Source organism: Rattus norvegicus, chromosome 8 (assembly GCF_036323735.1).
Source record: "Rattus norvegicus strain BN/NHsdMcwi chromosome 8, GRCr8, whole genome shotgun sequence".
Classification (NCBI taxonomy): Eukaryota; Metazoa; Chordata; class Mammalia; order Rodentia; family Muridae; genus Rattus; species Rattus norvegicus.
Genome location: NC_086026.1, coordinates 91994381 through 92066469, shown reverse-complemented (window position 1 = coordinate 92066469; position 72089 = coordinate 91994381). Strand labels below are relative to the sequence as shown.

The 72089-nt window shown below is 37.6% G+C and overlaps 1 non-coding gene across 1 annotated transcript; it reads right to left on the bottom strand.

Annotated features, from left to right (window-relative positions):
* Positions 1 to 42989: 42989 nt before the first annotated feature.
* On the bottom strand, positions 42990 to 43121 carry LOC120094494 (small nucleolar RNA SNORA17). Its single transcript, XR_005488800.1, has one exon. It is a non-coding gene; the product is annotated as a small nucleolar RNA SNORA17 (small nucleolar RNA).
* Between the last annotated feature and the right edge of the window lie 28968 nt (positions 43122 to 72089).

Sequence of the window (72089 nt, the reverse complement as noted above, 5' to 3'; positions counted from 1 at the left end):
AAGATAGAAGAATGCATGATGAAAATCTTTAGGGAACAGAGAGTACCTGAACTCCCAGCTTGCACACACTACCGTTTTTGAGTCATTATTGAATCAGCACCATTTCCATTTCTGGCTTTCTCAGGACCCTCTTCACACTGAGGCTGGACCTCAGTACCATTTGATCTACTAGATGTCTGGAAAGTTTGTTCAGCAAATCCACAAGACACAGTGAAACAGAAAAGACCCAATTCTCTTCAATATCCATTCACAATTAGACAAGCAATACTTCTAAGGCTCAATGAATTTTGTTGTGAAGTTTTTTCTTATCCAACATAGTCACCAGGTCTCTTAGCAACAAGATGCCATTTTTTCAAGCATCTCCACACTTCGTACAGGAAAAGTGTTACAACAGGCAAGAGGAATGCGAAAGATGCTTTGACAAAGTTCAGTGACAACCAAAAGCACGTGTGTTTTGGGGGATTACAGAAATAAGCAACCTTAATTTCTTTCTGGGAATAATACTTTTGATTGTAATGATTTGTATTTTGATTGATGCAGGTGCTTTAACCTAGACACAATAATTTAAATCTCATGCCCTGTAGCTGCTATTCTCTTATTCTCTTTGCATAACCTAATATTTCATAACCAAGAAAATTGCATATACACTGTGATGATTAATCTTGATCCTCAGCATGATTGGATTGAGAAAAGCCTTGGAGAGAGTAAAGAACACATATATGTATATTTGAGAAGGCATTTTTAAAGAGTATTGACTGAGAGGATAAAATTGCCTATACTATGGAGAGGACTATTAAGTCCTCTGTGAATACAGAGAGAATGGCTATTAGTATAAGCTATGCTGATGCTCTTCTTGCTGCTTCACAACTATGGGATTCTAAGTAGCTTTGTTCCACCATGCCCTCCACACCATGACTGACTGAAGTCTCCGGAATGAAGAGGCAACATGACTTGTTCCTCTTCCAGCTGTATATTATATCTTTTGCCAAAAAAATAGATTGTGGTTTTAACAGTTATGATAGAAGTATGAAATGTAGATACTTCTCTTAAAACAGAAGTAGGTAAGCAAGAAATAATGGTGGTCTGAGCTCTCTGAACCTGAGACTATATTCTTGCAGCATTAAATAGGTCATGTAAGGCCCTCTGACAGCCTGGTAAGAAAGGTAACAGTACTTTCTGAAGACTAACTTTTTTTCATGCTGCTAATAATGAAAAATGTATAAATATTTGAGAAAAGGAATATACAGATTTACTAACTGGACAGACACTGAGGAATTTATTAGAATTGATATCTTTAGGCTCAATCCCTGGTTAAAGTTAGAATAGACCAGATGAACATTTAGAAATATTTACATAGTTTCACTTGAATATATTTTCAAATCATTAAGATGATTTTTAGCATTAATATTTAATCACAAATACTTGTGAATAATCACTTCAGGTTTATCTTTAAGAATATGAAGAAATGGGATTTTTTCCATCTTGTTTACTTAACTAATACAAGGGTGGTTTTCCTTTTGCCATCTTACTCATAGTTCCTTGGGCTTTGCTAAAGGACATTTGTTTTGTTAAAAAGATAACTCTATATTATAATCCCATAATACCTGTGTTTCCTCACATGAGGATCCTAACTTTGACTCTTCAGCTTTTGATGTTCTTCTCGAAGTACGTGTGGAAGCCATAGAACCAGAGAGGGGCTGTGATAGTTTGAATGAGAATTACTCCTTATAGGATCACTGGAACATTTGGTCCATAGTTGGTGGTAGTGTGTGGTGGTGATGGAACTTTGCAGAGGTTCTCAACATGTTGGTTACGATTCCTTTCAGGTAATATCAGATGTCTTGTATGGCAAATGCTTACATTAAGATTCATAACAATAGCAAACAGTAGTTATGAAATAGTAACAAAATAACCTTATGTTTCGGGATCACCGCAACATGAGGAACTATATTAGAAAGATTGAAAACCACTGTATTGAGAGGTGCAGCCTTGCAAGAAGAAGTACAACACTCAGGGTGAGCTGCCAATTTGCTACAGCTCCTTACTGCACATGGTTGATGAAATAGGCTCTCAGTTTCAGTTCTCTGCTGCCCTCTACCCCATTTCCCTTGCAATTATGGATTCTCCTCAAAACTAAACCAAAATAAGCTCTTCATTCTATGTTTCTTCTGGTTGTGGTTGTTTTTTATTGTTGTTGTTGTTGTTGTTGTTGTTGTTATAGCAACATGTATAACTAGTAACTAATAATGGGTCCATTGGCCATTATGGGTGATATATTAAGGGAAATAGGATGGTAAACTAGAAGTGAGACTAAAAGGAAGAATATTGGATACAGAAAGGTCTAAGCATGGAATGGGTATGGAAAAAAATGATTGGGAGATTTCCAACACTTTTGCTAGCTTTCATAGTACTATGAAGGCTTATCAGGGATAAAAGACATAAATAGTCTTAAAAATTGTTGGACCGTGCATACTACAATACTGGCCTGCCAAATAAGATGAGTTAATTTGTGCTATAGTGGCGGATGGGTATAGGGAATCCAATCATTTTCTGCTAGGATCGAATACCTTCTCTCTAGGAGGGAATCCATTCTTATATTGTAAACTTGGTCAGAAGCCCAGAGGTGTGGATGCCATATGGCCTAGAACGGAACATATGTTGTTTTTCTAAATGTTCATGTTGTAAACTGCCTTTCTAAAAGTTTGTTTTTATACCCATATATTTCTGCTGCTGTTGACTGCTACTTTTAACCTTGGCTGTGGAAGCTTCTTTTGGTAGTGATCAATGGTCATTGTAGACTCACATCTGGTCAAAGTGCTGAGAATAAGTGACTTTGTGTGACCATTCTTCAACAGAAACCTATATTAACCCTCCTTTCCCAAAACAAAAGCTAGAGGATCAGTGGGAATGAGGGGAAAGAAATAACATAAGAGATGGAAGATAAGAAAGAGTGTTCTGAAATGTTGGACTCAAGACACAACAGCCAATGCAGTGAGCACAAAGCAGTGAAAATTCCTGCAATGGTGAAGCTTTAGTCAGAGCTTTTGTTAACTGATAGCTACTAGATGTGGGAGAGACATTTTTCTTGGGGATGTGGCCATTGATAGGTTGCTCATGCTCTAGTGAGTAGCCCCTCCCACGTGCATGTGGGCAGCATTAATTTCAATATGAGGGGTTATATTAAACAAAAATGGAAGAAGAGGATATGATATTGAAATAATAATTTGTTGGAAGATGTTCTCAAAGAATTGGGAAGTAGAGTCATGGATAGATATAATCAAACAGAATTGTAGAAATATATGAGATTCTCATATATAAATAAATATATTTAAATATAAAGGTTTAAGGAATGTCTTTACTCTGACTTAAATATTATAGACTCTGTACATATGTTAAATATTACCTTGTATCTCATTAGTATCCATCATTTTATGTCCTTATTTTTGGTTAAAAAATAAGTTAAAAAATTTTAAGTACAGAAATATGTGTTATAAGGTACTTACATTCAACACTGATACTAGAAGAGAACAGCCTTTATATTAGTTATAAAATAAAATCCCACATGAATTATATTCAAACACAACATTTTAGCTTTCCCAGTTTCAGTGTGCGAAGTGCCTGATAATTTTTCTTTATATATTTTTATTTTTATAGTGTAATTGAAGTTAATGGTTTAGATAAAATAATTGTAAATAAATTTTAGTTTCTCCATTTTAAGCCATTATAACCAGTGCCTTCACGGTGAACTTTACAGCAATTTTCAAGTGATTGAAATGCACGATTATTCAATAAAAATGTTTGTAGAACCTATACAAAAACACAATTGTTTTCAACTTTTGAACTGCATTTGCCATCACAGGATTTAAACAATTTTTTTTATTCAGTTTAACATTATGCTCAGATTGTAACACTTCCACTCATATAGTTTAGAGGTTATTTTTACTAAAATTACAGAATTTCCTACTTGTTTTCTTACCTGTATTATTTCACAGAGAGATGTCCAGACCATTACCTGTGGACATAATGAATACTTCAAAGAACAGAAGGGAGAGGACACTATGAATCATCTGTTCAGGTTCATTGCCCAACTTTTCACAGAATTTTAACTTCCTCTTATTTATTTGTAAGAGGTCTAAACAGGCTGTTCAGCTTTTGATAGTCTGGCACAGTAATTGGACAGATGGGTTGAAGCCAAATGGCTTGAGTGCAAATCCTAATTCCATCACTTTGTGGTTGAAATGTGCATTGAAAGTTTTTCCTAACCCTTACTCACTCTTCTACCTGAAAAATAATGACAATAAAATTACTCATCTCTTTCTACTACTAGGAAAGTTGGATATCTAATATATATATATAAACTCCGTCTTGGTTTTTCCTTTCTTCATGAATTAGAGTAATAATTATGCAGCCTTTCCACAATATTATAATGCAAATAAAATTGTTCCCAAGGCTGGGAAAATGGATCAACTAATAAAAGTGTTTGATGCACAAGCATGTGGACCAGAGTTTGGATTCCAAAATACACATAAAAAAGAGAAGTAATGGAGGTGTGCTCTAGTCCCAATACTGGAGATACAAAGACATAAATGTCCCTAGAATTTGTTGGCCAGCCATTCTAGTGGAATTGACAATGTTCAGTAGGAGATCAGTCTCCGAAAATAAGATGGAAATTGAGGAAGAAAACATGGTCATTTTGTCCTTGCAAAGCCCTTCATCACTTTGACTTCTGATGCCATCTATCAGATATGCCAACTTTGATTGAACTCAGTCATTGACTGTATTCCTGTCACAACCCTAATTATAACAACTGTCTTCACTTTAATCCAATAGGACAAAGCTTTAATATTTTCATAACATTGCCAGAAAATTCTATAATGTTCTTTAAGCAATCTTTCTCTTGCTCTGAGCTCCTGAATGAGTTTTCCTCCTTATTTGTAGACTTGTTTTTAATGGCTCATGAAAAGTAATGTATCAAAATTAATAGTAAGGGTTCACATTTAGAACAATTAAAGAATAATCTTTTTTTTTTGGTTCTTTTTTTCGGAGCTGGGGACCGAACCCAAAGAATAATCTTAATCTATCAAATCTATTGGTAAAATAATTTGCTTTGTGGTATGTTTAACTTTATAATGTTTAATTTCTAAGAAATTCATGATTGCCTTGTTTTATAAGATATTGTCCCATGGTATATTACAGTTCAAATTTAAAATTGTATTTTAGCTCAAAAAATTTTAGAGATATTGGAAAGGTATCTCTTATATGTTCTCTATTAATGTAGTAAGTAAATCTGAGATAGCTTCTTAGGGAGATAAATTAGATTATATGTATTGCAAGGACCAAAATGGTAGTCGTCATTTTAACTCCTTTATTCCCATGGCCTTTGGATTCAAGGTGTGATAATTGGACAACCAGAAGGTCAATGACACCAGTGTTAAAGAATGAATAGTAGTCTAAAATGTAACTATTGCATATCACTTACATAAAATGCTTAACAAAAAGGTATATTAGTTATCTTTCTGTTGCTATGATAAAATTCGCCAGACCAAAGCAACTTAGAGATGGAAGAGTTTATATGGAACTAGGGTCCAGAAGGTAAAAGTTCATCTTGGAAGAAAAGTAGAACTCATATTCTCAGCTGTTAGGATGAAGCAGACAGTAACTGAGAGTGCAGTGAAGCTATAAACACTGAACACTACACCTACTGATGGACTTCTTCCAGCAAGGTTCTGTCTCCAAAGACTCCATAGCCTCCCTGAACAGTGTCATTGACTAAGGACTAAGTTTTTGAATATTTGGGCCTATGCAAGATGTTTCTCATTCAGATCTCACATTCCAATCCCTTCCCCCTATAGACTTGCCATATCAAAATACAAAATGCATTGAATCCAACTTTGAAAATCTCACATTCTTCACAGTGTCAGTATTACTTAAAAGTCTAAAGCCAAATGACTCAAGATGACTTCTTAATTGTAACCCCCTTTAAAACCACAGAGCAAATTTCCTACTTCTTTTCATATTGTTAAGATAATGGTATTGAATATAGATTACTAATTAAAAAGGGAGAAATGGCAGTGTAATGAGAAAATGAACTCCCAAACTAAGACCAGAACACAGCAGGACAAAACCAAATTCTGTAACTCACTATCAATGTAAAACAGATGACTCTGATCCTACAGCTTTGCTGCCTGAAACATACATATCTATCTCGGCTGCTTCAACTCCTTCTACATAGCTCTCCTTGACAAATGTCGCATCTCCAGCATCCTTTCACGTCTTTATGCATTTGACTCTCAACACTTTCTTTCAGAGAATCCACTGCCACATAAACCAGAAAGGAAAAATCAGAAAACCCTTTCCTCTTTCATCATATTTTACTCTAAATCGCACAAAGACAATATTGTCAACTTTGTATGTCCTCATGAGATGAACATTTATTAGTACCAATTATTGTTTGAAATTACTTTCTAAGAGCAGAAAAATACGTAGGCTCTCTTTTCAATGTTGTAAGCTTTTTGGGGCAGGTTCTTTTCCTTAGGAAATCTTTCCTTTCCATGGTTTCCAGTATAGAGTAGGCTGTATACTGCTATAATATTATATGCTTTGCATGTAAATGTAAATGTTCTAATGCTTTCTGTCTCTTCAAACATTACATTTCTGTATCCTTTTTGTTCCACTTGCTAATTTTCATTGTAGACCTACATAATCATTATCAATGATAACCATATTACAGATTCAGTCTTATGCAATTTTAAAAGCTCTTCAACCAGAAATGTTATTCTATTACTTTTTAATTTAGCCTTATATAGGACTTGGAAAGAGTTCAGTCAACTATCACATAGAACATTTGTTGTTCTATGTCCTTGCTGACCTCTGCAGCAACAGTCCACATTACTTTCTCTACCACAGTTTTCTGGCATCCTACTAGAATTGCCCATTAAGCTCTACATATAGTATTCGATCACTTTCTAGCATAAGTTCCAAAGTTCTCCACATTTCTCCCCCAAAACACAGTCAGGTTCTTCATAGCAATACCCATCCAAAATTCTAAGATTGGTATGTCTTGTGTTAAATATAATAACCAAAGGCAAGTTTGAAAACATGACAGTTTGAGTAAGAATAGCCCCATAGGCTCATATATTTGGATGCTTGTTCACCAGTTAGTAGGAATGTTTGGAAAGAGTATATGTGGCATTGTTGAATAGGTATGAACTAGTCGTAGGACATGTGTGACTTGGGGTGGGAGTTCATGCTTCAAAACCCATGCAAGGTCTACCATGGCTCTCTGTAACTGACTGGTTGTGGATCAGGATATAATCTCTCAGCTACTACTCCACAATCACGTCTTTCTGCTTCTCCATAATTTTCATGGACTAACTCTCTAAAACTGATGGGAAGCCACCAATTAAAAAAACATCTTTTATAAGGGATGTCTTGGTCCTGGTGCCTTTTCACTGCAATAAAACAGAAGAAATAGCTTAGTTGGCTTATAGATTAGGGTTCATGAGGTAGGGAAGCCAAAAAAGGAACCTGGAGGCAAGAACTGCAGCAGAGGGTGCTGGAGAGATGGCTCAGTAGTTAAAAGCATTGATTGCTCTTCTAGAGGTCCTGAGTTCAATTCCCAGCAACCACATGGTGGCTCACAACCATCTGTAATGGGATCTGATGCCCTCTTCTGGTGTGTCTGAAGACAGCTACAGTGTACTCATATAAATACATAAATAAATCTTAAAAGACAAAGAACCTGAAGCAAAAGTTATGAAGGGATGCTGCTTATTGGCTTTCTCCTAACGGATGACTTATATTGCTTTTTTTTTTTTTTTGGTTCTTTTTTTTTTTCGGAGCTGGGGACCGAACCCAGGGCCTTGCGCTTCCAAGGTAAGCGCTCTACCACTGAGCTAAATCCCCAGCCCCTATATTGCTTTTTTTTTTATACCACTCAGGACCATCTGTCCAGGGTTGTCATTGCCCATAGGCACCTTGGCCTGCTTATCTTAATCATTGATCAAAACAATGCCCCACAGACATGCCCATAGACAAATTTTAAGGAATCAATTTATCAGTTGAGATTTCTCCTCTCAGATATCTCCATATGTTGACAAGAGCTAACTAGCACATCTTTATTGTAAAAACTCAAGTTCCAAAGCAGTTAAAGTCTGACAAACCAAGCAGGTAGCACATACAATCAAGTTGATAGGGCATTACATCCTTATACTCTAAATCAAATTTTCTGTAAATGTTCCTAAGAACAAACACTTTTAGCTTTATCCCTAAGCAGTTATTATGAAGCTTGGTAAAAAAAAAAAAAGGAAAAACAGATTAACAAACAACAGCAGGACACTATATACTAATAAATGAAAACAAGAGTTTCAATTTAATACCATAGTTTCTTTCCAGGAGCCACTATAGGACACACTAATAACCAGCAGGTAATCTTCCTAAAACAGTTTGTCTTGGATTATAATCTGCAACAGATTCACCCTTCTTTGTCAAGGCCATAGAAGAATTCTTTTTAGGAAAGATTCCTGCTATTAATATGCTTTTCCTGTTATTATTAAACATATATAACTGTCGCTTCCAACCCCGACCAGCAGGAAAGGAGCGACACCACAACATTCTTCTCAAAGCAGTTTATTCAGGAACCTTTTAGAATGCAAGCAGCAACAATGTCTCAATCCAGCCCCCAAGCGTACTCCCTTATAACCTCCCTCAACCCCCTCAACTGTCAAGTCTGGGTAACCTCCGTTCATAGGTCCAAGTCACATGGCCTGATCTATTGTCATGGTGCGCCTGCGCAGCTCTCACGATGGGGCGTGGCTTACTTTCAGGTGGTAGTCCCGGGAGCCATCTTGGGACTGCCGCTACACCCGTTCCCCACATATAACAATATGCTTAATTTAAGGGTTTAGCCCACCCCTTTTGAACAGAACTCTGCAGATCTACAAATCTGTTCCATCTTGTAGTGATGCTATATAGACGAATAGATGACTTCTTAAGTCTCGATAATGATTCTATAAAAATTCCTAAAATTATATCAGTGATTATTAAGCTCTTTTATAATGGTATTGCTTTTAGGTCCTTTTCTGATAGTCAAAACTGCAATCAGAACTCTGCCAGTCTCCCACGTGGCATCAGTTAATTGCTCTTAGATGGTAACCAGAATTTCTCTTACTCAGAGCACATTTTCCAAGAGGTTGAAAAACAATCGAAGGTCATAAAAAGGGAATTAATGATTTATTGTAGGTGCTAGGACAGAAGATAAAATATTGCCTGGGTTTATCTATACAAAACTTCACTAATAACTTAGTTATGGTTTTTAACCTTCAGTGAACCTGTGAGGTGTGACAGGTGATATGCATGTAAATGTTCTCTGTTGTAAATTTTTATTTCAATTTATGATTTGATTTTGTGTATGAACTGGTAATGAACTTTTTAACATGTGAGCATGTATTCTAAAAGATGTATACGTATGAAAGACAAAGAGATGAGGAGAGGGAACTCCCTCCCTCCCTCTTAGAGACGTTTTCCCTTTCCTTGCTTAGAGAAGAATATTTTCCTCTTCCCCGCTTAAGATCTTTCTGCTTTTCCCCTTAGATAGCTTTCATAGAAAACTTTTTACAACGTAGTAATAAATGCCATAATCACTTTTCTAAGTATCCCTTTTTCTTCCTGTGACTTCTGACTAGCAGGCTGAAATTAAAGCTGAGCAGTTCCTGCTGATATAGAACTAAGGCCATGTTACTTAATTCCCTGCTGTCAGGCTATAGGTGTCAATCCCCTAAACCAGCAAGCAGCCTTTTACCCTCAGAAAGAGCAAGGAAGTTTTTAGTACTTCTTAAAAGTTATCATCAGCATTTCAGTTAGAGAGCTAAAATATCCTGAGACTCCTCAGACTTTAAAGCCATCACGAGAGTCCTACTCTGTGCACCCTGCCACTACCCTCTCCTGGCCCAGAGTCTCTGAGCATTCTAAACATTTCTGTTAAGAAAATTATGCTTTTTACTTCTATCAGTGATAAAACACATATTTTTTTAGATTCAGGAAACATATGGATTAGGTTTTACTTGCCAGGAGACAAGAAATACCTCAATCTATTGAGACTGAAATACATATTAAAGCACAAGCTGACACATCTTAACAGTATGAATGGATAGGTGAGCTTTTTCTCTTTGAGCAGTGCATTCTGGGAATGATTGCATAGTCTCCTTGAAGGATAGGAGAAAAGTGAAGTCTGGCAGTATGTAGTGTGATATTTTGAGGTGAATTTTGACATTTTTCAGTGAAATTCGGTGGGCTTTTCTATATGAATCATTCTGATCTTTATGTAACATTCCCCTTACAGCATTTTTCTTCGTGAATATGAAAGGAATTTTAGGGTCTCAATAGTATTGTCTTGTACAATATGTCTGTCCAGGTTGATATATTGCGTCTTAAGGGAAAAAGGCAACTAGACATTTCCTGGATGAAATTTCTTGTATTTTAAGAAGAATCACTTTCAATTTCATCTTGGAGAATATCTTTTTTCTTGTGATGTCTTTTTGGTTCAAGATGATAGACACATCAAATGTGAGTAGAAGTCTCAGACAGACTCCTCTGTAAGTAATTGTTCACACAGCGGTGTTCCTGATTGCTGACCCTGTTTTTATGGTGAATAATGTGGGAGAGTTTAGAATGTATTTATGGAAAATTTGTATTTGAATCTTCACACCATCGTCCATACAGACTGTACAGTCTTATGTCTTTATTACATTTCTCATAAGCTTCCTGTTGAATCAGCTAGATTTTAGCTATATACACAGAGCATAAGGAGCTCAGGACTCTGGTTATGTATAGAGTCACAAATACATTCACTGGCATAATTACTTTCCTTGTTACTCATCTGAAAATAGACATTTAGAGTCTATTCTCAACTTTGCCTCAGATTCTCCTCACTTTCTATTCATTGATAGTTAAAGTTTACTCATCCTTCAGATATCGGCAGAAACACTTTATCTGTTTTGTTTTGTTTGTTTAGTTTTGTTTAGAAAGCTAGGTTAGGGTACCCATTAGGTATTTTCATTATGGTTTATTTATTAATTTTAAGATCATCAGGATTGTAGTTAAGTTTAGAGTCATCGTCTTTTACACTTCTTTCTAGGTATCACAGAAAGCTCACTGCTTAGTTGAACAGTCTATTGGCCATAAATAAAGCATTAGGAGCTGCTAATAGATGTTTATTGAGTCAGTGTACTTGGAAAGTTGATGGGAAGGATTCTTTCTTTCATCTGTTTGTTCTAAGTTTGCTGAGCAATGACTGAATAAGAAATGCATTTACCTTCTACTTGTATCTCCTGCTCTCTTATTTCATCGGAACTGCAAAAATTCCGTTTTTTCTCACCCAAGTTTTTAAACACATGCAGTAATCAACTAAGGTACACGAACGTTCAGCTCTATTAACAATAATGAATTAATGGCTACCTCTCTACATCTTTCTCTCTCAGTTGAAATACTTGACAGGACTCTTTTGTTTTCAGGGACCAATATAATTGAAAATATGCAAAGAGCTTGACATTCAGACCAATTTTTGTTTTGTTTTGTTTTTACTTTTTCCATTAAGTCTTAAAAGTGAAAAGGAGATTTTTTTCTGTCATCAGGACCACTTATACCTACCTACATTAATGTATGTGTGGGCCCCAAATATCCTCTCTGCAGACATTATCTGTGCTACTAGCTAGTTCATTTTAATCAGTTCTATGAACATTCATTTTTTAAAAATATTTTATCAAAAATAGATTCTTCTCTCATACAATAGATCCTGACCACAGTATCCCCTCCTCCACTCCTGCCAGCTTTCTTCTACCTTTCTTCTCCCCCAGATACATCACTAGCTCTGTTTACATTCAGAAAAGAGTTGGCCTCCAGGAGATAACAACCAAACATGGAAAAACATGATAAGACAAGACAGAAGCCCTCACTTAGAGGCAAAACAAAGTAACTCAACAGGGAAAAAAAAAAGAGTCCTGAGAAAAGGCAAAAGTATGAGAGACATATCAGTTCTAATTTAGAAGTCCCATAAAAACACCAAGCTAAGAGCTAGAACATATAATCCTAGGACCTGTGCAGAACTGGTCAAGCCCTGTGCTTGCTCTTTTAGTCTCTGTGAGTCTGTATGTTCCCTTCTTGTTGATTCAGTAAGCTATGTCCTCCCGGTGTCTTTTATCCTCTCTGATTCCTATAACCCTCCTCCATGGGGTTTCCCGATCTCCAAGGGGAAAGACCTGATGAAGACCTCTAATTTAGATCCTTTCTGCTTATTTTCTGGCCATCAGTTTTTACATCTGCTCCCATTTGCTTCCAGAGGGCACCTTCCTGATTAGAAGAGAGCGAGACAATGATTTTTGAGTGTGGAAGAACATCATTAGGAATCTTTTCACTGATTATTTTTTTAAAAAGACCAGTTGTATTTGGTGCTACCCTACCTCTGTAGGCTATACAGTCACCAGTGTCTGGCCATCCAAGCAGTATTGAACAGTTTCCCTCTCATGCATAGGCCTCAAGTTAAACCAGATATTGGCTGTCTCCTCCCACAAGTTCCGCTCCACCATTGCCACAGTACATATAGTAAGTAGGATAGATTGTAGGTTGAAGGGCTTGTAGCTCTATTGGTATCTGTGTTTTAATTTCTATAATCTTCAGAGTACTTCTCTGCATCAAAGAGAATACATGCAGTCGTGAGTACTCCACACAGGTTCCAGCTCTACCTCTATGTTTAATGAGTTGTATGAATGTTGTCCTCAGCCACAGGACTCCATTGTCAGTTTTTGGAGAGGAACTTTTGTCCTACTATCAATCTAGATTGTTTAGGGGATTTCTACAGGACCCTTACAGTCAACTACTTCACTGAATGCAACCTGTTCTACCACTGGAAGTCTTGGCTGTGTACAAAGGATTGCTAGTTGAGACTCAGTGTATCTTCTATTGCTAGAGGTCCTCATTAGGATCACCTTCATAAATTCCAACAAGTCTCTACTGCACTAAGTTTCCATACCACCCTCCAAATGCTTCCCAATTCTAGCAATCTCTCCTTGCATTTTCTTCCTCCATCTTCCCCATGCCTCCTGCTCCCATTCCTAATAACCCCTAGTCCACCTGTAAAATCTATTTCATTTCCCCTTCCCAGGGAGAACAATGTACCCCCACTAGAGCTCTCCTCATTACCAAACCTCTCTGCATCTGTGGATTGTAGCTTGATCATCTGTAGAAGAATCTGTTAGAAGAATCTGGCAAGGGATCACATCCAAAGACCTTCTACGTCTGTGTGATACAGCAAGAATGCAGACATGCAGCACACTTTTAATCCTTCTAGCTGGAATACGGACATGCCTTTAGTATATACCTTTAATCCCAAACAGTATAGGTAAGATTAGTTTGCAGAAGGAAGCTGTCATATTTAAAAACAACTTCTATTTGAGGGGCAGACAAACTGTGTAATCAGAGAAAGATTTGGCAGAATGTGCCAGAGATAAGATACTCACAACTCTCAGGAAAACTGAGAGGAAAGAGGAAACTTAAGAGAGCAGCTCAAAGAGAGGGGTGGGAAGGCAGTTTTACAGAGACAGGTTGCAGGTGAAGAGAGAACAAGTCACAGAATGAGAAAAATCCAGAAGATTAGAAAAGATTACCAGAGTTAGTTTGAGGCCAAGCAGAGCAATTTAGTCAGAAGCTGAAAGACGCTAGTTTGAATCAGTTAGCTTGGAGAGGAGTTTGGGCCAGAAAAACAAAGTTGAACCAGGAAGCCAAAGTTCAGATAAAGGTGAGTTCATTCAGCAGGAAGCCTCTGAGAGAATAGTCACACCTGATGAATAAAACTTATTTTTAAAATTATCATTTATTTAATAGTCAATATCCACTTATAAGTGAATATACTATATTTGCATTTTGGGTTCTGGGTTATCTCACTCAGGATGTTTTTTTTTTTCTAGTTCAACTCATTTACTTGCACAGTTCATGACATCACTTTTTTAAGTTGAGTAATACTACACTGCATTCTATTTTCTTTACTCAATATTTAGTTGGGCACATCTAGGTTGTTTTCAGCTTCTGATTATTATGAATAAAATGAATATACTTGAGCAAGCATTTTTGTGGTAGGGTTGAGTATCCTTTTGTATATTCTCAGGAGTAGTTTAATGGAGTCTTGAGGCAAATGGATTCCCAATTTTCTGAGAAAGATTGTAAGGCTCTCCATAGTGGCTATAGCAGTTTTCACTAATGTATTTATTTAATAAATATGTATTCATTACAATCATATGAATGCCTTTGATTAGAAATTTTTTTTAATTTATGTGTTCTCTGAGATGTTCTTCCCCCGTTTATAAAATGTACAACTCTTTATCTCAAAGTGTAAAGTAACTGCGTACTAAAAAAGTGTAGATACTCTTTATTATGCACTAGTAAGTTGTTTAGAGATCATGATAAAATCCCAGACAGTTTAAGCTATGTTCAAAGTTTTGGTCTGCTCTTATTTAGGAAAATTGTCAGCCATTAAAAATTCAGTCTCTTTTCTGAAATTGAGGAAGAAATGCATGTTATTTTCCTTATTGAATTTGTTGACTTGTATTGGTAGCCCTGATCATTAGTAGTATCAGCAGAAAATGAGAACACTGTATTTTAGAGGCTCCATAAATTTTCATATATATGAAATTGATCCACTATATCTTCCATATATAAAATCAAACATGAGGCCATTAAAATTGTCTGCCTTATTTCACTTAATGAATGGTCTTCCAGTTCCATACACTTTGCTGAAAGTGATATAATATTATTATTTTATAAATATGTGCATGAACATCAAAGAACACATTTTGAATGAACAGTAAGTATGTTTGTTCTTTATTCACACTTTTATGCAGGGTTTACAAGTTTGGATCAAGGAAAATAAATGCTTAGATAAGTTAGAAATTGTCTAGGAAAAGATAAATCCTGTCTCATTCCTACCAAGTATTTGCATGTGAACTTGAAAAGCTAGTTCTCTGTACTTCAGTTTCCCCCTCTGTAAACTAGAAATGATGAATTTCATAAGGTTATTCTGATAGCTAGAATTGATACATTTGTAATTGGAACAGTTTCTGGAATATGTTAAGTGCAAGTTATAATTATTGATGCCATTGAATGGTAGCTGTTCTCTTTCTTTCTTCCTTTTTTAATTTGTTCCTTTTATTGAAAATTAATTATTGTTCTCAAATAATGGATCCTGATTAGTTCCCTATCTATATAGTCTTCTCAGTTTTTTCCCTAGTCTCCCTTTTTATCTCTTATTAGAGGACAGGCTTCTAAGAGATAGAAACCAAGCATGACAAAATGAAATATAAGGTAAAACAATTACCATCACATTGAGGCTTGACAAGGTAAGAAGAAAAAGAGCTGTAAGAGCATGCAGAAGAATCAGATATACACTTGTTCATATAGTCATGAATCTATAGAAATACTAAGCTGAACGCTAACATATTTATGCAGAGAACCTGATACAGAACCATGTAGGCCATGTGCTTGTTGCTTCAATCTCTATGAGTTCATATGAGCCTTATTCAGTTGATTCAGAGGACCCTGTTCTCCTGATGTCCTTCATCCCCTTTGGCTCTTCTACTACTTTTCCTTTTTCTTCTTCAGAGTACTCTGAACTCTGACAGAAGGGATGTGATGAAAACATTCCATTTAGAGATATGTATCCCAAGAACTTTCTCTCCATGTAATATTCTAGCTGTGAGTCTTCACATCTAGTCTCATCTGCTACTGGAGGAAATTTCCCTGATGATGACTGAACTAGACACTGGCCTGTGAATACAGCAGAATATCATTAGCAGTCATATTATTGATTCTTTTTTAAGGACCAGTAGTGTTTGTTTTTACCTTGGCTCTCTGGGCTATCTAGTCTCTGGATTTGTTATACAAGAGTGTTGGGTACAGTGTCCTTCTTGTGGAATGGTCCTTAGATCAAATCATGCATCAGTTGCCTACTCCCAGAAGTTCTGTGCCACCATTGCCTTACTATACCTTACAAGCAGAACAGATTATAGGTCAAAGGTCTTGTGGCTAGGTTGTTGCTTATTTTTCTTTTGGTAGCTTGCAGAGTAGCTTCCCACACAAAAGATACTATAACTTAGGAGTGAAGGGTTCATATACTCACCAGTTCAACTTCTCATTGAGTTATCTGTATGTTGTCTTTGGCAATGGGGTTCTGCTGTCAATTTTCAGATAGTAACCTCTGGCTTAGCAACAGCTGTGTTGTTGGGGAATTTGCATGGGACCCCCTCTGCCAACAATTCAATTGAGTACAACCCAATCCTTGGTATTGGAAGCCTTGTTTGGAGACAAGGTGTGACAAGTAGGGACTTTATATTTTCTATTTATTAGACCTTATTAGGATCACTTTCATATATTTTAGGAAGTTTTCACTTCATTAGTTTTCAATATCATGCCTTAAATGCCTCTCAGTTGCAGCTGTCTCTCCTGTCATTCCCTCCTCAACTCTATCGCCTCTTCCCTTCCTCATAAGATCATATTATTTCAATCCCAACCAGCCCAGTTCACCTACAAAATCTATTCTCTTTCCCCATTCCAGGGAGATATATGTGTTCCCCTATCCTTAGTTCATTCCTCTACAACTAGTCTCTCTAAGTCCACAGATTATAGGTTGGCTATCATTTATTATCATTTATCATTAATGGCTAATATCCACATATAAGTTAATACATACCATATTTATTTTGGGGGATTCTGGTATACCTCACTCAGGACTTGTATACTTTCTTCACAAAAAGATTTGAGTAGCTATGTGTTCACAGTACCATCAATCTTATAATCAAGCAGCTTTAAGGGGATTGCATGTTAATAATGTAACTTTACTGTAGTCACAGAAGAAAGTGAACCACAAGGTGTTGAGACTATTCGTTTAAAATAATTAATTTTTGAAAAGTATTCACAATTGAATGGGGAAAAACATTAGCTGGAACCATAAGTTCATGGAGACAAATCTTCAGTGGGGTTATTTCATTTCCAAGATTCCAAGAGAAAATATATACTGGGCATCTGGAGAATATGATTCCACAGATTTTTTTTTACATTGGGTTTGTCACTAATTTTAATTTTGATGAATAACTTCTGAAAGAACTATAGCAACCATGAGGAGTCCATATGTTAGATATACTCAGTTTCTCTGTTGGCTACAATTAGCTATTCATGGATAGTCATACCATAAATGTAGTCTTATTAAAATAATTATGGGGAAAATTAAAATTAGAAAAGATGGGCATGCTATGTTACCTTAACTCTATAGGGTTTAAGAACTGAATCTTGCATTTAAAGGTACAAATTCAGTAAAAAGAAATAACTTAAGCAGTATAAAGATAAAAGGGTACCATAAACTGAAAAAATTTAATTCTTTAAGGTAGGTTTTGTTTTTACAAGATAGTATTGAAGATTCAGAATAATATTGTCTATTTCAATTGATTATGTCTGATTAATACATAAATCTGGTCTTATCACTGAGTTTTAGATACAAAAGAAATGAAGATTTTAAGCAAAAAAGTAATATTTCAATATATTGGTAGTAGTATTTTAAGTTCTGGTATTCTGTCATATTTCATCTTATCATGAGTAAAAGTAAAATAATAAATCATAAGAATTTTTATTTTCCTTTCCTCATAAAAAATTCATCATTGAGGTAAAAAAATGTAATGACATGGTGGGAGTAGGCTTTGAGTGGGGAAGGTCAATATTTAAAATTATTATATGAATTTTTTGAATAAACCAGCTAGCCTTTTTAGCATTTATTTTTTAATGTCATGGTTTCTATACAGACAGGAGTCACATCAATCAATCTAATATATCTAATAATAAATCACTTCAAAAAGTTTAGATAGGTTACAACTATTTTTTTAAGTAAATAAATGGTCTTTGTCTGAAACTGAAATCTATACTAAGTCCAATTTCTAATCATGGCAATCTGGGATCTTAAAGCTTCTCTTTCTTTGAGGTAATCTCTATTCACTACAGAAAGATAGTCATGGCTTCATTACATGCACTGTTTAACTTCTGGAAATTCTCTTTGAGGCTTCTCCCATGTCCCAAAGCCAAATCCATCTCTCATAACACATCTCCTTTTATTTAGCCATTTTAACAATTGTTATTAAATTGTTAACAATGAATAAATCCTAGCTTACATTCTCTGTGTTCTCAATTGAGGAGCTTATTAACTGTGTACCTGAGTTATTTACTCAAATACCACAATTAAAGAACTGCAAAATTGTTTCATTTTCTAATCTGTATTGTCTTGATCCTTTAAAATTATGCCAAAGCTTACTTTCCAGCATAAGTATTTTCTCTTCTAGAAATATAAAAACTCTCACTGTCCATTTCAAAGTCTGCCTGGCATCTCCTCGTCCATTTGGTTGTATGTCTATTCCTGGAAAAATGAGAACAAACATGTGTTCACCCCAATTAGGGAACTAACTAACAACAAACCAAAGTATGGATATTTCAAAAGTCCAGTTTGGTGAAACAATGAGTTTTATTAGAGTAAATGGAATTTAATAGTGTTAGATTGCTAGTTTTGATTCTTCTAGGCACTTTAGGTTGTTTTTGATTGTCCAGGCTACAGATCTGGTCTGAGCCTCTTCTAGGCAGCTGAAAATTCTGAGAGTACTTTTCAGCAGTTCTTTGCTTATATATGCTTGGGGATGTAGGGGTTCTTGTGAATCTGATCAGTTTCAGGGACTTCCTGAAGTTATTTTGAGTTGTTTACATCTGAACTTAATGAATTTCCCTGGAGAATAGAAGGTTTCACTTCTGTCCCCTGGAACTGTGGTTCTCAACCTGTGGGTCATGACCCCTTTGGCAACTCATTGTCTCTAAAAATATTTACATTATAATTCATAACAATAGCAAAATTACAGTTACAACATCCTGTTATTTCTGCTCCCTATAAACATCCTGTCTTAAGCTAGTAGGAAAAATCATGTAATTCTATTTTATAAAAATGAAGATAATAAAACAAGCCCATTAAATTAAACATAGATACAATGTTTCTTTCAGTTTTTCACTTAAAAACCTATATCCTTGTAAGCTGACTTCCCCCCCCACACACACACAAACATTGCTACATGATATAAGTTCATAAGTTAACTGACTACACTTTCTCTCTTCCCTGTTAGTGAAGGTTTCAATTTTGACAATAGTTTAGAAATACTCTTCTGACATATATAGCAGTGCGCTTGTTTTTTCTTTTTGTCTTCACTGCCTTACAGTCTTTATCCAAAGCTTTAAGGTTTTGATATGACATATTCCTTGGGTTGTTTTTTATATTAGTTACTCATGCTGTGTAACAGGCCACTGCAAGTTGTAATGTCTGAGAAAGAAAATAACACAGGATTGTTTGATTTTCTTCAGCAGAAAATTCTTGCACTAATCTCACAGCTCACATGTGAACTTTAATTGAAGTGGACTTTTCCAAAGTTCTTCAGTTACATATCTGATAGTGGGTGTTGACTATTGGCTGTGCTTCTGAGTGTTTACTATGTGGCTTCTTGTCATTCAATATTCATCAATTGCTTCTCATTGTTAGTGGTTCATTCCTAGTAATAGAAAGCAGTAATTCACAGTCTCTTAAGAACTAGCATAATCACACAACACATTTTTTCCATATTGGGCTGTCAATTCAAATCTCAACATTCCAGGTAACAAAATAAAGATCTAGTTAACACCAGGAACAAAGAATTGGTAACAGTCAAAAGAGTGTGGTTTGGGAGTCATGACTCATTCAAAGGAAGTTGAGATCAAACAATCTTCTTGAGTTTTATTTATTATAGTGGTTACATGTGAACAGATGTATATCTCTATATTTTTTCAACCACAAAGGCATTTATTGACATTTCAATAGCTGTAGGGAATAATGGGAGCAAACACCTAGACGGGTATATTGATTTATATAAAGACAAAAGAGCTAGTGCCTTAGATTCTAGATGTATACGTTTCTGAAAATACAATCAAAAACAGAGAAAAAGACTACTAAGGAAAAAAGACCTGTGACCAGACTGTAATGTGTGTCACAGAACAGAAAGTGCAAAAGAAAGACTATAACTTGTAATCATCATGTACTGGAAAGAAATTTATGATAAGCACATATGCCATGAAAAATTCATAGTGGTACCTGAATGGGCAGTCAAATTGCAGTGTAAGATCTGAGCTTAGATTGTATTTATACCCACTGCCTAAGTCAGTTTGCTGTAACAATAGCTAAACTGACTCACCTTAGAAACTTAGCTTTTGTTTATCTTGCTCTATCATATCGTTTATAAACAGTGCTATGTAAATGATTTTATAAAGTGGACCATGACTGCATTTTCACAACTAATAGTCTTGTCATATGTATCTATAGTTTCTTACAAGTTTCTGTTTTGTTCTTAGAGGTTTCTCGTTTATGAATTGTTTAGCCAGTGTTGTACTTTTTCCTTTAAAGCAATGTAAAGATGTTTTCCATGTCAATGAAAACTTCATTGATTCACTGAATATGAAGTAAGTTAATGTTAAAGGTTTTTCTTGTATCTCAGTTGATGTATCTTTTTTCCGCGTAAGAATTAAAAATGGGTTGTAAGCTTATTTTAATTGAAAGATTTTTACCTCCCTTTTCTCTCCTCGTCTCATCTTTCCTTGTCCTTTTGCCCTTTTTTCTTTCTTGATTTGTTTTGTCTGTACTATGTTCCATTTTAACTCATATTCAGATTCAAGTCTATCATGGGAGTTTTCCTCCCTTGTGAATTAAGCCTGACTGCTTGCTTGGTTGCTTGGTTTCTCTGTCTCTGTCTCTGTCTCTGTCTCTGTCTCTGTCTCTGTCTCTGTCTCTCTCTCTCTCTCTCTGTCTCTCTGTCTCTCTCTCTCTCTCTCTCTCTCTCTCTCTCTCTCTCTCTTTCATCATTAATCAATACCAAAATTAATGTCAGGCATATAAAGAATGTTTTGGTCCTTACTAAATTTCAGAACTAGAGCTTCAGTCTCCCATTACATAATACCTCACCTGACCTGAAGTGAGTTTTGACTTCACTCTCTGCGTTTCTTGTATTTCTGTGAGACTTCCATCTTGCAAAAGTATACATTTGTTCCTAATGTTGTTCATATTTAAGGTTTCCTTTTAAAATATTGTATTTCTTGTAGAGCTATGTGCATTCAATTAAAATGGCACAGAAGTTATGTAGGCAATGAACTAAATTTTCGCTGCTGCTTCTTACCATTTCAGTTATTTTAAAAAAAAAGTATAGAGGTTACATGCATGAATCACTCCAATTCAAATCAGCGTGGCAGACCAAATTTATCATGCTATAAGAATGTTTTTAAATGTTCCAAATGCACCACACTATGTTTAAAATTAGGAATACCTTCATTTTATGGCAATTATATCTTATTGTATCCGATTAAAAATATATTCTCAAAGATACACAAAAATCCAGTGTCTGAGGATTGAAGGTGGAAGATTTAAAAGAAAGGCAAAAAATCAAATGAAATTCTTTCTTTTCAGATACATTTTTTGTTGTTGCAAATAATAACTTATGATTTTTACTAGTCTATGTTTGAGGATAAGATACTGTGCTGCCTTTGTTCTGATATGTGTCAGATAATATGCTGATAATGTATTAATATGACTGTAAAATGAAAATAATTATATAATATATAGGAAGACCTGAACATGTGATAGAAAGGCATGCAGATAAACATAAATATACACAAATTATAAAGCAATATGATATACTATATATACAGATATATAGCATAATAAGCCTCTAGTTGTGGATTTTGTAGGTTGATATTGATATGCAGATGAGGGTTGCACCAGTTAGGTCAAGGCCATGATTGGACAGTAATAAATATAAGGTAGGGACAAAGCTTTTGTAAGGCAGAAAAGAAGGAGAAGGAAGGAGAATCAAGATAGAGATGGGGAGGGATGACCTAGATCTGGGTGATCTTGAATTGCCAAGGTAGTTGACATGGATTTCTGTAGGCAAATTTGTCTTATCTAGGTGGACGGTTTATATCCTTATCAATTGGTTGTAAGTTTATTGTGTGGATCTATTGGATTGAGAAATTAACATAGAAATCTGATTGTTGGGTTACACTTTGTTAAGTCGTGATTTTAACAGGTTGTTGGGAGTTTATACCATAACTATAAGGGGGCGGATGCTGAAAATGTAAGCAGAGACCACAGTGAGAGAACTGCGAGATAGGCGCTCTCTGTATGAAACTGGCATGGTAGCAACCCGCCTGAGTCAGAGAGGATTGGGGACAGCATGGAGCTGCTGAGATAAATTAGCACTAGTTCCAATGGGCCACTGGAGTGAGAACTAGAGAAGGCGTGACTGTCAAGGTTCATGCGGAACTATTCTGCCGCTTTTTATTTTTACTGCAACAGATTTTATAGGAGATGACAATGTAATAATGGTGGTTAAAATAGGACAGATCTTAACTGATAATTGATATTCAACATTTTAAAATGTTCATATGAACCAACTTAATACAAGTACTATCATTAAGGAAGAGAGAATGTTGCTTTTTTTGTGTTTTTTTTTCACCCCAAGATTCTCTCAATGTTGTCAAAAAAAATTACATGAAATAGGAAGGTGTCCTAAGTTCAGTTTTCCTGTTAATAATTTACTAAAATTCAACTAGGAAATTTCGTTTATATGAAAATACAAGTTTGTCGGTTTGCTCTTATATAAATTTTGCTGGAAAGCTGTGTGATGGAGCAGAGATATTTAGAAAGTTGAACAAAAGTCCTCACATGTTAGAGCCTCCTGGACTACCTTAACATTTTCTTGCTATTTAATTCAGAGCATCTTTGGAGGGGAGCAATGTAAAAAAATGCCCCATTGAAATTGTGATACCCCCTGATGATTTATCAAGTATTGTCTGAAGGGATAAATATCCTATCCTTCACTGAATTTTCAAACCCTGTGTGTCCTCTTTGGACAAGAACCCTCCGTGGGGAGTTTTAGGAGGAACATTCACTGCAGGGCTTCTGGAGTTACTGAAGCCATAAGTGAGCCCTTTGTTCTACAGATTCAGCATTTCCCCACTGAAAGCTTCTGCTTCCTCCAGATTGAGATATTGATGCACTTACTGTTTATTCTCTCATCTTTTCTTTTTCTAGTGAATGGAGAGCCTGGGGGATATCGATCTTTCATGCAGCATATCAAATTATATTCTTTTAACTGCATGGTTTTTAAAACGTATTGTCTAGGCTTTTGATCCTACTTATTTACGGCTTCGTCTACATGATGTTTTATTGCCACTCTGACTATCCAGAAATTCTCAGAGTGCACTGGAACTACTTTGAAGGTAAGAGAAATTATTCCTTCAAATTAATAAGAGGTTCTTATTGTCTGGTATATTCTCATAAAGCAAATACAATTCTATCACGCTGGGTTCTTCCTTTAAGTATAACTATGAAATGAAGAAATCCCACATAAAAATTAACTGACAAACATTTCGTGTGCTTTTGTTTGCCTTTGAACTTAAATTATGAGTAAGCGGAAATATGAAAGCGATGCATTGCAAGTCAAGATTTAAAGTTACTTTATTGGATCTCTCCATGCATAATGTCTCACTGTTTCTTTAGTCAAGGCAGTCAGCTACCTCAACTTATTATTTCTTTTTCCGTTTTGCATTTATGTATCTCAGCTTATTCAAGTACGTGCATCTGAAAATATCTCCAAAGAACTTCATAAGGAGTTGTGCTTCCACACAGGATGTAGAAAACTTCAGGGTAATATTACTCTGCCCTCAAAGACAAGGGATAACAAATAACCTATACATTTAGAAGGCCTAGTGACTTACTAAAGGGGTGGCCTTAAGGACACCAAAGGTAGTGGATCCCAACATGTGATAGTCAGACTTTTCAGAGGAGATAGGGCACAACGAATAATTTCACCTTCAACAGAACATGGGATGAATGGCTAGCCATGAGAAAGCAGGTGAAAATGAAAATAATTCAGTTTTAGCTCACCATTATGCCTTGGGTGGAAGCTAGTGTGAAAAAAGAACATCTGCAAACCTAGAGTCACATCTATAGTCTATGGACCACCGCTGGCTACTTACAAGGTGGAGGAGGAAGGAGCTATCATTAGTTATGTGTGGAAATAAAAATTTATCTATATCATGGCCTATGTCATCAAATGAAGCATATCCCTCAGGAAACTGATGAATGAAATACAGGAAAAGACCCATTATTTCTAAGGACAAGGGAAGAAACAAACTAGTTATTGCCAGATAAGGAAAGGAAGTATTCTGTTTCCTCCGAAGAGGAAAAGGATGTTCATGAGAACCATATCAATAACCTGTGCATTACATATCATACAAATGAAAAGCGAGGAATCATCTGGACTGTGAATTAGAGTAGGTTTGGCCAAATGAACTACCAGTCTCTGCTTCCCTGCCCCCCTTTCCTACTTTACTATGTAAAATTCTATGATGTTAGCCAATGGGGAGTGACAAAACCATAGAGGCAATTCTCTGTGTTTCATACATGAAGTTCCTGCTAGAAGCTAAAGTTGAATTCGAAATGCTGATGTTTAGCTTCTGGTATTATATAAAATACCAGGACAAACACTAGAATTTCTAAACTGGAGAACCAAAAGAATTTTATGGCCAAAAAAGGATATATGGAAACAAATATTTTCAAAGTATCTCAATAAACTATTAGATTGACTTAACTGACTACACTAATACCTGGATGAACAAAATTGCAAGCATGCACATGCACACACACACACACACACACACACACACACACACACAAACACACACCACATTTAAGAATAAGCTTATTAAAATAAATAAGAAATAACAGATACAAAATTTATGGTCTTTAGCAAACTATGACTAGTAAAGAGGTATATGGGAAATGATGTAAATTATCCATGAAAAAGAAAAATCTAGCAATGTAAGAAAATATTGAGTAGAATTGCTGCAAAAGTGGTGAGAGATGTCAAAGTCTAATTATTCTTTTGACAGTGTGGAATAAAATCTAAGTAATAGAAGGTCTACAGAAACAATAGAAGACGAGACTGTGCAAAACACTTGAGACAACGTGCAATGATCTAACATAAAAGCAAGTGCAATCCCAGAGGAGAAATGATAATGACAAAAGAAGGAATACAAGAGATAATGCCACTGGCAGAGATGATAAAAGACAGGAAAATAAGATGCAAGAGATTGAAAGAACATAATTTTATAGATGCAGACGAAGATGCAGACACAAAGCTAGACAAAGAAAATCTGCTACAGAAGAAAACCCAATCATCATGATGAAGAAAAGTTAAATTTGGCTCAACAAAGGACTCTTCAACAGCCACTGGTATGAGAGAGTCCCTTCATGTTGTTGACTAGGACACTCTAACAGATTCCCCAAGCCATGTAAGCTATTGCTGTTGCCTTTGATTAACTCCCAAAGGTGGAAGGTCATTCCAGTTGCTGGGGGACACTATGTACTTTGAGCACAGGACCCAACTGATTTGAGCCTTTTCTCTGAGGACTAGCTTTCATGTTACCAGAAGATGCCATGCAAGTTTGCAAGAAAGGTAAATGATCAACAACTCTATGTACCCAGACATGATCTATGAACTACAACAGTGACCATCATGGCACAAAATCCTTAATACTTCAATAATATCATGCATACTTTGGTGGTAACCAATACCTCTATGATCAGATTTAAGGTCTGCACCACTAGAGAGAATTCATGCCCCCTACTGAAAACCTAACCAACTAAGACCACTAAGATTTTAGGTTTTAGAAAAGATTCTACTACTTCCACTTTACTAAACAGCTTAATGATTAACTACATTATAAATAATTATTTTTATACCCACAGATAAGAATAGGTCTCATCTCCCATTACAGAATCTCTGTTTGGCATACAAAGAGACCATTACATTAATTTTTAAAAAATTAAATTTACAAATTAAAAAATGTGACCATGTGTTACTTACCCTCAACACATACCTCTACAAAACCAATTTTGTACCTAAGGTTTTGGTATCATGGCAGAGACAAAGGTGAAAAGTTTGAAAGAGCTAGAGGAACAGGAAATTTGCTGTGAGAGTTCTTCTCTTAGAAATGACAGGGAGGATACAGACATAAAGTCACATCAGCATTGCAGCCTAAACAAAGATACCAATAGACGTGCCAGCATGGGAAGGGAGAATATATGTGGCTTTAAAACTAGACAAAGAACTACAGGCAACAAGGATGTTGAGGGTGGGAGAAATACTCTTCCCATGGGACGACCACCCCAGTTATCTAATACCAAGCACTCATCCCTTAAGACATATCTATAAAAGTAGTATTATTTGGACTGAGCATGCTGTATTTACATATTTAGAAATACACACACATATATTTGTGACAACAGAGAAGTAGAGGGCTTGATTTAAAAGAGAGCAAAGGAATGCATAGGAAGAGTAGGGGAGAAGAAAGATTGTGTAATATGATAGCATCATATTTTTTAAAATTAAAAGTTTAAGAAAGATGGAGAATGCTAATTTTTAAATGCACTTAATTCATTGTCTGGCATTTAGTTGGTTACCCTCAGTAAGATTAAAGCCTTGACCCTAGAAAGGTGTTCTAGCATTCTTCGGAGATGTTAGAAACCTTAGGAGGTAGGAACTGATAAATAGTTCTTGAGTCACTGGGGGGAGATGTGCACCCATGCAGGCTTCATTTTTATCATCCTAGTTCACATGTAGAACATTTCCTCTGCCATTTGCTTCCTACTCATCCATCCCAGAACCTAAAACAATCAGTTTTCATAAGTTCAGAGTGAATTCTCCAAAGATTGAAATAAATAGATCTTTTCTTTTATACATTTATTTTCTCAGATGATTGGATATAATCACCCACAGCTGGCTAACAGGGAAACATTTTAAATCTCTGTGAGCATTAATTAACTTCTGTGGCAGCAGATTCAAAAACAAGGTCTCTGATTGGGTCTCATCACTTAATTGACATTTTAATTTCAACATGTCTGTTATTAAGAATTTTATCCTAAATTATTTCCAAACTTAGGGTAAAAATAAGGTATGTTACTTATTGGAAGCAGTAAAACCTGGACAAATTGCTAGTGAGTGACCAGGAAACCCCATACTTATTCCTTTGATTGGCTTCTATGTAAATTTGGGACCTTTATAGGGCATCAAAACATTGTTTTAATAGCTTTCATATAATACTAACTATGAGAATTTCACAAACTGGGGTTGGGGATTTGGCTCAGTGGTAGAGCGCTTGCCTAGCAAGCGCAAGGCCCTGGGTTCGGTCCCCATCTCCGAAAAAAAAAAAAAACCCAAAAAGAGAATTTCACAAACTGAGGCATGAAAGGGTGGTGAAATCTGTGTAAATATAATATGGAAAAATAATCAAGAAAATAAATAAATAAACAAATAAAATATTGTTTTGTTTTGTTTGTCAACTTGTTACAAAGCAGCGTTTTCTAAGACCAGCACTTCAAGTGAGAAAAATATATCAGATAGTTGAGTAGGCAAGTGTGTTTTTTCTGATTTGTAATTAGTGTGAGAGGGTCTATGTCACTGAGGTGGTACCATACCTGAACAGGCATTCCTGGATGATATAAGAAAGCAGGATGAGCAAGCAAGAAAGCAGCATTATCCCATGGCTTCTGCTTCAGTTCCTGCTCTTAGGTTCCTGCTTTGACTTCCTGCCCTGATTTTCCTTGGTGATAGAGTATGATCTAAGAGTTGTAAGACAGAATCAACCATTTCTATCTTTTGATCGTGGTATTTTACTAGTGCGATCGAAACCCTAATACAACCTAGCGATTTTAAATCAGTTTTTTTTTTTAGTTTTAAACTGTTTATCTTATTTTACTTGGCATAGGAGATGCATCTGTTAGCCGTTGACAGTATGATGTGTTTATAGATTATATAACAGTTAAATGGTGGCATCTAGCAAATTAATTATCTTCTATATTTATCATTTCTTATGATAAAAATATTTTAAGTCTTCTCTTATAGCCATTACAAAATCCAGTACTTTATTGTAAACCACAGTCCATCCATTTACTGTTCAATAAAATCTCAGAACTTATTTTCTTGACTCACAGGGCCTTTCTGTCTACTAGCCAGCCTCTTTATACTCCTCTTATTACATTCCTTCTCTAGACTCTGCAACCTGTGGGTGCTTCCAGTCTGGCCCATATGATACCCACATGTAGGTAGTCCTGAAAGCCACGTGAGGATTAAATGAGAACCTAGCAACTCCATGTATAATATAGTAGTCCTTTGTTTCCTTGTCTCTTATGGCTTAACTTGTCTCTGCAACCAAACAATTGGATATTTTTGTGAACTTCACTGAAAACTACATGGGAAGCATATTCTATCAATCTTAAAAGTTTTAGAGTAGATTATTGTCATTTATTATTAGCAAAATAGTCATGTACAATCCAGTAAATACATACAACACAAATAAAATCTATTTGCCTATTCTTTATGTGTATGCAAAATTCTTCTTACTCTTCGGTGAAGACAGTACTATTATTTATCCAAATAACATTTTGGTTTCTTTCTGTCTTAGCACTAAAACATCTGACTTTAGGGGACATAATGTCAATAAAGTTCATTGGAAATTGCATCACTGCACTGCTTTTCTAAGATCTTTCAGGTGAGGGACTTCTCCCACTTATGCTACACAGGCCTATAAGGATGCAGCTAGGCTAAAGATGAATATGAAAAAGTTACAGTTGTAAACAATGGGGACTCTGTTCTCTTATTTAAGAATAACACCCTTCAGGGGCAGTCATGATGATACTCATGATGCATTTCATATGGATTGCCAGAGGTATTGTCTGTGTCTCATAAGTCACAAAATATCACTTGGTTACTTCCCGAGGGTTTTACATATGAGTTAATGTAATTGAAACATAAAAATGTAAGTATTTCCAATAATACCCCCTTAGGTCATCACAAAAACCATTTTTCCAGAAAAATGCCCCAAGCAGCCATGAAATATTTTCAAATGTGAACTTATTGCTAACTCTAGAAACACAGGATGAACTGTAAATAGCAATGTAAATTCACCTCTAATATATAGAGCCCGCTATGTTAGAAGCAAAGAACTAACAAGACGTGCTTCTCATTCTTTATTGCTAAGGATGAGTTACTGGTATTATCTTTGATTCAGTTCTAAATAATCCCACAAATATTTCTAAAAGCCAAGTAGGTGAATGAGAATTACAAGGCGCTTGTGGAAATGAAAGAAAAATTGAAAATACATTCTCTATCTGCTGGGTTTGCAGGTAACACCAAGGGCAGACAAAACCATAAATATGTACACAGGTATATGATGACAAAGAGTAAATACTTGCAAAGAGCTGAATATTCTTTGGACCAGTAAGGCAGGAAAACCAAATTTTAATTCTGCCTGTGGGGGTTGAGAAGGCTACACTTGCTAGGAAATTCACTGTAGAGGACTTGAAGTTACAGTGAAGTATTTTCAAAAGTGGTAGGAAACCGTCATACTGTGCTCTGAAATGGTGATGACATCAGTAGAGCCATCACTGTAGAGCTCATGGGGTGGGGCCAGGGCCCTCTAGGATTTAGCAGGGCTGAAATAGCTTCAGCAATACACAAGGGAATTGTGAGTAGACCTTTGTATGAGGTTTTTCCAATTAATGCCAGAAGAGGTGTCTGATCAGTGACTTGTTCTCTAGTCCATCTGGAGATGCTGCGGCAGCCTGAAACAAGCACCTCAAAGTTTCTTAAATATGTTATCTTATTAGAAAGTGATCCTTTTTAAAAAAAAATTTCTGTAGACATAGTCTCACTTCTCTATCAGAATTGGACTTAGAATATTCAACTGTTTTTGTCCTAGAACTCTACTAAATCATTGGGTATCCCATGGGGTGTGGGCGAAGATAACTTACCCAAACAGTAAGGTAGAGAAAACTTGGTAACATCACTAAGTAGAAGGGAGATGGCATACATAACTACAGTCATTAATGAATCGTCTACAAAGAAGCAAGCCCTGTGTCCTTATACTGCCGGTTTCTGGAAAATTGGCCTTTTGTCTCCCAGATAATCCTTAGATTCAAATGACTGAGAAGACTTTATCATCACATGGCCTGAGGTTTATAGGCTTGTAAGTGTGGCAATCTCAACAGTCTTCATCAATAAAATACTTCTCATTGTCTTGTTATTATTTTATCTGAGGACTAAGATAGAGCTAGAGAAGCCCTGTCTGGATCATGTCTACACATCTAAGTGTAACAGTCCAAGATTTGTTACCTTTGACTTTATTCTCTCGGCTAAACTTACATAACCTTGTATGAAATAAGTCAAATTTTTGCTATTATTTGCAGAAGGATGAAATTTCTTTAAGAAATATTTTTTTTAGCCGATGAGTCAGAACGCAGCACTCTACTGACCGACCACCTGGTGGACAGGAAAGTAGCCTTTTCTCACTCTAAAGATTGCTGTGTGGAAGTGTGCTTCCTCGAATGTAAATGACTCTCAGGTCAGCGCCTGTCAAAGCAGTGGGACACTTCTCTGCACCAGTGCAATCTGGCATGCATCTGTGTGAGATATTAAAACTAAGTTAAGAAATTCAGTTTCTGGTTATACGAACTATGGAGCAGACGGTGGCTACATAAAACAGAGGCACACTTGGTCATGAAATGCTCTTACCTATTTTTGCCCTTTTCAGGGCCACTGCTCATCAGGCTCCTCTGTGGATAATAACTCTTTAGAGTCATAAGTAGGATTCGGCAATGCACTTCTCTGTCCCTGAAGACTCCTCTTGAGTGCTTGACTCACCTCCTCAACTCATCATAAGATGAATGTAGTAATTTTGTGCAAAGCAATGATTTTACATCTCTGAAGATTTTCTCATCTAGGTGTGTCACCTAGTGACTATTCTGTAACCGGCCCAGATAACTAGCCTGGTGTTTCAAATTTCCTGGTTCAGAAATTTTTTGAAGTCCATAATTTTTTGAGGATGCCCCTTATTATTGTAACAGCAAGTATAAATTCATCTGCTTGCTTATTTTTAAGAGTATTATACATTTAAACTAGAGTAAAGATGGTGTATTTATAAGAAGTATAGGCTATTTGTACTGGCTAGTTTTGTGTGTCAACTTGACACAAGCTGGAGTTATCACAGAAAAGGAGCCTCAGTTGTAGAAATGCCTTCATGAGGCCCAGCTGTAAGTCATTTTCTTAATTAGTGATCAAGGTGGGAGGACCCAGCCCATTGTGGGTGGTGCTGTCCCTGGGTTGGTGGTCTTGGGTTCTATAAGAAAGCAAGCTGAGCAAGCCAGGGGAAGCAAACCTGTAAGATATATCCCTCCATGGCCTCTGCATCAGCTCCTGCTTCCTGACCTGCTTGAGTTCCAGTCCTGACTTCCTTTGGTGATGAACAGCAATGTGGAAGTGTAAGCTGAATAAACCCTTTCCTCCCCAACTTGCTTCTTAGCCATGATGTTTGTACAGGAATAGAAACCCTGACTAAGACACTATTGTTAGACTGTTACTAGAAAATACCTTCTTGGACACATCAGACATTAGAAGTCACATATAAGATTGGAATCCACAAAAGAAAGCACACACACACACACACACACACACACACCACATAAAATAAAAAATAATATAAACTATAATACAAACACATACAGTAACATAAAAAAGGAAAAGCTCAAATAAAGCATTATGAGACAAAAATTCCCCAAAAGTACCATTGAGTTCATTTTGTTGGTTATCTAGTTCTGGAGATCAGACATGCTCTTGATTGTGGTCTGTATACCCAGAGAGACTTTATTGAAGAAAACTAACTTTTCCATTGCAAGCAATTGTTAATTGGAGATAGGGACAGGGACCCATGTTCACTTCCCTTCTCAGTGCTGAGATGATGCCTGTCTTGAACCTGTGCAAGTTCCGTATGTACTATGCTTCCACCCTGCCACAGTATCTGTGATGTCATATATGTGGCAGTACAGTTTTGTCTGGAGGTCATTTCTTTGGTGTCCTCCATCCACACTGGCTCTTACAACCTTCCCATTTCCATTTCTGTAAACTTTCTTGAGATTTGAGGTGAGGGGTTTGGTAGAGACATCCTATTTAAAACTGAGCGCTACGTAGCCCCTCATTCTCTGCACATTGTCCACTTGTGGATTTCTGCCTTAGTTCCCATGGATCTCCTGCAGGCGGGAGCTTCTCTGAGGATGGTTGAGTGAAATGACTTCTGGGTACAGTAGTATATCATAGGAAGTCATTTTATTGTTGCATTCCTTTAGGGACCAATGGCTGGTTTTACCTTAGGTCTATTGACTATCTAGTCTCAAGTTCTTGACCACCTAAGCAGTGTTACATATAGATGTCTTCTCATAAATGAACCTCATCTTATAAATTAATATTGGGCCTTAAAACCAATCAGGGAATTTTTTACTCCCACAATTCTGTCTTATGCATCATTGTATTATGCAAGCAGGCCATCATTTTGGAACAAATGCTTTGTAACTTGGTTGGTGTGTACCTTTCCCTTCTGGTAGCATACAGAGTATAATCCAGCATCACGAACACTGGTCAGTAAAGTATAGGCTTCAGTTAGGCACCAGCATTATTTCTCTATGTTTAATGGGATATGCAGAAAAGGGCTGTCTTCAGAAATTGGGCTTTATTATTAATTTGTGAAGAGTAACTAATATCCTTGAAATAATCTGAGTTGTTTGAGGGGCTTTACACGAGACTCCTTTGGCCAACAACCCAATTATATCTAACCCTTTTCTGGCACTGGATGTTTTACATGGTAGGGAATAATGTCTTACTGGGATCTTGTATCCCTTGTTATTTGGTGATTCCATTTAGATTTCTTTCCGATTTTACAGTAACCTTTGTGAAAGTTTGTTTGCAAGAATGTAAGCAGGTAACCAGTGACTATATTACAAAGAAAATGTCTCTTCTGTGCCCATCGACCATTAAATACACTTATCTCCTTAGGGAAGTTTGTGAACAGATAAGTCCCGCTCTTATGGTTAACATTAACTAACTATAAATGTCAAATGATCTATATAAAACGGTATGTGCCTCTTTCTGTGTGTCAAGATATGGATGAGTCCAACGTTGGGAAGGGCTCTGCTGCTACCTAATCACAGCTGCTAATAGTGAAATGGCTCGTCATGCTCAGAAAACATGGCTCCACAACAGTTCACCCCTTTGTCTGGATCTTACATGCTTCCCTCTATTCTGTGTTGCTCAGTGAGCCTTATAGGTATGATAGATGTTTCAGTTATAGATGATCTTCCAAGCATCACTTCTCATGACCTTGATGAGTCATGAGGGTCTTCAGCTACAATTCCCTGTTAAAAGCAACTTCTCTGACAAAACGTGACAGCAGCATTGGTCTTATCATCAAAACCATAGCTAATTTAGAAGGCAATTAGGTAAGAACATCATGCCCATTTTACTAAACAGCAGTATCCCTCTACCCTACTACGGTGTATGACTTCCCTAGCTACAGGCTTTGGTGGGGGTTTACAGTACCAGCCATGAATTCCTTCCTGTGGGTTTAGATACAGTGAATTTATTTTCCTTTCAATTAAAATGCTTTCTAATTTTTCTTTTGATGTCTTCTATGGCACAGTTACTTAGAACGACTTTATTTGATTTCCAATTATTTATATTAGTCTTTGCTTCTGCTGTTCATTCCTAAATTAATTAATTCTATTATGAGTTGCACACATTTATTGCAACATTTCAATCCATTTATGTTAATGTCAGTATGTCTTAGTGTCTGGAATATGGTTTGTTATGGGAAGTGGCTGTGGACCCAATCTAGGAAGCTATTGGATATACTTTTTTAGACTTGTGTTAACTTCCTCCATATATATTTTTTAGTGCCTGATTTTAATCAGTTTCTAGATCAGAGAAGTTGTTCTAGTAACATTTTGTATAGTCTATACTTTCAGGCAAGGAAAATAATCAGTGCCCATGGTATCAGGGCCAGATGTGGTTTGTTTCTTTATGATAGGCAGCAGTGCCTCAATTTTTGCTATGTATAAGGTATTTCACCAGCCTGTAAAATTGTAGGGTGGATCTAATTAACAATTAAGACAATCCTTCACAGACATGTCCATTGGCCAATCTATCTAGATCATTCCTCAAATGAGACTCCCTTCTCAGGTGACCATAATAGATTCTAACTTGGTTTTATATTATAACATCATCCATTATGTTTATAGTTTGGCCAAATCCCTAAGAAATTTGTACTCCAATATTAGTTTTTGATTATGTCTAATAAATTATAGTAAAAATCATACCTGCAAGGTATTCGTGATTTGAGTATAACATTACTGTAGAATAATAAATTTAGCCACTTGCTAAGTTCCTTGTCTCCTCTGAGATTAATCTGACTTAAAATAAGTCTGCTGGCTCTCATACACATTTTAGTTCTTTACTAGAAACAACAAATTAAATGGTAATTGCATCCATTCCTTTGTCTTTATGATTTGAGAAAAAAACAATACCTTTTTATAACACTAAGATTTCTTAATTCAACAGTACCACTTAAAAATATTTAACAGTTTTAGCCATTAGGGATATGCAAAATAAAACTACTTTGAGCTTTGTTCTTACTTCAGTTTGAATGGTCAATATTCTAAAACAAATGACAGCCCATGCTGGCAAGTATGCAAAGAAAGGGGACCACTTAATCATTGCTAGTGAGAGTGCAAACTGGTTCAGTCATTATGGAAATCAGTCTGAAGGTTCCTCAAAAAGTTGAAAATAGATATCCTACAAGATTCAGAGATAGCATTTCCCGGCCATATACCCAAAGGACTCTGTAACCTACTACAGAGCTACTGAATCAGCCATAGTCTTTGCTGCTCGATTCATAATCCTTAGAATTTGGAAACAGCCTAGGTGTCTATCAGCTGATTAATGGTTAATGAAATGTGGAACATTTACAAAAAATGAACTGTTCTTCAGATGTCAAGAAAAATGAAATTGTGAGCTTTGTAAGCATGTAGGTGGAGCTAGAAACAATCATCCTCAATGAGGAAAGATAAACATTGCATACTTTCTCTCTATGTGGATATTAACTTTTAATTTTTAGGTATGCGTTTTTCACATGGAATATGTGCAAGGATTAGGTAGCACATAAGTGATGGGTGGTAGGGCTGGGAGTGATATCTTCCAGGGAAGGGGAAATAGAATTTAGTGGTATAAAATGATAAAAGAGAAATTAAGAAGGTTAGGAGGACTTTGAGGAGTCATAGAAAATTATTACACAAGGGGGGGGTGTCAGTGGCCCAACTAGACATCACATGCTGCTTCTAAACTGTCGGAGTCAGTATTCACAGAAGTACACCACAGGGTGTGGTCTAAGAAGTGTTCATCCACAGAACAATTTTAAAACAAAAGTCCCTGTGCACACACTCTTGGTGTATGCAGTTATTCTCTTGCAGGTTATAAACTGTACAGTGGAATAATGGTGTTTGGGAAGCCCAGATACATGAACCTGGACAATTCTGTCATTCCCTTGCCACAGTTAAGTACCAGATGTGCTTTAACTTATAATTCACTTGGGCTATAAGGGCCTAATTTTTGTTGTCTAATTGCTTTGGCTAGATCTTCAAAGTACTGTATTGAATAGATAGGGAGAGAGTGGGTAGCCTTTTCTTATCCCTGATTTTAGTGAGATTGCTTCAAGTTTCTCTCCATTTAGTTTGATGTTGGCTACTGGCTTGATGCATATTGCTTTTACTATATTTAGGTATGGACCTTGAATTCCTATTGTCTCCAAAACTTTTAGCAAAAAGTGTTTTATTTAGAAATAGTGTTGCATTTTGTCAAAGGCTTCTTCAGCATCTAATGAAATGATCATGTGGTTTTTTCCCCCTTTGGATTTGTTTATATAGTGGATTATGTTGACAGATTTCCATATTTGAACCATCACTGCATTGTTGGCATGAAGTCTACATGATCATGGTGAATGATTGTTCTTGGATTTGGTTTGCAAGAATTTTATTGAGTATTTTTGCATCAATATTGATGAGGAATATTGTTCTGAAGTTCTCTTATTTTGTTGGGTCTTTGTTTGATTTAAGTATTAGTGTAACTGTGGCTTCATAGAATTACTAGGTAGTGATTTTTCTGTTTCTATTTTATGAAATACTTTAAGAAGAATTGGTATTAGGTCTTCTTTGAAGGTCTGGTAGAATTCTGCACTAAACACATCTGGTTCTGAGGATTTTGGTTGGGAAACTTTTAATGACTACTTCTATTTCCTTAGGGGTTGTGGGACTGTTTAGATGGTTTATCTGACCCCGATTTAATGTTGGTACTTTGTATCTGTCTAGAAAATCATCCATTTCATCTAGATTTTCTATTTTTGTTGAGTATAGGCTTTTGTAGTAGAATCTGATGATTTCTTTAATTTATTCAGTTTCTGTTATGTTTCCTTTTTCATCTTTGATTTTGTTAATTTGGATACTGTCTCTGTGCCCTCTGGTTAGTCTGGCTAAGGGTTTATCTATCTTGTTGATTTTCTCAAAGAACCAACTTCTGGTTTTGATGATTTTTTTGTATAGTTCTTTTTGTTTCTAATTGGTTGATTTCAACCTTGAGTTAGATTATTTTCTGTCATTTACTACTCTTGGGTTTATTTGCTTCTTTCTGATCTGAGCTTTCAGATGTGATGTTAATCTGTTAGTGTATGCTTTCTCCAATTTCTTTATGGAAGAACTCAGAGCTATGAGATTTCCTCTTAGCACTGCTTTCATTGTGTTCCTTAAGTTTGGGTAAGTTGGGCTTTCATTTTCATTAAATTCTAAAATGTATTTAATTTCTTTATTTCATCCCTGACCAAGTTATTATCGAGTAGACAGTTGTTAGCTTCCATGTGTATATGGGCTTCCTGTTGATTTTGTTGTTGAGTCTAGCCTTAGTCTGTGGTGACCTGATATGATGCATGGGACCATTTCAATCTTCTTGGATCTGTTAAGTGTTTTGTTTTTTTTTTTTTTGTCAGATTATATGGCCAATTTTGGAGAAGGTACCATGAGGTGCTGAGAAAAAGGTATATTCTTTTGTTTTAGGGTGAAATATTCTATAAATATGTGAGATCCATTTGGTTCATAACTTCTGTTAGTTTCACTGTGTCTCTGCTTATTTTGTTTCCATAATCTGTCCATTGGTGAGAGTGGCCTGTTAAACTCTCCTACTATTATTAGGTGAGGTTCAATGGTGTGCTTTGAGCTTCACTAATGTTTCTTTTGCATATCTGGGTGCCATTAAATTGCATAGATGTCCAGAATGGAGAATTTCCCTTGATGAATTTTTCCTTTGATCAGTATGTAGTGTTCTTCTCCATCTTTTTGGATAACTTTTGGTTGAAAGTCTATTTTATCAGATACTAGAATTGCTACTCCAGCTTGTTTCTAGACCATTTGCCTGTAAGATATTTTCCAGCCTTTTACTTTGAGGTAATATTTATCTTTGTCACTGAGTTGTATTTCCTGTATGCAGCAATACGCTGGGTCCTGTTTACACATCCAGCCTCCTAGTATATGTCTTTTTATTGGGGAATTGAGTCCATTGATGTTATTTTTGTTGTTAGAGGTAGAATTATGCTTGTGAGGTTCTCTTCTTTTTGGTTTGTTGTAAGATTAATTTCTTGCTTTTTCTTGGGTATAGTTTCCCTCCTTGTGTTGGAGTTTTTCTTCTTTTATCCTCTGTATGGCTGGATTGATGGAAAGATATTATTTAAATTTGGTTTTATCATGGAATATCTTGGCTTCTCCCTCTATGGTAATTGAACGTTTTGTGTGGTATAATAGCCTGGGCTGGTATTCTTGTTCTCTTAGGGTCTGTATGTCATCTAGGGTATCTTCTGTTTTTTTATAGTCTCTGTTAAGAAGTCTGGTGTAATTCTGATGGGTCTCCCTTTATATGTTACTTGTCCTTTTCTCCCTTACTGCTATCAATAATCTTTATTTTGTGCATTTGGCATTTTAATTATTATGTGACAGGAGGGATTTCTTCTCTGGTCCCATCTGTTTGGTGTTCTGTAGGCTTCTTTTATGTTTGTGGGCATCTCTTTCTTAAGGTTAGGGAAGTTTTATTCTATAGCTGGCTCTTTGAGTTGGGAATCTTCACTCTCTTCTATACCTATTATTCTTAGGTTTGGTCTTTTCATTGTGTCCTTGATTTATTGAATGTTTTGAGTTGGGACCTTCTTGTTTTTGCAATATCTTTGACTGTTGTGTCAAGGTCTTCTAGGGTATCTTCTACACCTGAGACTTTCTTCTATCTCATGTATTCTGTTGGCGATGCTTGTATTTGTGACTCCTGATCTTTTTCTTAGGTTTTACATCTCTACTGTTGTCTCTCTTGTGTTTTCTTTAATGTTTCTATTTCTGTTTTAGATCCTGTATGATTTTGTTTAATTCCTTCACCTGTTTGATTGTGTTTTCCTGTATTTCTTTAAGAGATTTATTTATTTACTCCTTAAGGGCTTCTAATTGCTTGTCTTTGTTATCCTGCCTTTCTTTAAGTTAGTTATCTATGTCCTTCTTAAATTCCTATATCATATTAGAGATGGGATTTTAAGTCGGAATATTGCTTTTCATGTGTGACAGGGTATCCAGGGATTGGTGTGGGAGAACTGGGTTCTGATGTTGTCAAGTAGCATTGATTTCTGTTGCTTATGTTCTTGGACTTGCCTCTTGCCATCTGATTATCTCTAATGATAGCCGACCTGCTGTCCCTGACTGGAGCACACCCCTCCTGTGATTTTGGTTGTGTCAGAACTCCTCAGAGTCCACCTGTCTCTGTAATCCAGTGCTTCTGGGATCCTGAGATCCTGAGATCCTGGGTGTGACCAAGCACCTGAGATACTGTTTTATCAGAAATTCTGGGAGTCAAGCTTTCTCTGGATATTGCAGGAGTGGTTGGGGAACCAGATCCCCGTGTCTGTACTAGAGACAGGTACAAACCTGAAGGAACTCATGCCGGGCGGGGGTTTGTGTTTGCCTGGTTCTTATGGGGGTCCCAGTTACACTAGGTGCTGGGAAAGATGTTGTGGTCTCAACTGTGATCTTGAGTGTGTCAGATACAGTGATTCTGGGTGAGTCCCATCTCCTGGGAGTAAAGGTTCCTCTGTGATCCTGTGGTTCTATGAACCCGGTTGTGTCAGAGCCTGTGATCCTGGGCCTTTTAGAGCACCTGGGAGTCTGTCTCACTCTGATGGTGTACAATTGTACAGTCCTGAGTATAAGTGCTAAACTTAGATAAAGTGTTTGGGGCACTCTAAAATGCATATCATAGATAGTGGTAGCTTCCCATTTTCTTTTCCCTGACGTTAAAAGCAAAATATATTACATGTGATTCATCTATGTTGCAGCTACTTCTCTGAAGCTTTATTTCAAGTGTTTTCTCTCTGAAAGTGATTTGTGTTTACTCTTTAGGTATCCCACTTTCTACCATGATCTTCGCAGGATTATAGGCAAGTGACATTTTGCCATGAATAGATATATTTGGGTTTATATAATGTCTTAAGACACTGGTCTATGAGTCTGCAATTAAATTAAAATGCTGGTCCAATGAACACAAGAAATCTTAAGTATATGTATGCACATACACACACACACACACACACACACACACACACACACACACGCTCTACCTCCTGAATGAATGCTCCTTTCTTCTTCTACTCAGAATATTACATTTTCTTTCTTTAATTTTTATAAAAAGCACAGAGACAGTTTATTGTCAGGCTTCCTGTTTTGTGACATTTCACAGTCTTGTGTGTTTGTTACTATGTACCTCTTTAATTGCATCCCACAAGAAGAGTTGTAACATAGTGGCTTTGGTGTAATTTTGTTTCAGTTTTTTTGACTGATACTGTTATTTACCTTGATTTTAAATGTATACTTTAAATTTATCTCTTAATTTTTTTAAAGCAATGATTTGGGTGTGGGATATATAAACCAATTACTTGTGTTTGGAATTTCTTTTAGACACACACACACACACACACACACATTTGACATAGCTTCAAATTTATTTGTATTCTTATTTACTATCCTAAAGTTCTGTGCATGTCTATCAGACTATTCAGCTCAATTATTCATGTCAATATGATCATTTGCCATTATGATGCATTATGTTCTGAAAGAAATTTCTTAATTCTCCAATCTATTTTTCCCATTAACTCATATAATTCTCATTTACAGGGAGTCTGGGTACGTGACTCCAAGGTCAACACTTGCTATTCTTCCAGAGTATCTGAGTTCATTTTCTAGTATCCAGCTCAGATGACTCACAAGCCTTGTAATTTTAGCTCTTTGGATCCAATGCTCTCTTCTGATTTCCACAAGCTCCAGTATGCATGTGGCACACACACACTAGCATTTGATCATTAGACTTTCCCTACGAAATCATTATTATATTTTAAAATAATATTCTTAAACTTGACTTTTGGCACAGTGACATATTGATAAATACAAATACCATTCACTGAGCCATTTTTTTTTGCTGTTATTCTTTGTATTAACAATTGTGTTTCACACAAGAAATTTACAGAAGTGTGCAGTCCTACCAAATGTGTACACTCCAAGCCCTCTGAAACAAAAGACCAAATTTCTGGCATTTGCCTACTTCCCTGCTGTAAATAGTAGCCCATGGCACAGTTCACACAGCAACAGAAAGGCTATTGGGGGTGGATATTTAAAGATTTTTGTAGCAGCTCTCATAAACCCAGAGCTTGAGCTCGCTTCATCATACTTTTGTTCTTCATTTCTTTCGGCATCCAGATTTTCTTCTCCTCCCACCTGTGTATGCAAGTTATACGCCATATGTGCTTTAGTTACTGGTTTCCCTTGAACATTTTAATAGAGATTGATTTGACAAACTATCCAGGATCTTTCACTTACTCCTGAATAGCCTGTGCCACTCTAAGTTGATTTAACTTTAACCCTTCTCCCAACTTCTATGTTATTTCAAATAGGTTAGCTTATTTTTTGTGTTTTCAAGATGTTTTTAAAATTTATTAGCATAATAATTTAAAAGTGATCGGTTTCATTATGACATCATAACACATGTTTTAACAGTATATGTGTTTTGGTCACAACCTTCACTTTTCTCAGTTTAAAATGTTTATAAACTTATTGATTATAATTTCATAGCATGTATCTCAGTCCCAGTCATCTCCTTCCTGCTAGTACCCATCCTCCAGCCTTGCAACCTTGCCCCTAACAGAGGAAAGAAATCTGGTTGTGGAAGCTGCAGTGTGTCACAGTATATTCCGCAGTAAACTCTTGTCCACACTTCTTTGTTTGCAAATGTTCGTTGCAATGAATCATTGGTCTTTTATGAGGACACTGGCTTCTGCTACACTATCAATCCTGGAACCTCACTGGAACTCCTTGTGTCATGGAGATCCTGTAGATTTAGATCTTTAGGATCAGACTTTTCAGGAAATCCAGCAGTTCATCAATGGAGTAGATATTGGAGTTGGGCAATTCAAAGCCCTAGATCTGAGCCTGAGAGGAATGGAAGATTGTCAGCTCACCAGCCTTCCCTCTCTCAAACACCCCCAGGCAGGCTCACCTGCACTCCTTCCCTCAGGGCCAGTTCTACTGTGTTACCCAGGTAAGGTTCAGGACCTGGCGTCCCGAGTGCTGCAGCAGGTGAGGTTTAGGGCACATTGTCCAGCTCTGATGACCTTGGGGCCAGCTCTCCTGCCTGCTGTAGATGGCAAGGGACAAGAGGTGGGGGGGGGCGGTTCTCCCTTGCCCATGTTACTCCATGGCAGAGGAGTGACAGAGCCAGTTCTCCCGCACTCACATCCTAGGAGCTGGCTTGCCTATGCCCCTACCACCAGGGCAATCTCTACTGTACTGCTCAGGTGATGTGTAGGGCCTTCTCTCTCAAGTGCTGCAGCTGGTGAGGGGCAGGACCAGCTTTCCTGTTCTTATAACCCCAGGGACAGCCTGCCATAGGTGGTGAGGGGGAGGGACAAGGAGGTTATCTCTCCTTTGTTCATGCCACTACATGAGAGACAAGAAGTAGTAGGATCAGCTCTCCCATGCTAGTACCCTTGAGGGCCTATTGCCTACAACTCCCTCAATGTGATTGGCTCACTATTCTAAGTACTGCAACTGGCTAGGGGCAGGCTCATCTCTCCTCCTACTCTCGTGACCCCAGGACCAGCTCTCTGAGGACGCCCCAGAGAGGAGAGGAACCTGTTCTGCATAGCCCTCAGACATTGACAGGTCCCTGGGCAACTTCCCAGTTTAAGGCTGTCTGCCTGGTCTTTCGTGACCTGCTGCTTCAGAGCCACAGAGACAGATGTGGCCTGAGGTGGCAGCATGGACTGGGACCACACCATGGTCCCAGGTGGCATCATTGGCTACTTACATCAGGCTGTTCCTCATACCCTCTAGTCTCCAGTTCTGCCTCTCCTCGTTGTGCCCACATCCTTCTGGTCCTTGTTCTCTTACATGTCACCACAATTTATTTGTTCCTCTTTGTGGTGCCTGGGGTTTCTGAGCCTCTGAGGTCATCTCAGAAATGCTATGATTTGCTCTTTCTTTAAGGCACTGGGCAGGGATCAACTCAGGCACAGTCTGTAACCCCAGGTCCACATGGCAACTGACTAGTAGTCATTTCAGGCCAGCTCCCTGTCAAGGCCCCATGGTACCTGTTTGATGGTCATCTCAGGCTTAATCCTTTCAGCCTGCTTCCCATGTGGTCCCATGTGAGACCCAACTGTCTTGGGCTCTCTTCTGCCTCAGGCCTATGGTCACTGGCAAGATTCTACTAGTCTCTGTCTTGCTTTCTGTCCTGATAGCCCATCTAGGAGTGCCTGGCACTGGACTGGTAGTTGTCTCAGGCTAGCTCTCTGTCCAAGCCGCCTGGCACTGGATTGGTGGTCATGCAGGCTAATTTTTTTCAGAGAATGTTAGGCTATTAATAATTCAGATGTTCATAAAAGTCAGAACACTGAGCATAGACATAGCCTCTCTCCATTCTGCCACCTACTGACTCGGATGTGACACAGCAGCCATATTTGCATTGCCACTAGGTAGTGCTTATGGTATTTGAACCTCTCCAAATTTATCAAAATATAGCACGTTTAGTATTTAAAGTATATATTCAGTACTTACTATTGAAATGTCATCATTATATACCTAGCAGATGTTTGTTAGTTTCTGTGGATGCTGTAGCTATCCATCATATAGGTATCTAGGGGCTGCTGGTGTAAATATGACATTAAGTAGCCAGTGTTCTAAGTGTTCTTCTAAACTTTAAATATCCACTCCTTTTGACTGTAATTTTCTTAATATTTTCTTTTAATAGATTGGTATGTAATTTAAAGTTAATAAAATACCATTATTGTATAAAACTTTAGTGATATGAATATCAATTAAAAGTACAACCTTATGAAGAGAGTATGGTAAACACACACACACACACACACACACACACACACACACACACACACACACATTTGGTACCTTGCTATTTTCTCCTTAAGCAGGTAAGCTATACCTGTTAAGCATAATTTCTCTAAGCAAAATAATAGAATTTTGGACACTTGAATGATTTCTCATTATAGTAAGTAGAATGATTATTTGTTATAGATATGACTCCTCAAGCCCTCAAATTTAATTTCAAAGTTATCAACCTGAAGTAATAACCCCTTTGGGTTCAAATGACCCTTTCTCAGGGGTCGCATATCAGATACCCTGCATATCAGATATTTACATTACAATTTATAACACTAGTAAAATTACAGTTATGAAGTAGCAATGAAATAATTTTCTGGCTAATGGTTACACAACATGAGGACCTGTACTGAAGCATCTCAGCGTTAAGAAAGGCTAAGAACCACTGACTCAGAAGCACCATCATGCCATGTTGCTAAAGCCAAGTCTTACCGGTTGATTAAGAAAATTTAAATCTGTCTTCAGTGGTTAATTCTTGTGACTAAAGAGATGTCATTTACTTATTATGTTAAAAATAAATTCTGATTGCTTTATTTCCATAGCAACAGAAACATCTGTCTTCCTAGGATACTGGAATTCTTCCATTCTCCATAGCTCCACTGCCTCCTTCTAAGCTCAAACAAGAAACACATCAGTGATTTCCAGTTCCCTCCACTGTTGTTCATTCTCTTTATGGGGATTGTTGTATGAGCAAGAATCATTTTTTGCCTTATATAATTTCTCCTCCTTAGGTCCCTGAGTTATCCATGAAATCATCTATTATAGCAGCGACTGTATAAAATATTTAGATTTCTGGCTAATAAAGTTTGCTTTCTAACCCTCAAATGGGACGAAAACAAAACGAATTGGATAGGTAGTATGTCATCAAGACAAGGTTTTTCAGGTTTCAAGAAGGAAACAGATACAGGACAGGAAACACGGATCAGTAAGGCTCTGGCATCAAAACCTGATGACCTGTGTTTGAATCACAGAACCCACGTACTCCTCTGGCCTCCCTATGTGTACCTATGGCATGCACATGTGTACATTTGTGAATACACACAAAGTAAATAAATGTAAAAGAATTAAAAAGAAGCATTTTCTTCACTCATCCCTCGATGGATGAGAAGGCGGCTCGATTCCATAGCTCCAACATTGAACAGCACAACAATAAAGATGAATATGCACATATCTTTTTGGTATGCTAACGTGGAGTCTCCCACACACATGTGTGTAGTTGCATAGTTACATTACTTGTTGTTCTATTTTAAAATGTTGAGCCATCTCTATTATATTGGTTGACAGTTTAGGTCCTCATCAGCAGAAAATAATAATTCTTCTTTCTCCATGTTTTTATAGCACCACAGTGTGTGTGTGTGTGTGTGTGTGTGTGTGTGTGTCTGTGTCTCTGTGTGTGTGTGGTTTATATAGCTATTTGTATGTGCACATATGCACATGCATGTGTGGAGACCAAGAGTCAATACTAAGTGTCTTCCTTTATCTCTCTCCACATTTTTGTTTTAAGAGAATGTATCACTGATCCTGGAGTCCCTCGTTTTAGCCAGACTGGTTTATCAGTGAGTCCCTAAGATATACCTCTTTCTGCTCCACCTTACCTCAGTGGTGGGTTCTACAGACATGCATCACCATACTCAAATACTATATGGAGGTATCCGGGATTTGAACCTATGGTCTTACGTTTTAGTAATAACCAATTTATTCACTGAGATTCACCCCCATGCCTTCATTGATTTCACTCTCTAGTTACGTATAGGCCCACTCCTGCTCTTTGACTCTGGGATTCTTCATGAGTGAGTTATGTTTCTTGGAGAAAACAGATAGGTCTTGTTTTTCAATATAATTTGCTGGTCTCTGATATTAGTGAGTTGAGGTCAATTGTCTCTAAGACTATTGTTGAGAATTTTTACTAATTCTTGTGAGTTGGTTGCTTTTACATTTGTTAATGTCATGATTTTGCTGTGTTGGACACATGAAGGTTTCTCTAGCTGCCCTTGTTCAGTTGTTCCTATCATAGTTTATTCTCCCAGGGGCTTTTATATCTACGAGTGTCTTTCTTCATCCTTTGAGTACATTATTCAAGTATTTATGAATTTATGAATCGAAAGTTTATTCTTGTCTTGAAATGTCTTTATTTATTAATTACTTTTAGAAGATATCCTTATTGGTTAGACCAAACTTATCTGCTAATTATTTGCTCTTCAGATTTGAAATATGCCATTCCACGTTTTCTTGGCATTTGGGTTGCTGGAGAGAAATGTTGTGCTGTGTTTTCTTTCATAAGTGAATTGGCATTTTACTCTTACAATTTTTACTCTTACTTTTCTTTGCTTTGTATTTTTGATGTCTTGGCTATAATATATTATGGAAGGCATAATCTCTGGCCATGCCTAGTTGGAATTCTAAATGCCTCTTATCTATTGCTTTGTGTTTCTTTCTTTAGGCTTAGAAAAGCTTTTGTTTTTAATTACACTGAGTACATTAGTGTTTATTTAGTCTATTTCTGCTTCATCTATTCTTAGTTTTCTTTTTTTGACTGTGTACCACAGCTCTTGTTGGTGCTTATGCTTGCATTTGTGCACACGCTTGCAGCATGCACGTGCATGTGCGCGCGCGCACACACACAAGCGCACACACACACATATGTGTATATCTGTATTTATGTATGTATTTTACTTCTTTGCCAATATTGGAGTGTACTTACTCTATTCATATTAATATTCTATCTTTTGCTTGTCTAAGTCTATTTATTATGCTTTCTACTGGATTTTAATATTTTTGTTTGTTTTAATCTTTTTATTTTTTAAGATTATTATATAGTTAAATAAGTTTCATGCTCCTTTTTCCGCCTCTGAACTCTACCATATACTTCCCCCTTTCTTTCTTTCATATTCATAGACTTGTTTGTCTTTATTTTTGTTGCAAGCATGCAAACATACAACGTTCATGTGCATGCACACAAATACTCCTAAATACATAAATATAACTTGTTCAGTATGCATAATGTTAATTCTATGTGTGTTTTAAGTTCAACTGATTGGTCTTCTATAACTAATTGGTGTGCTCTTCCCTGGAAAAATATTTCTTCAGTATTCAGGATTCTTTAGTTGTCTGTAGTTCTTTGTGCAGTGTTAAAATCTTGTTGGGGGGAGGGCAGTAATGGGGGGGAGGATGGGGAGGGCAATACCCATATAGAAGGGGAGGGGGATGTTTGCCTGGAAACTGAGAAAGGTAATAACAATTGAAATGTAAATAAGAAATACCCAATTTAATAAAGATGGAGAAAAAAAAGAAATACTTCCCACAAAAAAATCTTATAAAAGTTTTCCTCATCTATGTTAGTATATTTATCAGTTTCATTCTTGTTTCTGCTCGTGGTTAAGCATTTGCACACATTTTATTTAATCACTGGAGTGTTTGCTTTCAGCCTTCTTATGTTTTCAGAGTCTGGCATTCTTTGCCATTGATGTCATTTTGTTTTTTGCCTGCATCACTGAGTTTCTAATCCATGTTGCTGACGGTATCCTCTAGGCTGTTTCTTTCCCATTTAGGTCCCTCATGGTATTCATATGGGGTTCTTCTTTGAGATCATTGTCAATTTTACTAGAAAGCTTTTGAACTCTCCATGTGGCACTTCAACTCTTTCGGGATTTCTGTATTCGGTAGGTGCAGATTTATCACCTTCAGGACTGCCACGCTGCCCTTGCCTTTGCATGGTTCTTCTGCATAGACTTCAAAACCTACTTTCAATATGGGTTCTTAAATGCTTTAACCTCCCTTCTAGCCCACCGCCTACCAGAGGTAGTGGAAAAGAAAGGTTATTAGGATACAGGGGACTTGGGCCTGTTTAGAAATTGTTCTTTGAAGCAAATCCAATCTGTGTTATCAGGGAACCAGCAGTTCAGGTCACAAGAATCTGCAGCAACAACTCAATCCACTTGCGAACACTTATACATCAGCAGTCCAGCTCAGGAGGGTTGGGATAGCGAGCAGGAATCAGCACTGGTAGCATGACCCATCAAACCCATCCAGCCAAGTCGGCACCAGTCAACAGGAGCAATTAGGAGTTCTTTGCAGTACCTCTCTCAATCAAGTAACGAGCAGCAAAGACACAAGACCAAGAAGTGATCCAAAGCTAGTTATGTAAGCCCTCTGTCCCTGTCCATTGGGTCCCTCCAAGCATCACCATGGGTCTTGCCTCAGCCAAACAGCACATGAGTCTGTCTTAGCAAAACTCCATGAGTCTACATCACCTGACAGACATCACTGCCAATCATCCAGGAACCTCCGAAGAAGTTCTTTGGTGAGTTTCTCTCTGTGGTGTCATCACAAGTAGAGCTGAGTGAAGCAGTGTAAGGCAAAGCAATATCATGTATGTCTTTAGTGAAGAATCATTAATTACATCCTTTCCTGGGCTTGTTTTAGCAAAGCATCCTTTCACCTGTGTCTGCTTCAGGGACTCATTTATGTCTGCCTTAGCGAAACATCTTCTCACTTGTATCTACTTCAGGAAAACATTCCTTCACATGTTTGCCCCAGCAAAACACCATCCAACACAACTGACTTTCCAAAGAAACCATACGTTTCCACTTCACTTCTATGATACAATTTATATATGTAGTCATCAGATGTATCTTCTTGTTTTGTTTAGTCATCTTTTTAAACAGCCTACACTTGGGTACTCAGTCTCTAGGATCAGTTGGAAAAGAGAAAACAAACTACAATGGTAGGACAACACCAGGCATAGAAATATATCTAAAATTGATTGAAGGCCATGATTGCATCACCAATGATAGTAAGACAGAAACTGGGTCTCTAACACAGAGCAATTCTGATGCTAAACTTAGAAGTATGTAGAAACAGTAAATACATTTTTAAAGGAATAAAGAAAGAAAAGACAAAGTGCTGTTATATATAGTTTTAAAAAAGAAAATTTAAAAATGTGGAAAATTACTGTGTTGTAGATGGGAAAAGAAAAATAATTTAGAAAACAACAAAACTGTTCAGAAAAATGGGGAAAAGATTTTTCGAATGTGGTTGGTTATTGGGTTCTAAATATTTTTCTTGGCATTCTGAGATGACTCAAAATGAATCCAGAGGCTTGTCACAGTGCAAGTTTTGTAGATGTCTTGGTGTAGAAATCAAGGTGTCTGGATATGTCACTCTGAAGACAGGGAAAACTCAGCTAAATATGGTGCAAAGAAACATTGGTATCAATGGGCAGCAAAGAGGTGGCAGCTTAGCATAGCTTTAGTACATGTATGTACTCATGCATGTATTCATGTAAGAATCCTGCCATAATGTCATAAAACAGTAAGTAATCACTGGGCAAGACTAAAATACTCCCCTTCAAGACCTGAGATCAATGCTGAACACTCATGTAACAAAGCTGAGTGGAGTAACATTGTTATAATCCAAGAATTTGGGAGATGGAGTCTCCTTTATCTGATGGGCTCCTGGTCCCAAGGGGAAACGTGAACAGCATTTTTGAGGATGGACATCCAAGTTGTCTTCTGCCTTCCAAATGCACACATATGGAAAACATAAAACACATGTGTATGTATTAACATACAGACACATACACCCAAAATTTTGTTATTTCCTAATCAGGAAAACCAAATGTACATAATGATCAGAGCTATTGAATTGGGCTCTTTTTGAGGACAGATGACAGGAAAGTACGAGTTTTGGCAGCTGACACAGATGTTGTTTAAAAGAAAGATCAAAACAGGACTTTAGGACCTTGACAATACATTTTACTCATTCCAAAATGTTATCAGGGCTTAACTCCAAGAATGAATGCTGTCTGGGGAACTGTACTTTTTAGTAGTTCATGCAATGGGAAAAGAAGTTTTGAAGAGTGGAAGTGACCTAGTCGCACTGAAGTTGGATGACCGTCCAACTCTGTTATGATCAGGAAGAACTGGATCAAGAATAGGTTGAAAAGACCTAGAAAACACTAAGTGTTGTGGTGGGGAAGAAGCATCTTCAGGTGGGAGTTCAAAACATGATAAACTCTGAAGATAGCTGCATAGGACAGAAGAGCCTCAGAGCCTCAGAAGGGTCTTTGGTACATAGCAACCCTATGCTTATTTCCATGACACTGTTTTACTATAAACTTTTAGAACTTGTCGTGGATAAGGTATATATTTCTTTCACCAAATGTTTTAATAATTCCTTATCAATGTCACAACCCTGTTCCTAGATAAAAGACACATTTGATAAGTTGGTAACTGTGAGACAAATGCTGTAGCCTCTGAGGGTGATCTTTATGAATTGATGTGAAAGATAACCTAGGCCGTTATGTTTTTCTACTCAGTTCAAAAGTCATCTTACTGAGACAGAGATGCAGAGCTCTCCTGTCTCTCTATTCCACTGAAGAGTCCCCGGAGACACGAAACACAAACATGCGGTAATAAAATGTGACTGGTTGGCAGTCATAATGTTTTAATAAAAATGGTATAATGTTCTGCTGGGGGGCACAGTTCTTTGCTTCTACTCCAGAGGAAATGAGCTGTCGCTTAGCAGTAAGAACACGGGGCATGATTATACTACGTTTTCCAGTCAGAAGATTCTGTGAATCCTGAACACAATTTTCCTTAACCTGTAAATGCTCCAGGCCTGGGCAGTAAGAAGGAAACATCCAGGCAGTAAGTGAGATTTCTGAGTTAACTAGCATCCATCCCTCCATGTGGTTACATGATTCTTTATTATTATACACAGAGCAATCCTCCAGTCTTGAGCCCAACTTCTATCTATTTGACCGCATCATGTCAGTAATTCCCTTTAATCTAAGAATAGTAATAACTAGGTAATATCAATGTGACATAGACTGTTTCTCCGTTTCCTTTAGAATATGCCAATCGCTGCAGAGCTATGAAGAGGCTAGGGTGTCATGCTTAAAAGTGATGGTGTTCCTCTGTCTACAAATGAGCAGAAAGGACAAACATAATGACTTTCAACTGTTGAGAAATCAAATGTACATTTGAAACTTGTTTCAAACATAAAAATTAGTGTGTTTTCAAAGAACTGCAGGCAAGCAAGGAACGGAGAAATAATCTTTCCAGTGGAATGACACAGCAATTTATATTCAATACCAAATGGTCATCTCTGAAAACACACATACAGGTAACATTATACAAATGAGCAGGTTATATTCGTGTGTGTGTGTGTTATTCGTGTGTGTGTGTGTGTGTGTGTGTGTGTGTGTAAAACAATTAAAAAGGAATCTGAAGGAGAGTAAGGAGGTGAGTCTATGGGAGACTGAGAAGGGAGGAAGAGGAATACCATAATTATATTATAATCCTAGCTTGTAGTAATACAAATGAAATATATGGTGCTGTTTTGAAAACGTGTCTGTGAGCAAAGAAGTTGGTAGTTGCATAAGGTGTTGTTGGCCAGCAAATAAGGAAACTATAATAAGAATCAGGAAAATTCTGGCAGGAATAATAGTGTAACATGTACTTGCTATGTTCAAAAGCATTTTGGTTGCGCCCCTTATTTGTTTAAAGACTAATCATTCTGAACAAAATAAATTGCCATAATTGGTCTCGATGGAAACAAAATCTTGTCTTGTGCTTCTGGAATCTTCCTTTGTGTCTATATTTTTAAGTGCATATCTAGAGTTACTGATTTGAAACTGTGAACATTTTCATTATATATCTTAACTGAGAAAAATAAAAAACAACTATTTATCCTTTTCTGAAAGTATACCATTTTTAACTATAACCATGTATTTATGCTGCTATGTAAGGCAGACTATTGATTACTCTCATTGTGATATGACTTTTGCTGCAAAAATAAAGTTATTCCTTTAAATTATCCTAAAATAGGCATTGATTGACAGATGACAATGCAGAGAAAGCCTTTAGATCAATGAAAGAGAATCAAAATGTAAGGCAGACAGCTAGATACCACACTGATTGGAATTATACAGTATGAGAAACAACTTTAGAAACACCAGGGGATCTGTAACACTAACAAAAAAGATGTTGACAGAAAGAAAAGCAAAACAAAAACAAAACAAAAAAATCCAAAGGGCTTCTGAAGAGATTTCTTTCAAGAAATGAACATTTGAAGACACAGCTTAATATTATTGCCCTTCAGTCTTGCAATGTCTTCAGAGTCCATCACAGAAGTAAGAAATTGGTATAATAAGATGAGAACTATGAAAGGGTTGTGTACTAGACAATTTTTAGATACAATGGCAGGGACCATACTACTGGTCTCCCTACATGGACAAATATCTGTTCCTGGCCACATGGAATTGGAATAGGTAAAGTCCAGATGTGGTTTGAATGTTCACCTTCCAGTATTTAGGTATTATCAATGAGATGGTGCTCACATGGGAGGGCGTTGAAAGTAATTGCATGAATGAGTTATGTGGCCCTCCTTATAAAAGAGGCTTCACTCATTCTTAACTAGATCTTTCCCTCCTACCACTGGCTTCTGCCACAGGAAGATACAAGAAGAGCCTTCATCAGACATCAAATGATGCTTTCTTGATCTGAAGCATTTAGCTTCCAGAACTGTGAAATGAATTCTTGTTCGTCAGTAACATCCAGTCTCATGTACTCTGTTACAACAGCCCGAAATCAGGACATCAACCCATAGCAATTTGTGCTTGATTGTGATGTGAAGGATGGGCACGATTTTGTATATCAGTTCTGGATTGTTCATATAGTTTGTCTCTTAATACTAAAACTAATATAGGGTCCTGATTAGGACCTGGGAAGAGTATCATTCTTTTCCAAGATGGTGGCAGAGAATAATGAAGTGATTGCCACTTAGATAAAACACTCAAAACAGGAAACAAGGCTAGTACAGCCTGTAGGTAATAGTACATCACAAAGGGAATCAGGGCAGGAAATCTCACCAGAAACAATGGGGAAATGCTGCTTGCTAGCAGTCTCTGTCTTGCACTTAGCTAACTCTTAGACAGTCCAGGACCACCTGACACAGGAATGGTGCTGCTTACAGTGGGCACCTTTATCAATTAGTAGTCATTGCAGCTTGATTTAGGCCTTTTCTCAATAGAGGCTTCTCATCCCAAAAGATTCTTGATCATATATAGTCAACAAATGAAGTTATCTGAGACAATCCTCTGCTAAAATTCCTAAGTCTGAATGACCTCTCTAGAATGTGTCAGTTGGCTCCTTGGTTGCAGGTTTAAACTGGGACTCAGTTACAGAAAGAGTTATCAGTGGAGAACTGAGGTAGAAAAAAGTTGCTTTTTAAAGGTGGACTGAGTCAGGCGTTTTTCCATTGCCTTCGGGATCCTGGATCCTTCAGGTTCGTCAATGGTGGGAAGCTATTTACTCCCTTCTGATGCTGCTCTGTCCCTGGCATTTCCTGAGTTCTCTTGAGCTTTTGGCCGATGCTTCTGACTAGGGTTGAGATGTGAGGGGAGTAGTAAGTGAAACCAACGACAGTTTTAAGAAAAGTTTTCGGGTGGAGTAGATGTGGGTTTGGGGAAGAAAAAGAAAAAAAATAAAAGTTTGCATGTCGGGAGGGGTAGAAAGCACAACAAAATGAATTCTACATTCAGAATCCTACTCATTACTCCGTGTGAGTGAGTTCTGCATTCCCGTGTCTAATATTTGAGCTCCTCAACCTATAAAGATGATTTACCTGATAATTTTTGAGGTTCTAGTTAGTAATAGCCAGACTCAAGGATTTTAGGCCATCACTGGCAAAGCAGCACATGGTGGGAGCCACAAAACAACTACCTCAGCAGTGCCAAGGCCAACGTCTTCTACTCCTGGGATTTGTTTTCCTGTGTTATGGTTGGGGATGGAATGCTGTCAATGCCTGTTGATGTTTATGTTAAGACAATATGGCACAGCTGTGGACATCTTGTGTGAGTAAGCTAAAACGGATGTCACTAGACATCCAGAGGCAATGAGTTACCACAAAATGGCTGATGTCAGCTGTCTAGGGACACAAAAGGTACACAGTAGTATAATTAATCATATACTATTTTTGGCAGATGTTACTTTTGTATGACTGTGGATAAATATGCCCTTGAAATTTCTTCTCGGCTAGCCAGACTGCTTGTGCTTATCTATCTGCAGGCCTGAGTGCTAGCCTACATGTGTGCCTTTGTCTGTATGTGTAGACATGTGGCCCAGTGCATGCTGGCAGCTCCCTGCTTAGCAGCCTTCTCAGGGAGTGAATAGAATATGTATTTCCTTCTGTGGATCTTCAAAATCTCAACCTTTTACCCCTCATAAACCTCCATTTGTAACATCAAGAACATGGGCCTCATAATCAAATTTAAAATATTCACGGGGAGAAAACTAAGGTGAGACTGGGCTTATCCTGTATGTTTTCTATTTTCAGTAATGTGCAACTCCATGTTTTTAGTCATTTGTTTATATATCCTTGTTTCTGGGACAGTGTTTTAATAAAGGGAAGATGTGTCCAATACCAGTTACAACTCTGTGTCTGTTGCCATGAGTTTCTTGAGCAGTCATCATGTTCTTGTTTTGCCTTTCTGGTTCTACTCTTTGGCATTTTTTGGTATGATCCTAAAGACATTAAAATATATCCTCAAATTAACATTAAATACCATTTGTTGAAGATATTATTCCTTTTCCTTTCCATGGTTTTGGCTTCTTTGTCAAAAATCAAGTGCTGTAGGTGTGCGGCTTTATTTCTGTGTCTTTTATGAAATTCCATACATCAACTTGTCTATTTCTATATGAATACCATCAAGTTTTTATTACTAATGTTCTGTAGTACAGCTTGAAGTCAGGAATGGTAATACCTCCAGAAGTTCCTTTATTGTTCATAACTGTTTTAGATATCCTGGGTTTTTTGTTTCCTTATTAAGTTGAGATGATTGGCTCTAGTAGAGACATACCACTGGCAAGAACCAATCCCTGACATTATTAATGATACTCTGTTATGCTTCCCAGCATGAGATAACAGTCCTCTGAGAGGTCCCATTCAGCAGCCGACGGAAAGAAATACAGACCCATAGCCAAACATTAGATGGAGCTCACGGAGTCTAATGGAAGAGTTGGGGGAAGAATCGAGAGCTCTAAAGAGTACAAGGCTCCACAGGAAGACCAAAAGAGTCACCAAACCTGGACCCTTGGGAGCTTCCAGAGACTGAACCACCAACCAAAGAGCAAGCACGGGCTGGACCTCGGCTCCTGCACATGTGTAGTAGATGTGTAGCTTGGTCTTCATGCAGGACCTCCAGCTACTGGAGTAGAGGTTGTCCCTGAATTTGTTGTCTGCCTGCCTGTGAATCCCATTCCCCTAAATGTCTATCTTGTCTGTCCTCTGTGGGTGAGAATGAGCCTAGACCTGCAATGACTTGATATGCCAGTGGGGTTGGGGGACGTGGGGGAAAGAGTCAGGAGGGTGGTACTGGGATACCCAGAGGAGGGCTCTTCCTTCTCAAAGGCAAAGGGAAGGGAGGAATGGGAGGGGGATCCATGTGAGGGGATACTGGGAGGAGGGTTGCTGATCTTGGATATAAAGTGAATAAATAAATAAATTTTAAAAATAAAAAATTAACATTAGGTAAAATTAGTATTTTTGAGTTTCTAATGACTTTTGTATCCACAAGTTTTACAGTTCACTTATTTTCTGCTTATCTTTAAGTTGATATAATGCACATAATACTGTACACAGATTTAATCCTAACAGTTTTGATATTCCATAAACACAGAATGGCCTATATTTTGCAAATCTATACAATTCCCAGTACTTAAATTTTCTTCAACTCTAACATCAATTTAAAATTATTTTCATCCTACTAAACAGCTTTTGTATTTTCTTTACTTTCTTTAAGTTTCTAACTGACCTACTTTTGTATATTTTCACAGGATATTGCATTTTAGGTTGACTGATTTTTTTCCATGCATGTCTAATGTGCAAGTCTATTCTTTACCGCCTTCCATTTCTGGTGATAATCTTTTTATGTTGATTTATTATTACTAAATGTAGCTCACAAAATATTGTTGATTTTAATTTTCATCATTTGTACTTTTTATCCTGATTCAGGTTTTCCCCTCTTCTTGAATCATCCCTGCCCATGTTTAATCTCTGAGACAATGTTGGCCTTCAATCTTTCTCCTGCCGTTTTACTCCTAACTCCCAGTTGCACATATGTCAAATATTTTTACTGTCTAATATATGTAGTTTACTCAGGTACCCATATAAGCATTGTCATTGAGTATTTTCTGTCTAACATTTTCTCCCTGTTAGCTATTTTTCTTTCTAGCTGTGCTTAAACAATTGTCATAAATTTATTCATCAATTTTAAGCTTCTAATCAAGAAATTTTGCACGAGGTTTTCTGTTTTATCTGACTTTACAGATTCCAGTTCTTTGATAAACTATTTTAGCTTAATATGAGTTTTCCTAAGCATATTTTTAATCATTTGTTTTTGTTTTATATTTCTATTTATAATGTGCCTTGATGCATCTGATAATTTTCATTTGACTGCCAGATATGTACATTTAAACAATATTAGTTGCTTCAGTACTTCCTAAGTAGTTATAATGAATTTCAACAGTGAGACTCTTTACAATACAGAAGTCAATGAAACAAATTTAATGCAGATTAATGAGACAGTTCCTTTGTATGGACAATTTTGAAACCTTAAATTAATATATTTCCAACAGTCTAATTCTTGTTTCCCAACTTTTCAAATATCAGCCTATGAAATAGAAAGCATATCAGGAAGAATATTTATATATTAAAGTCTTTCATTGCATATTTTATTGTAATTAATACATTATTTATATTCCAACTTTTTTCTTCCATGATGACATAAAATCACTTTCTATTATAATATTTATCATTACATTTATTAATCAATTACAATTAGAACATAAATTATGGATCAGATAGTATTATTAACTTATACTTCCTAGGCTCAGTGAGTTTATGCTCTATAATGCAAACTCTGTTAACTTTCTTCAAAATCTCTTTTGTGACCCGAGGTCATCATATTTATGTATTAAAAATGCTAGTATAAAATGCTTAATTCTCAAAAATAAATCTTTCCCTCAGTCTCTTTTCCACTTTTGTCTCTGCAGTTCTTTTAGACAGGAGCAGTTCTGGGTCAGAGTTTTTGACTGTGGAATGGCAACCCCATCCTACACTTGATGCCCGTCTTTCTACTGGGGGTGGATTCTACAAGTTCCCTCTCCCTGCTGCTGGGCATTTCATCCAAAGTTCCTCTCTTTGAGTCTTGAGATTATCTTACCTCCTAGAGATTGGTACATTCTAGAGGGTCACCCTGCCTCCCACCTACCGAGGTTGTATATTTCCACTCATTCTGTTGGCCCTTGGGGCTTCATTCCTGGTCTCCCAATACCTGATCATGTTCCCCTTTTACCTGCCCCTCCTGCTCCCCTCTCCCAGCCAAATCCCTCCCTCCTTCTGCATTCTATGTTCTTCTCCTTTAAGTCCAGTGACTGTCCCATATTGGGACCCGTCTCAAGGGGAGGTTCCAAGGCCTGACACCATTAGTTATGCTATGATGTACTTATAGACAGGAGCCTAGAATGGCTGCCCTCTGAGAGGCCCAAGAGCAGCTGACTGAAACAGAAGCAGATACTTACACCCAAGTAATGGTCTGAAGTAGGGGACTCCTGTGGTTGAATTAGGGGAAGGATGGAAGAAGTTGAGGATAGGGGTGACCCCATAGGAAGACCAGCGGTATTAACAAACCTGGACCCCTGATGTTTCTCAGACACTGAGTCACCAACCAGGCAGCATACAGTAGCTGGTCCAAGGCCCCTGACACATATACAGCAGAGGACTGCCTGGACCGGCCTCAATGTGAGAAGATGCACCTAACCCTTGAGAGACTTGAGGCCCCAGGGAATGCAGACCCCTAGCGGGATGTGGGGCTGTGTGGGAGTGTGGGAATATCCTCGTGGAGATGGGGGGGAGGCAGAATGCGATGAGGAACTGTCAGAGAGTGGACTGGGCAGGGGATCACTTGACTGTAAGAAGAGATTACAGATAACAATAATAATAAAATAAAAATAATAAATCTTATAGCATTTTAAGTCTGCTCTCTTCTGTCTACTGAGATCACTGAATCAGAAAATTAGACTTTAAAATTAGACTTTCTCTTTCTTACTAATGTCAGTTATACTTGTCAGATAAAACATATATTTAAAAACCACATTTCCCATGAAAAAGAACATTCTCATCGACAAATGTATCTTGTTAACATGGATGCCTGCGAAAGTCTTGCAGAAGCAGGGAAAGTGGGTGATAAGGTTGTCAAACTGCCTAGGGATGTTAAAAGCAAAAAATAGATATTTGATAAGGCTGCACAGCTGACAATCAAAAGCACTTGCTAAGATGCTTTGCACGAGGACCTGAGAGAGCGCGTCAGAGGGTCTGTGTAAGGTAAGCAGTGCACCTCCAACCCCAGGGCTTGGCAATGGAATCATTACAGTTTGAAAGGTTCCAGGACACCCTTCCTCTCCTCTAACCCCAATCCCGGCCCATTCACTCTTGACTAGTGTAAACCCAGGGTCAAAATCCCAATAATGAATCTGCAGAGAAATAAGCCTCCAGAAGTGATTTTTCTCCCCACTGCAATGAATTTCAATTATCTAACTGCCACTGTAGAAGGATGGTTTTTCCAACTAACATTTCACTGAGAATGCCAGGGAGAGGAGGATGCAGAGTCTTCTTGATCCTTTATCACTAAAAACATACACAGGCAAAGAAAGCTCAAAGTAGTTCAACAGCTGTAATCCCCAAGGAAAAGACTGGGGGTCCAGCTGTCAACTCAAATACCACCTGAGAGCTCACAGAATAAATGAAAGAATGTTGGTCTCCTGTGAAAGCAACTATCCCTGGTATTCAAAAGGTACATCTGACATGCTGCCCTTGCAGGATGACACAAAGGCTGGCATTGAAAAAGGTCACCTCGTATGTCAATAGAAATAAGGTTTGAGACCCTGAAGTATCAGAGGAAAATTAAAATATCTGAATTTTCAGTTAACAACTGTGTGAAGTAATGGTTCTTACAGTCAGCAGTTTTATTTTCCTCTCTTTCTTGGTGAAGAAAAGTATTTATTTCAAGCACATTAGGTTCTACTTCAGCATAGCTTTATAGTTCAGTAAAGAAATAAGTTTGAGAGAACTGAGTTCATGTCCCCACTCTGTCACTTATACATTCAATTAACTAGATAAATATGCTTCTGAATAACACTTCTGAATCCTTTTCTTAGTATGCAAGTTCCTTTCCTATAGGGATGCTATGTATGTCAGCAACATGCAGAACTCAACATTTAGGGGTAAGTCTATAGACATTTTAAAGATACATCTAAAAAGCTAACTATGTGCTTTTTGAATTCAGATTGTTAAATATAAGCTAGCCCAAACTAAGGAGCAATCTTGGAGCCCCTAACCTGGATATCCGACATTTCCATTGGTGTGATATGTAAGGCAGGAGATTCTTAAGAGATTTGTGTCATATGAGCTTCTGTAGAGAATCCGTATAAATGCACAATTTTTCTTACAGTAATTTCTTTACTTGTATGTGTGTGGGACATGAATGTTCCACGGTGTACTTGCAGAGATTAAAGGAAAGTTTATGGGACTTGATTTTCTCCTTTTAGCATGTGGAACTTGAGGTTGCAATTCAGTTTGACAGTCTTAACCACAATCCTTATGCACTGAGCCATCCAACCTGTCCCGAATATATTTTTAAGGATGTTTTTCTTGCCAAATAATAGTTTGTAAAGTGGAAGATTTTGATATGTCAGGTGATGCATATATATATACACACACACACATATATATATATATATGTACAAATATATTAGAATATATAGTATACTATATATAGGCTCATCCCTAGAGAAGACTAACTCTCCCTTTCTCAAGAGTCATTTAATTCCTGCAGGTGTCCCCCCTATAGTTAGGTTCCTGTGAGATTCTGCCTTCTTTGATAGCCTGTCTGTTGATATTGAGTTGTGTTATCGATGTGTCAGTTTGGCTGGGTATCTCATGATCAATTCTTTGTATTTTGTCCGGTTGGGGTTTGCTGAAATTGTCTCTATCTGTTGCAAAGAGAGCTCCCTTGATGAAGAGTGAAAACTATTTCTACCTGTGCACAGAAGGATAAATATCCAGATTCACTTAGGAAATACGTATTAGTTTAACGAAGTGACAGTAGTTGCATCGTCCACGAGATCCATGACCTCACTAACTGTGGGCAGTGAGCTATGCTTCCAGTACCAGGGATGATTCTCATCTGTTAAGCGGACATTATGTCTAATATGACAACTGCGGGTCACTGAGACGATGTAAGCATCACTGTAGATTCCCTAGGTTTATCCTGCCATGCGATTTGTCAGAGTTCCTTGGTTTTACAGTTGGGTAGCACTATTGACTGCTGCTGTTTCTAGGAAGCATGCGCAGCACCTTCCAGGAAGTGGCATGGAGTCTCAAAATCCAGGAAGGAGACTTTCAAGTCAGACCCAGCTCCAGGCTCTGGATGTAGTGTCTGAAATACAGTGTCTTTCTTCAACAATAGGGACTCATCATCACTGCATTGAAGCCAACCAGGGCAATGATGATAGAATATAGTGTTTAGGGTATCGCCCAGCCCCCTCTGAGCAACACCTAGCATGGGGAATTCTCATGCCTGAATTAATTAATTAATTAATTAATTAATTAATTTATGTTTTTGCCTTTTGTGGAGTATTGTCCACCCAAGTAGGGTAAGTTTAGTAAGCTAGATATGTATATGTATACGTGCCTTTATATGTATATGTGCCTTTATATGTATTGTATGAAATTTTTGGTAAGTAAACAATAATATGATTTCTTCTGTCTTTTTGGGTACACTTAATGTTACCAAATTAATTTTCAGTTTAGAAAGCACACAAAGCAATAACATGGATGCTAGAATTTTTTAATATATAAAATACACTTTAAATTTTAAGGAAATAACCTCACGGCATCATTTCTTAAGATGCCAGCTGAAAGTGACTTAAAGTAAATTCTTAGGCCTACATTGTAGCTCAAAGGTAAAAGCATATGCCTCGTGTGTTTAAAGCCCTGGGTCCCATCTATAATATCAAAATATAATAAACGCCGAGAGAAAGACTTTGATTTAAAATGTTCAACTATGCTCATCCTTCTACCTCTTACTCCATTTGAAATTAGACTAAAATGGTCATAAAATGATGTGATATGCTATACATGCCAAGGGCCATCCAGAAAAGATCGGGGGCAAGTTAGTACATGCATGGGTTTTTTAAAAGTATCTATTGAAAGTTTGACAGAGTAATGACCTGGAATGTCCACATCCAGTCCACAGGGCTTATGGATAGATTGACTGGCAGAGCAAAAGATGCTTTGCAGACAGGATGAAGGCTTTGGATCCTAAGAGGCTGAGACAGCTTCTCATTATGACAGTAGGCATTTCTAACCACAAGCTCTTCAGAACTCTGACTTGTTTGGTTGATTGATTAGTTGATTGGCTTTTGAGACAGGATCTCCATCTCATGCTGTCCTCAGCCTTCCTAGATAGGCAGAGCTAGTCTTGAACTGCTAATCCTCTTCCTCTTTCCCCAAAGTACTACCCAACATTTACATACTAAAGGCAAAAGATTTTTCCTGGCTACATGTCTGGTATTTAAAAAAAAAAGCATGTAAAGAGAAATGGGAGAAGTCAGGTGGTGGCGCTTACCTTTAATCCCAATACTTCAGAGGCAGAGGCAGGCAGATCTCTGAGTTCAAAGCCAGTCTGTTACAGAGCAAGTTCCAGGACAGTCAGGGCTATACAAAGGAACCCTGTCTTAAAAGAGGTAGATAGAGAGAGGGGGAGGGGGAAGGGAGAGGAAGAGGAATAGGGAGAGAAAGGAATTGGAGAGCAGAAAGAAGAAAAAAATACCATTGGCTTTGAAGGGAAGGAAGGGGTTGCTAATTTAAATCAATGAATTCAAAGAGTTTTCTGAAGTGGGATAAGGCAGGAAAGTTATTCTCTCCCAGATTCTACTGGGAGGTATAAAACCTGATAATAATTGATTTTCACTAACTCCCAGACCCATCAGGTAATAAATTTGCGTTGCTTATAGTATTGTGTTTAGAGCAGTTTGTCATCACAGCAATAGAATGAGAAAAAAAAAACTATGTGGGGATGTTGATTGATGAAGCAAAGTGAAGAAAGCTGCAACCCATCATTGAGAGTCACAGGATAGCAGCAAAATAGTGGAAAGATACGTTACAGAGAATCGATAGATTGGTGCTCTGTCAAAGTCGGGTCACTTTGTGGGACCCACGTTCATTCTCACCAGAGCTATTTGTTATAAATGCAGCTCATGTACACACATGGGTTTGACATCTCACCGGTCAGATGTCAAAGATAACCTGAATCCTCCTGGATTTCATACTTGTCATGTGATTTCTCTAGCTTACATCTACTTACTGTCTACTTGAGGACCTCACAGAAGTCAAACCAATACTCTTACCAAGCTTTGAACCCTCAAAACTAGAGCTAAATAAAACTTTTCAACTTGACAAAGTTGTCTAGTCTCAGTACTTCATTACAGCTTTGGAAAAGATTAATACAGCAACACCAGGTGCTGAAAGACAATGAGAAAGTATCCTAAAAATTCTGAAGGAAAATTAATTCTTGAATGTTGTATGAAGACCAATTATCAAACAGATGTAGTAATACAATAAACCTCAAACTGATAAGAATTCTAATGACTTTTTCCCTAATATGAAGCAGTAAACAATGAAGCAAATTCAGAACTACCCGGACAACCAGCCAATAAAGGCAGCTCCTGAATGACAACTGAGCTGCAGGCTCAGAGAACACAGAACTACTCCCCAAACCTGAAGAAAAACCTCTAAAACATTAGTTTCCAAGATAAATGATGCTTTTTTTAAACAAAGATTTATTTATTTGTAATGTATATGAGTACACTGTAGCTGTCCTAGACACCCCAGAAGAGCACATCTGATCCCATTACACATGGCTGTGAGTCACCATGTAGTTGCTAGGATTTGAACTCAGGACCTCTGGAAATGCAGTCAGTGCTCTTAACCACAGAGCCATCTCTCCAGTCTATAAACCAGGCTTTATTTTTAACAAAAATTTCCCTTATATTTTTTGACTCTTAAACCAACACAAAGCAAAATGAGCACACACACACACACACACACACACACACACACACACACACACACACCACTGACAGAAAGAAAAAGAAAACTAAATATCAAAACAATAGAATATAGAGTCCGTTTTATGTTGGCTAGCTACAGCTGATACACAAACTACTCTAGGACATTGTTGATATATTCAGGGCCACTCCATTGAAGAAAACTGATTTTCCCTCTCCACCACTCCACTTCATACAGCTCTAGCATGACTGCATGGATAAACTAGCACAAGGAGCTTCCCAAACTCCTTCCATTGCTAATCTCCACCACTCATTTACATACATAATGCCTCCTATACCATCTAAACCTATATAGCTAAACATGCTATTTCACGTCATGGTCTCTCAGTATCTAAATGACATGGCTCCCAGCTGGCATTCAGTCTGTTTTCATTTATTATTCATCTCCCTCACTTTCTTCTAATCTAAATATTTTTTTCAGAATTTATGAATCTTTTCTAGGATATTTATTCTCAGAATGTTTGGCCTTGACTTTTACATAGTAGAGACACTAAAATGTTAGCCCCCTTCAGTGTTCTTCAAAAGGCACCAGTCCATATCACCTTCTGTAGGATACTCTATATTCTCATTACCTACATTGCCTTGCATTATTATATGCTTTTTCACACCATACACCTTAGTCACTATTCCAGTGTTGTGAAGAACCACCACAACCATGGCAACGCTTATAAGAGAAAGCATTTACTGTGGCCATACTTACATTTTCAGAGTATGGTCCATTATCATCATGATGGGGTGCATGGTGGCATGTAGGCAGGCATGGTACTGAAAAGGTAATTGAAAGTTACATCCTGATACACACATGCACATACACACACACACACACACACACACACACACACACACACTCAGAAAGAGAGAGAGACAGAGAGACAGAGAGAGACAGAGACAGAGAGAGACAGAGACAGACAGACAGAGAGAGACAGGGATAGAGACAGAGATAGAGACAGAGAGAGACACTGAGATAGGAGAGAGAGAGAGAGAGAGAGAGAGAGAGAGAGAGAGAGAGAGAGAATCTGAAGTGGGATTTTGAAGCATCAAAGCCTGCTGACACACTTTCTCCAAGTAGACCATACTGACCTATCGATCAGTTCTTCTTCCAGTAACTAAGCATTCAATTATATGAACCTTTTGAGGACATCCTGTTCAAGCCACCATAACATATGTCACTACCAGACATTGTATATTTATTTGCTTTTTATATAATCGTCGTTCTCATTTGGATATGTAATCTGTTAGAGCAGAGATAATAATGTTTGTTTGTCCCAAACATTATCTCTAAAACCCAGATATAACCTACTTTAAGAGGAATGTGAGCCTGTGAAAATTGCCAAAATACTGGCAAGTTTCTCCAATAAGCAGCAGTCATACCTTGTGATGAAATTTGGCTTCTTTTAACTTCCGGAGTAAAAATGTTTTCAGAGTTCACAAAGAAATGTTCATGTCTTCCCTGGACGACGTAAAAGTTGGTTGCATTTCTAAGGAGAAAGGGTTGGGGAGAACCAGAACAGAAGGACAGCACTGTGTTTTCCTCAGATAACTGTACACCTCCATAAAACACCATTTTATTTTTTGGTGGTGCAGCAAGAGATGGCAATACACTTTCTTTTTTGCAGTCTTGAAACCGAAAATACTGACACAGTTCTGTTTGGAGGAAGCAGGGCAGGGAAAGCAAAGAGTGGTTGGAATTTAGCTCTCTCTGTGATGACAAGGGTTTTGTTTAATGTGGATATTTGAGTTTGATGCTGTAGATATTAATTTTTAGTAAATGTGATTTGGAACCAGAAACACAGTATCGTTTTATTCCTGTGAGGAGGATGATCCCGTGTTCATGTTCTTTTTGAACATTTTAAATTTTACGAATTTCAACCTTTTCACAGTCATGGTCAAAGGTGAAGAGCATAAAAGGTTAGCTCTGGGTAGTGGTGTTCTCTGATGGTGCTGTTCTTTCTAGATCTTGTGGTGACAACGTTATCTTGTCTTGGGCACAGCTCACATGTTCTAAGGAGGGCAGTCTACAGCTGTAGTTTGGATAACACCATCTTCATAGTTCATTACTGTGTCGTTGTGAGAACTATCTGCCATTGTATATAAGTGCTGTGTGATCGAGCAGTCTACTCCTGCCACACTTATCTCCTGATTCTCTAATATTCATGCCATTAGGATGAGCGATGACCCCCACGGCTGCATCTGTGCCCCTGCTTGCCTCTTCTCAGAAAAACTCCCTTTTCTTCTTTCATCAATAAACGTCCATTCATTCTTTTATGCCCTGACCCAAGTTTTGACTTCATTGTGAATTGTATCAAAGGGGTGTGAATGAACCGGTGCTCCTTCTAACTTCTCCACACCCTGCTGACTTGATTCTCACAGTCCAATTCTAATGATTTTCAGAAAAATCAGTTAGCTCTCATGTAATCTCCCTAAAATAAGCAAATCGCTATATGCATGCTTCACTCATTGTTTTGGGGGTCCCCACTGCAGTCCCTGGCACAGAGATGACTATCCAGGAAGTGGTTAAAATGTTATTGATGGAACGAGAGGCAGTTAGGCTTCAAGGTCACACCTAGGTCAGGATGTGTCCAAAAAGAAAAAGCATTCAGAGGGTAAAATAGAAACATAAATATTATTTGATTCTTTTAAAATGGACTCCAAAAATCAAAACAAACAAGAACAACACATCTCCAGAGGATCAGAAGCCTGGAAGCAGTGAAAAGAAACACATGATGAGGAAATGACTTTTTAATGCAAACTGATTTCAAATGGAATCTGGAAAGCACAATGTAGAATATGTTCTGTACACTGGCATGCTTCCCACTGCTATCAGTAAACGTCGGGCACTTGGCAAAACTGGAGGGAAGAGTGATAGATCGCAGTCTCTCTCTCTGCTGGTTTTCAAACGGTAAGAGAGGGAATAAGGAAGACCTTTGGTAACGGGAGAAATGAGCATTCCCATTAGTATCATATGCTCCAACTTACAGTCACAGAAGGAAAGGTTAAGTGCAGAGAAGATAGCTGACGCCTCTGAGAGTCTAACACAAATTGCCGGATGACCCTCGGCAGCTCTGCATCAGCCTCCCACTCTGGACAAAGAGGAAATGGGACTGGACAATGAGCAGCCATCTTTGATTTCTGCTATACCTGGTGGCTATGTTCAATCTTGTTGATTGTTGAAACTTTTGGTAGAATTCTAGTCAGAATAAACTATTCTACTTTTGAGTCTGGGTGGAGACTGTAGCATCCATCTTGTAGCTTATGATAGAACATGCATTCAGATGAACTCTACTTCTGCACATCAGGCAAGTAGCATCTTCATTTAACTTTCTTATGTGTCTGACCTTGTATAGAAATTCTGTTTTATTCCCGAATGTAGTAGGTTTTATGTTCACATTATTCCAAGTACATGGATTTTGTCATAAAGTTTTGTTCACTATTAATTGAAGCAGTTTCCCTTGTGTTTTACATAGATAAGAGGGCATGGGAGGAACAGCTCACAACTAGTAAGTTGAAAGACTGTGAAAGGGAAGCAGTAAAGAAGGTCATGTCCATGTACCAGCAGGAGCTGGAAATGGCAGGCAGCCTGTGCAAAGCTGAATGAATGGGCACTCAGAGACTACCGCAGTTCTAGAGGCACATTGAGCACATGAACACATAGTTTCAAACGGCAACCTTATGAATCCCAATGATAGAAGGAGGCATTTCAGTAACTTTCTCAGTACTTAGTCAAGCATGTTTATTCTCATGCAATAAGCTGGCATGCACTTACAACTAGATTATCCTTACATCTTACTTCTTTCGGTCTCAAAATGAAAGGTTAATTAAAGGTGGCTGTGTAAGTAATGAGACCTCAACATCAGTTACATGAGGTGAGTGTGACATGAACTACTGACTGTTTTTCGCCCCTCTACTAGAAAGGACAGCTTTGCTGTAAGCCTGAATGAAAGACCGCTTTCTTGTGACTAACAATAGAGTCTCTGCTATGTTTAACACTCATTGAATACAAATACCTTCTATAACTTTCAGAATTAATCAAACAGACTTTGGTACTGCAAGGAATTATAGACTAAAGTGAAGTATATATGGGTCCAATATATGCAAACCAATACCAAATGTCTGTCCGTGGTCACAACAAACCACTGAGGGCATTCTCTTCTTACTTTGTGTAACGATTTTCCATGGAGTTAAGCGAAAGAAGAGGCTTTCCTATAGGATCGATAGGGAGATTTGTTTAATATATTAAGCTAAAGAAAGACCATACTGACGTCTCTTATAGAAAGTGTCAAAATAAAGCAAAGTACACATGAATTCAAGGTAAAATTCCACAGCAATAGCAGAGTAACTCAGACAAATCCATGATTGCCAGGAAATATTGCACAGGAGGAAAATTAAGACCCTGAGGAGTAAAGAAGAGGTGGGTAGAGGTGAAGTGGAGTCTAGCCTAAGTAGAGGGGAATTAACATGAAACATCCAGATTACATAGCCTGATTTTAACACCTCAACTGATTACACATTTCTAATTACTTTCAGTTATAAAAGCTGTGTCTGAGCATAGATTAAAACACTAATTTCATTTTTATCTCAGGCCCCTAGTGTTTTAGACTATAGGAAGAACACAGTCAGATCTTTTCTCTTTTCTTAGCACAAGGAGGCATTCTTTGAAGGCAACAGTGGAAACCTGGTACATAGGTTTTGGAGTACGATACGTACTCTTTTAGGCTGTGGAATAGAGGCATTCAAATACTACCATGGTCAAGAATTCTACTTCATTCTGCTTGTGGATGGAAAATTTAAGTGAAGCTGAGCGAAAGATAAGGAATGATTTGTTTGGTAAATTTCAAGACAGGAGAAGATTCAGGTCAGTACTGAGAAAGTATCTCTAATTGTTAAAAGAGATCAGCACCACTAAAGAGAAAACTCTTGGGCTAGAGTAGGAGACTGTGAAAAGTGTCTTGAAGGGGAGAACTCCATCTCTTGGAGGCTCCACCTCAAACTGAGTAGCACTGTCTACTTGACACTGGTCTTAGGGCTAAAAAGTATGAAAAAAGAAGATATTGTGGAGCCACAGACAAACATAGTAGGGTCAGATGTTTTTCAGGAAATCTCAGCGATGCTTGTGCATTAAGTCGTAGAGGTGACGTTTGGGGTGTAGAGGGGATTCTAGGATGCCTTGGTGATAGAGCTATGGAACACATGTTAAGCAACATTGCAGGAACTGAGCAGAGCAGGCCCAACATAAATTCTGCATGTTGCCAATGGTGAAACTAGAAACATGAAGCTAACCAGGTTCTCTGGACACCCAGATGGTTCTGTCTGAGCTCCAGATGCTGCACATGGAGCTTTAGGGTTTGTTTGTTCTGGTGTATATGGCTTTTTTTTTCAGTATGGTTGTTCCTTTTTTTTTTTTGCTCTGGTTCTTCCATTTTGGAATGACAATGCTTATTCTGTGCTACTATATGTTGGTCATATGTAACCTATATTTTGATTTTAATGGAGTTCACAGTTAAATGACTGAACTTTTAAAGTGATATATTTGTTAAACACTGTAGATATTTAAAGTTGGATTGTAGGCCTAAAGAGATGTTAGGGGATACAAGTAATTAAGCAGTTACAAGCACATAGAGATGACCCAAGTTCAGGTACTGTCTTAGTTATGGTTTTACTGCTGTGAAGAGACAACAGGACCAAGACAACTCTTATAAGGACAGCAATTAATTGGGGTTGGCTTACAGTTTCAGAGTTTCAGTCCATTATCATCAATTCAGGAGTATGGCAGCATCCAGGCAGGCATAATGTAGGACATTGTACATCTTATTCCAAAGGCAAACGGGAGAAGACTGACTTCTAGGCAGCTAGGATTAGGGTATTAAAGCCCACACTCGCAATGGCACATCTGCTCCAAGAAGGCTATGTCTACTCCAAAAGGCCACATCTTCTCCTATATTGCCACTCCCTATGCCAAACATATACAAACCATCATAGGAACTAACAACCTCATCAGACCGTTCACAATTGATTGTGATTTTAGCTCAAGGGGATCTTTGGGCCTCTGTCCATATCTGTACTGGTATCTCTCTCTCTCTCTCTCTCTCTCTCTCTCTCTCTCTCTCACACACACACACACACACACACACACGTGCGCACACACACACAAGTAAAAACTAAACATAAATACAATCTATAAAGTTGTACTGTGTTTCACAGTATGAGATAAATTTGCTTCTTTGAGGACAGGGAATAGAAGTTTCTGACTTCAACTGTGATGTCAAGTTTACCAAGAATGGAGTTAAGATTGTTAGTAATAATTTAATCACCTGGGAAATGGATCTCTAGACATCCATGCATGTGTGTATATGTGGGGGTGGGGGTGGTATGTGGTGGTAGTCTAGATTACATTAGTTGAGATGGGAAATCCTACCTAATTTGTGTGACTCTGTCACTTCATCGAGATCACCTTCTTTATTAAGCAGAAGTCTGCTGAGCTCTGTCAGGCAGACATTCATGGATCTTTCCTTTGGCTACAGACACAATGGCTTCCAGCTTCTGCTTCCTCAACTTCCCAATCATGATGGACTCTACTTTGAAATGGGCTCTAAAATAAACCCTTTCATCTTTAAGTTGCTTTGTATTTTATTACAGTAGCAGAACAAAAATCAGACAGGCATTAATTAACAAGTGCTTTAAAAACACTAGTCTTAATCTATAGAAAGAAAAATATTTCAAAACTCATAAGACAAAGAGGGAATCATTGCAAACCCCAGATGACAACCAGCAGAGTGCGAATGGAGAAGAATGAGATGAAGTGAGATATAGGGCAGGTGATCACTTTTTTTTAACAAGAGCAGATGAATTAGACATGAAAAACACACACAGGTTTGGGTGAACTATATTTGTTAGCCTTTCATTAGTGAGTGGAAAAGAATCATACATACTTTTCATAAGTTCTCATGTTCTTGGGCTGTGCAGATTCAAAACATGATTTTTTTTTCTTTTTTGAAGAAACACCTTCTTTGGGACTAGAGGACATGAACATTGCAGTTGAAAGTATTAAATTCCATGGCATTCGTTTGTTGGGAAAAACACTTCTTTGTTGTGTATTTTTAAGGCTGTACACTAAGGATGATATCAAAGGATTCTACTCAAAAGTTTGCAGTCATATATAAAATCTATCGTTTTATGTACTTTGTGCACTTAGCTATGTTTGCCTAACCAAGGACTCTGAGACAGAGTTGATGTCTCGCTCAGTGAATACTTAACAGAGAGGGTGCTGAACCTTTCCTGGTGGTATGAAAATGATTACATCTTTAACATCCCTGTCAATTCATCCTTCCTCCCCACAAGTTCTTTTCCTTTATTTTGTCTTATGGTTGATTAATTTTAATTGAGACTTCCTGTGCGACCATGGGCTGGAACTTCTCATTGGAGTCTAGTTGGCTCACCAGTGGGTTTACAAATGAAAACAATGACTAATCAACTCTCAGAATGTATCGATAGCTAAAAGTTCAGTAGGGAGAGAGAGCGTACCATGAACTGCTTCCTGTTTGTATTGCGATTTCATGGGTGTACTGGCTGTGCTATGCCCTGAAGACAGAATGTTGCAGCCCTTTTTCCTATCTTCACGTTCATATGATTCCTCTAGGATTCTCCATGAACTTTATATGGCATGACATAAATGTCTTTTTAAGGACTCAGCATATCGCTGTCTCCTCTTCTCAGAATCTTAAGCAGTCTCTGCATTCACTACTATTCAATGTCCAGATTAGCTGTTGGCAAGGCATTATTTGTTTCAAAGCTTACTGGTTATAAAAAATAGTTTTTCAGACAAAATTTTGGTTGTTGAAACTTAGCAAAGAGAAATGGTTCAATATTAAAACAAACACTACAAGCTTGGAGAATTTTAATGGAGAAGTGTTCTAACATGAAACATGAAGATTATGTTCAGAGTAATATTGATTGTTAGAGGCAGATTTTATGCTTATTTTAAGGATAAGGGATCTTCGACAGGAAGGACATCTCAGTGCCTACAGAGTACTCCTGAGCACACCTTGCAAACTCTGGCAATTAGTGCCGTGACGAACTAACAATGAAATACACAGTTCTATTCGAATGAAAATCATGGGTTTGGTTATTTGGATCCTCACTTTCAGCAATAACTTTATAGGAAAACAAAATGAACTATTAAATGACCTTTATTACACAGACCTCTTGGTTTTTCATTTCCAAAATGCTTAGAACCCTTTTCTATCCAAACACAGCTGTTACTCTACCTCGTGAGTACATTTGGTTCTTTTTTTTTTTTTTTTATTAATTGAGTATTTCTTATATACATTTCGAGTGTTATTCCCTTTCCCAGTTTCCGGGCAAACATCCCCCTCCCCCCTCCCCTTCCTTATGGGTGTTCCCCTCCCAACCTTCCACCCACTGCCGCCCTCCCCCCAACAGTCTAGTTCACTGGGGGTTCAGTTTTAGCAGGACCCAGGGCTTCCCCTTCCACTGGTGCTCTTACTAGGATATTCATTGCTACCTATGGGGTCAGAGTCCAGGGTCAGTTCATGTATAGTCTTTAGGTAGTGGCTTAGTCCCTGGAAGCTCTGGTTGCTTGGCATTGTTGTACTTTTGGGGTCTCGAGCCCCTTCAAGCTCTTCCAGTTCTTTCTCTGATTCCTTCAACGGGGGTCCTATTCTCAGTTCAGTGGTTTGCTGCTGGCATTCGCCTCTGTATTTGCTGTATTCTGGCTGTGTCTCTCAGGAGCGATCTACATCCGGCTCCTGTCAGTCTGCACTTCTTTGCTTCATCCATCTTGTCTAATTGGGTGGCTGTATATGGATGGGCCACATGTGGGGCAGGCTCTGAATGGGTGTTCCTTCAGTCTCTGTTTTAATCTTTGCCTCTCCCTTCCCTGCCAAGGGTATTCTTTTTCCTCATTTAAAGAAGGAGTGAAGCATTCACATTTTGATCATCCGTCTTGAGTTTCATTTGTTCTAGGGATCTAGGGTAATTCAAGCATTTGGGCTAATAGCCACTTATCAATGAGTGCATACCATGTATGTCTTTCTGTGATTGGGTTACCTCACTCAGGATGATATTTTCCGGTCCCAACCATTTGCTACGAATTTCATAAACTCGTTGTTTTTGATAGCTGAGTAATATTCCATTGTGTAGATGTACCACATTTTCTGTATCCATTTCTCTGTTGAAGGGCATCTGGGTTCTTTCCAGTTTCTGGCTATTATAAATAAGGCTGCGATGAACATAGTGGAGCACGTGTCTCTTTTATATGTTGAGGCATCTTTTGGGTATATGCCCAAGAGAGGTATAGCTGGATCCTCAGGCAGTTCAATGTCCAATTTTCTGAGGAACCTCCA